The sequence below is a fragment of the Callorhinchus milii genome, unplaced genomic scaffold, assembly GCF_018977255.1.
Source record: "Callorhinchus milii isolate IMCB2004 unplaced genomic scaffold, IMCB_Cmil_1.0 Scaffold4, whole genome shotgun sequence".
Taxonomy (NCBI): Eukaryota; Metazoa; Chordata; class Chondrichthyes; order Chimaeriformes; family Callorhinchidae; genus Callorhinchus; species Callorhinchus milii.
This window is the reverse complement of record NW_024704745.1, coordinates 39401778-39473866: the sequence shown is the minus strand read 5'-3', so window position 1 is coordinate 39473866 and position 72089 is coordinate 39401778. Positions and strand designations below refer to the sequence as shown.

Sequence of the window (72089 nt, the reverse complement as noted above, 5' to 3'; positions counted from 1 at the left end):
TCAGAGCCATGGCAATAACTTTTTTAAAATATATTTTTATTTGAATTTTATCTGATAATGTAATGGTGAATATCTATCCTTTTTCCCTAGCAGTCTAAGGATGGGTGCACATACAACACATATTATCTTGAGAAGAAGGAATTGGCAGTACAAATCATTGTTTACATTGGTTTTGGAGCCAACATTCGTAAAAATATTATTTAGCCCCTTAGCTAGTTTCTAATATCCTAACTGTTATCTGTAAATGTTTAATTTCTTTTAAATCTGATATAATTGTTTATTGGCACATCTCGCACTTTTTTACACAAATATTTCAGACATATTTATGGTTCATACATACTTTGCCTCTCACACCAGTACGCGCAAGCTTTTGGAAATGCCTTAAAAATAATTGGGGCAATTGAAATGTTTATCAAAAAAATTTAAGTTGAAGCCACACCAAGACTTGGCTGATTTATTCCAAACAGACTTCATTTCAGAAGTTTGCTTTGAATGTTAATTCTGAAGAAAAAATACTGCATTGGTTGTGAATTCCTGCTTTGGTCAATTTTTTCAGCTGGAAAATTGAAAGTTAATAACGGGAATCCACTGTGTCCACATGGGTTTGACAGTAGATCAGGCAGAAACCTTTGACCCATGCGGATGTGACACATTATGAATTTTGTTACTTCAATTACTTGTATAGCTGTTGGGGATAGAATGCAAAAGTAATATGGAACATTGCCAGATATCAAAAATATTCCACATTTGTGGTATATTACTGAGACAAATGATCTTCTTGTACCTGCCAGTATACCCTGGAGCCAGTCCTTGTAGCAGTTGCTGATTCTTACATTAAATCTAGACTTCAGTTGAAGAACCTACTTAACTATTCAGATTTGACTATTTGTAGGAATTGTAGGATAATTCACTTGGACTGGCTGCTGTAAAGTACTGTAAAGTCATAAAATAATATGTTGAGAAACTCTTTGGAAAAGAGAGGAGCAAAAATGTTTCAACTTAATTTTCTTTCCCGTGAACCACTGCAGCATCACATGCACACCACTGTGGATTTGCCTGATTTAATCTTGGTTTGTCACTTAAATATCAAATGCTAGTTGTCTCCATGAATACTGGCACCTGAACAAAAGACTTCTTCGAGTTTTGCTGCTGTGGTATGAAAGCTTTGGACTATATGTACCTCAGGGCATTGGAGCTTGGAGGTGTGTCTGGCTGACACACCCATTCAGATGTGCTGCTCTCACTTCAGATGTAGCCAGCTTCACTCCACCACACCCTATGCTGAATGCTGCCTGACTTTGATTCAAAGTTCTACATAGTATAAAGTTGTTATTACAGACTATTATTAAAACAAAGTCTTGTTATGACACACTATCAACCCCAGTCCCAGAAAGAGCTTTGTTATAATTCAGTAAAATGGTTCAAACCTAAGTGAGATAAGCTCCTGATGAAAACTGTTTTATTATTTTGCACAACAAACCCTCACGGGTTTACAGAAACTCAATTTAGTTGTATCCATGTTTTGGTCAGACTGTTTTCTTAGATCCAAAATAATTCACTTCAAAATGCAACAAGGCAGGCATCCAGATTAAATTCTGCCTGAATAATAATTAGAGACCACAGCTTCAGCAGAGCTCAATGCAGTGTTACACTGATGGAAATATGTTATGACAGCCTGACTTACTTCATACAAATAATATATTCCAATAGAAACATTGGGGTTGAAAATGCATTATTCCTAACCCAATCACTGCACTAGCTGTAGCATTCTCTTCAAATTCAATAGGAAATTACATTAAAAAAAACTAGCAAATTATAACTCCAAAGGCAAATAAAGCCCATTTTGTGTATATTGTTTTTCTTTCTGACTTTTTGTGTACTTTTCAACAAAAAGGACAACCAAGCTATGAATGCAAACCTAAGGTTATGATTCATGCAGCAGCATCTAGTTTATGAATACTACATATGCAACCCCAATATGTTCTAACTGTGCCAAACGTACGTGCGCACATTGAAATTTCACCTTGCCTTAGCCTGAAAGACCATTTTGTCTTAAGATTTAACATTGAGCAGAAATGTACAAAAAATATTAAATTCAATGTTAATTTGGATGCAGTTTTCCTACTGTTCTAAAAAGAAACGTTTTCCAAATTCAGACTAAATTTAAGAATCCAGTGCAATCCAAAATGTTTAAGACAAGCATAAGAATAGATGAAATTTCAGGGCAAATGTGACAGCAATGTACATAAGCAAGCACACCGTGACTGTGAAATACCAACATAAGTCATTTTGTGACTTAGACATCATTTTATTAATGGAAGCAAAATAGTGCAGTTTTTACTACAACAAACCCAGGCAACACAGAATGTTCATAATGTTCTTGCTATTAATGAAATCCTTTCTGAAATGCACAAATTCATGCCAAAAAAATCTGTAATTTTGGGCATGTTGCCAGATTTTGGTTCATACATTTATTCTGAACTATTTTAAAATGTGCTTCGTTCTTGGAGCCCATGAGTTTAAGAGCATTTCACTACCAGTAAGGATTGAGTCATGTGACTGATTTATGTGACTATTCTGTGTTCAGGGTTCACAAATCTTTTTACAATTTGCTGAATGTTGGATTAAACTGATGATTCTGAGGCTTCTAGTCCCATAAATATAAAGTAGGATGCTTCACGTGATAGACACAAAGTTGGAATTTGTCAAGGTTGATCAAGGGTTCACTTATAGTATAGGTTTACTAGGTGCCTGTGCATACTAGACGTATGGTATATCTGGCTACTGGAACTGACTAGCCCAGTTTCTGTGCTGGAAAAGGCTACCTATCATCATGGCTGATGTTACTTCCTGCATGTTATGTGCACAGGATGCATCACTGATGTCATTTCCTGCATGTTGCGCACAAAGTCATGTCAATGGTGCCTCTTGTGCAAGTGCAGCGCTCAGGAAGTGATTTCAGCAGCAACCCAATGATCCAGAATCAGGACAGCCTGCCATTTTTCTTTGTAGATCCATTATAACACAAGGTCTACTTGTGTGACTCCAATGCACTCATTTATAATAGGGTTGTCCTATATTTCTTAATGGGACACTGCTGTACGCAATTGGTTGCCATGTTTTGCCGACAAAATATACAGTCAATTCACCTTACAGTATATTCTGTGAAGCGCTTTGAGACGTCTCGAAGATGTGATAATATCAAATGCAAGGATTATTATTATTATCATTTCTTAGTATGGGATCATATTGTAATTCCTATTGATCTGCACAAACTCCACTTCCAGTTGAAATGAGTCCCTCTTTGTGCAACTTGGATTTGTAAGATCACAAAGAGAGGTTTAGATAAGGAAGATTCTTCAGTTCTTCATTTGAATGCCCACTGTAGTACCTTTCCCTTTTTTCTCTTTCTTAAACGTGTTTTTATCTTGGACTAAACCAGTGGTGGCTAACATTTTTGGTTGGCCAACAAAATACACGTTCTTAATGGAATATTTTTTGATATATGCCATAAATTAAGAAACATTCAATCAAGAAAATACTGGAAACACACTATCGATTTAAAACAGACTCACCTAGACTAGTGAGAATGTTCGGCAGGCCACTTCTTGACAGCTCCATGGGCCATTAGCAGCCCGCAGACCATGGATTGGCCACCACTGGTCTAAACAAAGCTTCCTGCCATTCTAGCTGTTAATTTTTATTTAAAGAAATACTTCCTGATGTCTGTCCTGAAATTGTCCTTTAACATTGTGAACCTGTGTCCTCTTGAAGTGTCCTGACCAACAAGATAAAATTGATCATATTTTATATGACCTAACCTAAACTTCTAACCCCCTACCATCCTGCCTGCTCCCTCCACTCAGTGGGCTCCAGCCTACTTCACATCCCCTGCCTCGCTCACCCCACCATTGGCAGGTGGGCCTTCTGCCACTCTGCCCCCAGCCTCTGGTACTCGATCCTGCAAGCCCAGCATCTCACCCTCTCCCTTGTCTCCTTCAAGACCCATCTCAAGACCCTCCTCTTCGACTGTGCTTTTGACCACCCTGCTTCCCCCCCATCCTCCACACTCCCCTATCCCGACCATCAGCTTGGGTCCAAAACTCTCTGTCCAGTGCCTTGGGATGTCCTCCCCATGTGAAAGGTTCTATGTAATGTAATTTTGTTGTTGTTGTCTTTCACTTTGTGGCTGTGTGTGCAAATTGACTGCTGTCTTCACCTGCAAAATATAGGTCACTACACTTAAAAGTAAATTCTCTGAAGCACTATGAAAAGTTCTACTGAAGTGAGATGGCGTTTATCAAACTCAAGGATTTCTCTACTATTAATTAAGAAATTAGGCAAATTAGATCCTTTTAAAGTTTCCATTTAATACCACATTCTCAGTGAGTTTTAAAATAACAATTTAAACATTTTAGAATTTTAAAACTAGTAATAATTTATTAATATTTTGTCCTTAACAGAAAAATGCTGTTGACTCGATAATTAATTCTCACAAGAAATCAGATTACGATGAATGCTTTGAAAATATATTTTGGTTTTTATGCTTTTGAAAAAATACACAGCTGCTTCATTATATTTTAACATGTGTTTTACATTTTTACTGTCGTGGTGCTTTAACTTCATTGGTGGCTTGATTCTTTGCTGGTGAATGAAAGTGAAATAACGTATAATGCAGGATCCTGCTTCCACATCGCAGCGCTGTTGCTTGCACACATGAACACACTTGTCTTTTTTACTCTGAGTGCCAAGCAGTGACATCCACTGCAGTCACCAGTACAGCACCATCTCTTCTACATACAGAAAGCACAAATCCTGTTATGTTCCCATAGGGTGAGTCACTTCCTAGCAATAATCCAGAGATGCAATTTATTGCTTCGCTACCAACATAGGGCTAATGGCTTTCACAAAAGATATAAGACCCTCTCCCTTTCTGGATGTTCATTAATCAAGGCTTGTTTGAAATTTATACAGAGACTGTACGTACGGGTTGTAACTGAGATTTCAGATGCCTTTCATTCATGACAATCATGAATTTTTCACAAGTTCACTTTATTTGTTACTCAACTACTTCCTCTCTTATTCGATAAGCATGGCAATTTGCCGAAAGCCAGCAACTGCCTGCTTCAAGCAGTGCCAAGCTTTTTTGTAATCTCAAACATTTATTTTATCAGCCACAGACTTCCAGGATAAGAGTGCAAGTTATGAACCTCTTCTACATTGAGAATGGTTTAATATAGTAATGAATTAATGAATAACAAAAGCTGAAGCACTACAAAGAAATGCACTGGAATAAAACAAATGATTAAAAAGTGCTGGTGGACTCCTATTTATGCAGTTTGAGGATTTAAAGCTAAAATGCACTAAGGTCTGATTATACACACATCTCATGCTTGAAATTCTCACAATTGTGAATGCGTGATCTCCCCTGACATCATTGGAGTAATCAGCCTCCTCCTCAAAAAACCTTCCCTAGATCCCTCAAATCCTAGCCACTACCACCCCATTTCTAACCTGCCCTTCCTTGCAAAAGTCCTAGAACATGTTGTTGCAAATCAACTTCGTGCACACCTCTCCTCCCACTCCCTCTTCGAACCCCTCCAGTCCAGCTTCCGCCCTGCCCACAGTACAGAGACTGCGCTTGTGAAAGTCTCAAATGACATCCTCTCTATCTGTGACCAGAGCTCCCTCTGCCTCCTTGTCCTCCTGGACCTCTCCGCCGCTTTTGACACAGTCGATCACGCCATCCTCCTCCAACGCCTTTCCTCCGTAATCCACCTCAGTGGGACCGCACTCGCCTGGTTCGAGTCCTACCTCACAAACCGCCACCGGTACATCTGTACAAATGGCTTTCCTCCTGCTCTCACCCGGTTACCTGCGGGGTACCCCAAGGATCCATCCTTGGCCCCCTCCTCTTTCTGATCTACATGCTCCCTCTTGGGGATGTCATCTGCAGACATGGGGTACATTTCCACATGTATGCGGACGACATCCAACTCTATTTTTTCACCTCACATTGCAACCCCCAGTCTCCTGATGTTCTGTCAGCCTGCCTGTTAGACCTCAGGGGCTGGATGAGCGCAAATTTCCTTCAGCTGAATGTTGACAAGATGGAAGCTATACTCTTTGGCTCTCATCAATGTCTAAAATCACATAGTTCTCACCTCCTCCACCTACCCGACCTCCCCCTAAAACTCTCCGAACCTGTATGCAACCTAGGCATCAGGTTCGACCCCCAATTATCTTTCTTCCCCCACATCCGGTCCCTCACCACTACTGCTTTCTTCCTCTTACGACGCATCGCCAATACCTCACTCCAAAAGCTGCTGAAACCCTGGTCCATGCCTTTGTCACCTCTCGGCTGGACTATTCAAATGCCCTCCTCGTCGGTTTCCCCTCCATTACCATTCACAAAATCCAGGTCATCCAAAACTCTGCTGCCCGGATTCTTACCTGCACCAAACTCCGCTCCACGATTGCCCCAATCCTTACCAGACTGCATTGGCCACCTGTCCCAGAGAGGATCGACTTCAAGATCCTCACTGTTGTCTTCAAATCCCTCCACTCCTCTACACCCCCCTACCTCTCTGATCTCCTCTCTCCTCACAAGGGCCCGTTGCCTTTGCTCCACTGAGTCTGGCCTCCTCCTTGTCCCCCGAATCCTCCGCTCCACCATTGGCGGCCGTGCCTTCAGCCACTACGCCCCGAGGCTCTGGAACTCCCTTCCTCGCTCCCTTTGCCTCGCTCCCTCTCTTCCTATTTTCAGATCTCTGCTGAAGACCTTTCTTTTCGATCGCGTCTTTGGTCACCTTCCTCCCCCTCCTCCTGGCTTGACTCCAGGATCCGTTACTGTGAAGCTCTCTGAGACGCCACCTGGCGTGGAGGGCGCTATATAAATCCAAGTTGTTGTTGTTGTTGGAGGAGGAGATGGAAAGCGAAGTGCACTGCAATTGGAATGCAAATTGCTTCCTCAGATGTGGAAAGAGCGAACATTGTAAAGAAAATATATTGGAAACAGAATTAACCCAAACTGAAGGGGCTTCAAGGTGAAGACACTGATATTTTGTGATTACGAAAGGCACTGGCAAAGTCAATCCAGTTAAACTGCATTATTCTGATAGGTTCAAATTCCAGGGAACACAAGTTATGAATTAAGAAGTTAGGAATAAGCAGGAAAGTCATTGAGGCCAACAATATAAATAGGTTTTAAAAGACTAGATGCATTTCTATGAAGGGATTGAAAGATATGGTGAGAAGGTGTGACTTTGTATCTATCAAAGGCGGTAGGTTTGTTGCATCTAACGGACTTTTCCTGTTCCTTGAAACAAAATGAAGGCACTCCTGCACACCAAGCAGTTGTTGAGTGAAATTAGCCAAATCCTAGCTACAGACTGTTCGGATTTGTTTAGGTACAGTATAAGAAAAACAATATATTTATCTAATGTAATAAAAAATACCATTGTCTGTAACTGAATAGCACATCCTTGGAGGCCATTGGAACTCACTAGTCTGAGTGTGTGAATTGAGTTTTTGACAATATTTACAAAATGACGCATTTTATCTCAGAACTGGCAACATCCAACTTACCCTGTTGAAATCATGCTCCCTTCTGCCTCTTTATGAAATTAAAGGTTTTTGAGAAGGTCATGCCCCAGTGCATAGGGTAGACCCTCAATTATCTGCTTAACAGACAGGATCTCCTCCACCCCCGATGAATAATTGAAATTGGAAATATAATCGAGAGTCAACAAATCGATTTATATGAACTACAAACAGAATTATGTTCTTTCACTTTGCAAATATAGGCAATTTATTTTCTTTGCGATCACAACATCATTTATCAAAAATTAATTCTTAATCTTTTCTTCATCCATTTATTTTGAGTGGTAGATTTCTTATACATTAAGCTAGGTCACTTTTTATTCGGAAAATATGACTGAACTGATGTATTTCAAGGTAAATGAAATACAAGATGAATATCAAAATACTTAAAACTCCCTCTGGTAAAATATTTTACAGAAATGATGCATTTTTAAATCCCTTTTCATGGAATTATGGTTTCACTTAAACATATTTCTCCTTTTCAATACACTCACTGATGTCTCTTTACAGAAACAACACACTGCATGCAACACTGAGTAAGTGACGTTTCTCTATATCTAATTCCAGCTTGGGACCAAGATACCCCAAACTCTCACTCCATATCCAACTCAAACTTTGGTTCCAATACTTCTGCTCTGAACTTCCAGTCGTTTCCCTGCCACACCTTCCTGCTGTCAGAAATAATGGTGGCTAATCGGGAAAGGGGTAAGCTGATGGTGGATAATTGAGGCTCCTCTGTAATACGGAAGTAGAAACTGCAATGCAGCATGATAAACCCTTAGTCCTAAAACACTTTGTAGTGTCATAATCTGTTTGTCTATTAATAACAATAATAATCCTTGCATTTGATATAGTGCTTTTCACGTCTTCTAGACGTCTCAAAGCGCTTCACAGAATAGACTGTAAAGTGAATTGACTGTATGTTGATGGTCAAAATGCGGCAGCCAATTGCGGGCAGTGTCCCATAAACAGTCATGGATTGAAATGACCAATTTATTATTTTTTTTGAGGGATTATTTTGGGAAACTTTTGTTTTAGGAATGGGAATGTTTGCAGTGTGTGCTACATTTCATGTATTTTACCTTAACCACAAAGAACCTTTTCTATATTTTGATCTAGTAAAGCAGCCAAGTTAAGGCAAAGGCAAAACCACCTTGCCCTGCATGGCATAAACTGGGGATTGTTCTGCACTGTGTGCTTTATTCCTGAAATTTGTTGAAGCGGGATAAGTGCTTTTCTGTTCTGTTTGGCAAATTGTACAAATAACTGCAATGCAACTATAAATGTAAAATCAAATAATACATCTTAAATTTTATTTCATTTTTTTCCCAACCAAAACAAAGACAGCATTTGAAAAATTACTGAATAATAATCCTTGCATTTGATATAGTGCCTTATCACGTCTTCAAGACATCTCAAAGCACTTCACGGAATATACCGTAAAATGAATTGACTGTATATTTTGTAGGCGAAACAGGGCAGAAAAGTTCTTAGTTCATATGAACAAATTCACTAAAGCTGAAACACATGGAGCAGAATAACCCCCAAAGTACTCACATTGATCTCTGCATTGATACCATTGTACTGGAGCTGCCATGTTCATGGCTCAACATTTGCCATTTTCTGGCACAGAGATTGACATTTTGGCAGACAAATTGTTACATAGCAAAATTAGCCACATGTGGTAAACATTCGAGCTGACTCACTCTCCATTTCTTCCATAGCTTGTAATAACATCTCCAGTGGAAGCTATGTGGTGTCGCTATACACATAAGCCTTGCAGACTATTAACAATAATATAAGTGTCGCCTGACTTACTATAGCAACATTATGCAATAAAGACAAACAAAAAGTTTCTAATTGGATAATAATAAACGATTTAGAGTGGGATTCAAATTTGGATTTGTTTAGTGTTTTAATTTATTTTACTTTGAGTTTTTTTTCTACACATCTTAACATAGGAGAGGATATGAATGCATACAACTTAAAAGTCTAGTGTCACCTGAGCCCACTTTTACCAAACTCCTGTCTGTCAGGATCAGGATTATTGGCTGAAGTCTCATTGCTGGGATATAGCATAAGGAGAGAGATCTTGACAGGAGTGAAAACAGGTCAAAAGAGATGTTTAAAATATCTTACCAATACATAAACAAAAAAGAGACAGTTATGGCTAGCCTCACATTTCTGCTTTTTAAGCGATTTAAGTTTGGGTATGGTTACACGGGCACTGCTTGCCATCTCATGCCACAGCTCAATTCAACAATAACAACAAATTGCATTTATATAGCGTCTTTCACGTCGGGAGGAATTCTTCATGTGTGAGCCTGGAAAATGTGTCTCAGGCTCACCCATGAAGAATTAGCTCAAGATTCCTATTAGACCACCCAAAGCATCATAACTAACACCTTATCCCCAACATGGATCTACCTGTGGCAAGAGTAACTAGAAAATGGCAAGGAGAGGAACACCATGTGTATTTTTCTCCTTACTAGCCTGGGGGTGCTAAGCCAATTTGGTACCTCAGACTAAAGTCTTGGACACGATTAATTAATTCAATGCAGATCATATATCAAACATGGAACCACAGATGTCTGTGTTGTTCAGTTTTTTAGTGTACTTATCAAACAACAACTTGCATTTCTGTAGCACACATGCAAGCATCTTTAGACCTTTAACAGTAGCAGAGCTTGATGCCAACCAGGGGTAGCTCATGAGTCGTGTTGGGAGGGGATGGTTGGGGATAGGGGGGAATTGACACCAGACTTCCAGTCCTTCTATACAGCTGACATTATTTTAGCACCCCTGAGAAACACAGGCCCTACATTCCCCTGTTTATTTTCAACTGATGTTGTTACTAACCACTGAGCCATGCATTTTACTGAGAAAAGTATGTAATTATAGAGTATATAATCAGTTGATGAATACTCTATGGTTAGAACACTTTCCTTAAATGTAATATAAATAGGGAAGGTATTAAAGAGTCACTCATTTCACATGTTACATTAACTGTTTTTAATTTGGGTTTTATAAATATCTTAAGAACCGGTCTGTAGTTGATCATAGATATATCTTTTCACCAACTGGTTTGCATGGTCTCTTGTAAAACGTTTGGCAAGTGTCCTTGCTTCACATGTTTACCTAGCAATAAGTAGGAACCTGGTTGTTAGTCAATTGGTGGATTGCTTTTCGGGGGGTAATAAACCCTCCAAAAAAAATTTGCTTATTTTGTGTGCACAATTGGCTCCCATGCTTCACCCACAAAATACACAGTCAATACATTTTACAATATATTCTGTGAAGTGCTTTGAGACATCTCAATGAACTGATAAGGTGCTATATCAAATGCAAGGATTATTATTATGTTAGTATAAAATCACATACTGATTCCTAAACCTATTTCATTCCTTATTTAAGGAACATCATCACAAAATAATCTCATCAACTCCTGAATAATGAATTCATCCCTCCATCCAAACCTGGCTGACAAGTCATGAGTGTCGGCATCTTGGATTCCCATGTAATGAGTCAGAGAGGAATCCAATGCCAAACACAAGTTTTCCACACTTGCAAATGACAAAGATAGCCAACAGAAATATATATTTATCTGCAGTGACTTTATTGCTAAGTAACAGATTTCAAAATTGGATAAACAAATATTTGTACAAAAGGCATCGTCTTTACAAGGATTTTTTCCTCTTATGTGGTGGGGGTGGGGGGGTTGGCAAGTGGGACTCATCTAATAGTACAATAAGTAAATAAGCTCTGTGGTGTAGAGCAAGAATGTCCAAGATTACATTAAATAGGGTGTTAGCCTGGTTCAGTTGGTCAAATTCTTGCCACTGAGTCAGAAGGCTATTGTTTCAAACCCCAAATTGGGACTTTAAACTCAGAAATCTAGGCTGAAACTCCAGTACAGTGCTAGGGGAAACATTCATTACAACCAGTACAGCAGCTGAAACCATTGTCTACACCTTTGTCACTTCCCAGCTGGACTATTCCAATTCCCTCCTTGCTGGTCTCCCCAGCTCCTCCATACACAAAATCCAATTAATTCAAAACTCCGCCGCCCGGGTACCCACCTGCACCATACATTACTATGCGTATCCATTGTAATATACCTCCATTGATTCCTGCTTTCTTTACTTTCAATACCAGCCTTTCAAGAGGAACGTTATCAAAGGCATTACTGAAATCCAAATATACAACATCCATAACCTTACCCTTATCAACTCCTTTGTCACACCATCAAAGGAAACCAGTAAATTAGATTGACAAGACCTTCCCTTCATGAACCCATATTGGCTATCATTTATGAATTTATTTCTGTCCAGATGCTCCATAATTTTATCCTTAATAAGAGTCTTCATAATTTTATCCACAATGGATGTCAAACTCACTAGTCTCTAGTTACCTGGGTCACTTTTGTTAACATTCTTAAAAATAAGAGTAACATCTGCCTTTCTCCAGTTCCCCAACACCTCTCCAGTATTCAGTGATTTTTGAAAGATTTGTGCCAGCATTTCTGCAACTTCCTCCCTTAGTTCCTTAAGGATCTTCGGATGCAATTTATCCGGGCCCTGAGATTTATTTACATTAAGTTTACACAGCTGTTTGGCAACCATGCTGGTAGTGATATGAATAGTGTCGCAACGTTTCTCTGCGACATCCTTGAGTTCTCTTTCCAGAACAGATAGGTTACGCATCTCCTCCTTGGTAAAGACTGATGCAAGAAACTTATTTAGCACTATTGCAGCCTGCGTAGCATTATTTGTGAACCATCATCAGTGGCCGTGCCGTCGGTGACTATGACCCAAAATTCTGAAACTCTCTCCCTCAATCCCTCTGTCTTGCTCCCTCCTTCCCCACAAATCCCACTTAAAGACCTTCCTTTTTGATTGTGCTTATGGTCAACTCCCCCCTCACTCTCCCCCTGGCTTGGGGCCAGACTCCGCCACTGTCAAGTGCACTAGGACGCTACCCTGGTGAAGGGCGCTATGTAAATGCAAGTTGTTATTGTTGTAGGGTTGTGCTGCATTGTTGGAAGTGCTGTTTGTTGGACATTACTATGTTTGCCTACAAAATGCAATGTATCCTGTGAGGTGCGTTCAGATGTCCTCCTGATGTGAAAGACGCCATATTGAATGCAATGATCATTATAGGTTTATTGAGTTTGCCTCAATTGGAAAATGAAACCTACAAATTTGCAAGTTGCTACATAAGCAAATACCAGGGATTATTTGATACCCAACTACAAATAGCAATATCAATTATTACAATTAGTAATGGTACAATCAATGTTCCACATGAAATTCTGTTTAAAAGTATAAATGTATTACACATAAGATGCCAACGTATGTAATGTTTAAGATTATTTTAATAAACATACACAACAAAGATATATAAAATGTACCTTTTCTTTTTCTGTAACACCTTTCTGTGACTTCCTGCAGCAATTATCCGAAGATTTCTTTATGACAATTCCTGTATCAGTTCATTTGGTACATAATCAACAAAAAGTTTTCTCCTGTGTTGAAGGACTGATCTTCCTTGCTTCACTCCTCTGCTTCACCCTTTCCCCATGGAATTGTCCTCAAATAAATAAGTGACTATGTCTCATGGTATTTCACAGTGCTCATTTTATATTGCTGAACCGCAACATAAAGTTAAACATAAAGTACCTTAATATTTGCCTCAACAATTTAACCAGAAAGAGTCAGGGTGGCAGGGGAAAGGGAGGAGGAGGAATGAGAGAATGAAACAAACGTATGCTAATCACGACAATAGTGATTTTTCTCATTTGAGTCTTTATGACAGGAAATCCCATTTTAAAGACTTAGCAAAAAGGCTTGTTAATTTTGGCAATCTAAGGATCATCGACCCCCAAAGCAAAATGGGTGAGGAGTGTATGCTTTCATTGAGATTTCTAATTCCAATCAAAATAGTGGAACAAATAACCGAGTTGAATTCCCACATGTGTTTTCGATAAAGAAAAAAACATGTCCTTTATAACTGCTGACCGGTTTCACATGAGCCTCCATGTGCCAGCAGCAGTGCAGCAGTAATCAGTAACGACATTGAGTGCTTATTTTTACAGTGCATTTGCCAGCTACAGGGCTGCAAGCAGCTAGTAAGCAATTTACCATTTCAAGGTTACTGGAAAACAACAAGGCCTGATCAAATGATTCCAGATATAAGTGATTACAAAACTTCCATAAAAACTGAACCTCTGTTATGCTTACCCTTCAGAACAGTTCTCCTACTGCCTGCTTCTCATAGTTGAGATATGGAGCAATAAATATCCACAATTAGATTAAGAACCCAGCTCTTATCAATCTGTGATATAAAGGATCAGACACAGACGTTCATAATCTGTGCCTGGGCCATTGCTGCCATTGGCGTTGCTTGGCTATGGAGCACAGCATTTAAGTGCCTGTTTGTGAGGATATTGGCTTAACGCAGATATCTTTCTAAATTAAGCTGGTATCCCACAGACCAGTCTTTAAATGCTTTGATGATTGGCAGCAGGCCCATTTGCGGCTCAACTGGTGTGCTGGAATCTTGGGGGTTGAGGGTTGGGAAGGTTATACCCCCATTCAGTTCTAGTTGCACACTCCACCTCACCAAGCCAGTCAGGACCCTTGGTGTCTTGTTGGAACCTCAACTGTCCTTTCTCCCCACATCCATGCCATGACCCACTCTGCCTTCCCCAACCTCCGCAACATTGCCCGACTCCACCACTACCTCAACTCTTAGGCCGCCGAAACCCTCATACATGCCTTCATTACAACCAGGCTTGAATATGCCATCGCCCTGCTCGTCGGCCTTCCAAACTCTTCGCTCCACAAGCTGCAGATCATCCAGAACTCTGCAGCTGATGTCCTCTCCTGCACCAGGATCTGTAACCCCATCACACCCACCCTCACCCGACTCTACTGGCTCCTCATCCTTCAGAGGATTGAGTTCAAAATTCTCATACTCACCTTCAAGGCCCTCCATGGCCTTGCCTGCTCCTATCTCTCTGACCTGCTAACCCCTTATTAACTTGACCGTTCCCTCCACTCAGCAGGCTCTGGGCTGCTCCATGTCCCCTACCTGGCCCGCCCCACCATCAACGGTTGAGCCTTCAGCCTCTTTGTCCCCACCCTCTGGAACTCCATACCATGTTCCCTTCACCTCACTCCCACCTCACCTCCTTCAAGGCACGTCTCAAGACCCTCCTCTTCGACCGTGCCTTCGGCCAGTCTCCTAACCCCATCCTCCTCGCCCTCCAGCCTCTCTGATCCCAACTCCTCCCCCCCACTCCCCCCCCCCCCCCACTCGGGTCCTAATTCCTGACTGTTCAGCGCTGTGGGACGTTCGCCTTACGTGAAAGGCGCTTTACAAATGTAATTTTGTATTGTATTGTTGTTATTCACTGAACAATTATTGACTGGCCTCAACAGCGTTTACGTGTGATGTGATAATTATCTTGAGTTGACACATCAGACCTTGAAATTGTGAGGGTAATTCTATGAGTACAAACATTGCTGTGTGCAATTGGCTGCCGCGTTTGCCCACAAATATACAGTCAATTCACTTTAGTGTGTTCTGTGAAGCGCTTTGGGACATCCTCCCGACGTGAAAAGCGCTATATCAAATGCAAAGATTATTATTATTATTATAGGTTTTATGAAATAGCTGAAATGCTTTGAAACATGCCGACTTGCCTTGCCACTGCACTATACAGAAAAGATCTGTCAAGCTCTTTGAGATGTTTTGAGTGATAATGCACTTTATCAAATGGAAGGAATATTATTATAAATAAATCTCCATGAAAAACAAGACTTTTGCGCTCAATTAACTTGAGCATTCACAGATACCTAGTTACAAGTAGTATGCTGTTAACAAACATAAGCTCCTTCATCACAATATGTCTGCCCTATTATTAAGTTTTGAGGGGAAGCTTGGTACCAAAAGCATTTTTAAGGCATTTCCTCAGCATGGTCTCAAATAATGTTAGGGGTGAGGAGTACGAACATCTCCAACTATATCAATGCACCATTCAAACCCTAAGCACACATGAAAGAATTACACATACAGGAATATACGATGTGGATTACTAAATCTATGGTAACAAGATTTGTTTTGATGAAGCAAATTTCACTATACATTATATTTTACTCTCCAGTTGGTTCATGGACATAAGCAAATGTTCTGTGATCGTTTCCCCTCCCTTCCCCCTTTCCCTGAGCTTTAGCATTAATTTTAACATTACACTGCAAATTAGCTTGGGTTGCGGATACAAGTCTACTCCACTGCACAGGGGGGCTTTAAACTTTGGGAATTTGGCAGCAGTTCAAGATCAAAGTGTTGCTTTGAACCACTTGGTTGTTGTGTTAAATAATCACAATCCACCTTGCTTTGAAGGGAGACCAATTTAAAATAAAAAGGAAGGAAGTTCTTTAAGCAGTCTTTTACATCAAGCTGTATAATCCCTGGTGCAGCTGGATTAGAGAACGTCCAAGAAGCCCTCCCCCCCAAAAAAAGTGGCCTTTTATTTATTTAGCTTTTTTTAGAACCATGAAGATCTGTATCACTTTTATGATAACAATTGCCTGAAGCTATAAAGCACAAAGCACCCTAATGTCGCCATAAAATGTTCACTGGTTAATTATTTGCCAGTGCAACTGTTCACTTCCTGTGGTGGATTTATTTTAAATCCTGTTATTAGTCTTGCACTGCAATTGCCATTGTCTGCAGTCAGGAGCAGGCTGAAAGCATACTATTATTTTGCAACATGTCAGTAAAAGGGACTCCAATATTTAGCTTCTTTTTGCAGTTCTCATTCTCAGAAAACCTGGTCCGGATGCAGACTGTTTAAAAAAATCTGTTGGTTGACTTTGACGTTGACTGTTTTGTGCCTATGGCATGTCCTATGTAATAATAATAATCATTATGCTTGCATTTGATACAGCACTTTTCACGTCTTCGCGACGTCTCAAAGCAATTCACAGAATAGACTGTAAAGTGAATTGACTGTATATATTTGTGGGTGAAACGTGGTTGCCAATTGCACACAGCACATATTCCCTATATGGAATATAGGGAAAAGAGCACAAATAACAGTTTCACAACACTGCTCAGAAACATAATTCCATGAATTTATTTAAAGCAACTGCACGACATTAACAATGATTGAAACATTTTCTAACTTGACAATGAACTGATAATAACTCTATGCTTTTCTTTCCCCTCCCTTACTTTTGAGCAAACTGCCTTACCGATCATTTAAATTTTCTTCCACCAATTCTCCCTTTGCCTAATTTGAAGATACTGACTCATCTGGGGAACAAGTACCTGGTTTCCAGCAGCTCTGCCAATGGTCAGTCACCCATGATCAGTCTTAACAACAGGGGCAGAGCGGGGGGGCTATATGTGGTGCGTAAATATATCACATATTTGCACCTCCTGCTCGTCCCTCACTCCCTCTGCCCACCATCAGAGGTCACGCTTTCAGCCACTACACCCCGAAATTCTGGAATACTCTCCGCCACTGTTAAGTGTTCTAAGACGCTACCCTGCGTAAAGGGTGCTACATAAAGTGTAGTAACTGTGTATTTTGTAGATGAACACAGCAACAAATTTGACAAATAGCCATGAAGTCAATTGATCAATTTTATTTATGGGATTGTTGATCTTCACCAGGAGAAACTTTCTTCTCTAATACCACCAGTAATTGATTATATCACATGATAATGTCATTAGTGATTGATAATATCACAAATACTTGATTGATATCACCAACAATTGGTAATATAAATAGTGTTTGATAATATCACCACAGTAACAATACCATATATTACCAGCGATTGTATTGTATGATAATGTTGTCAGTGATGTATGTCATTATATTACGACACATTTTCTTCCCTTGAGTTCAAATAGTGAATATCAACAGGCCATTGAACTGTGAGGGACATCAGAGCTTTCACTATCCTATTCTCACCTGACATCACCAACAAGTTCTACCAAAGTTCATGAAGGGTAACAACCCCACCTAAATCAGCCTTCCTCTGGCCTTGAAGCACTGAGGCCAGTTATATTGCCTGACTACTCTTCAGTCTGAGCTCACTGACAGATCTTTAGATGCATTTCTATTGCTTTCATAGTATCTTATATCTACAAGTTCATTTCTGGAACCTGACAAGGTAAGTGTTGGGATGTGCGTAAGCACCCCCAAGGTCACTGAATAATATTGACAAATTTGTTTTTAAAATTGCAATTTGGGTGAAAATCAATTTTTAATGATTATCTTTCACTCTAAAATCTGGTTTTGGTGCAAATTGGTTAGAAAAAGTATTTTAATGGTCCTTACCCAAAGGAATCAAACTGACCTTAATAACTGCAGCCTAGTATCTGCAGTACTTATTGCACCAAACACATCAAAATAACTTCGCAACAATCTGGATGTCATCAAAAGTGATGATTTTTCAGATGATAACATTGTGTTCTATGTCTGAAAGGCAAAGAGTTACTGAATCAATCACAGCCAGAATTGGACATGATAGTGTGTTTTCTTCAGTGAAAAGACCATGTTAATGAGTGAGAAAAGTTACCATGTTTAGAAATCTCTACTTAAAAAGCAGTCTTCAATTACAGTTACTTCAGGTTTAATTCAGAACTTTGCCCCCTTTACCACTTCTGACCTACACCGAGCATAATAAATGATTAAAATGGCTGGAAAACCTGATCGAAGTCCTCAAGAAAATTCAGCCATAGGTTTTAACAACATTCTACAAAGGTGACATGGAATATTATAGTCCTTTTGGCAGAATGAAGTGAAAGTCTCTCCTTTTGTTTCTGGACGTTTTCATCCAAAAGCCACCACTACTAAAAATGTTGTTAGGATGGCTAAAATACTGAACAAAAACAAAATCAATACATATCTTCAAGCTGCCTTCTCTCTGAGTGACAAACAACAAGGGCAGTTAATTCTGTTTGTCTCATGCACCAAAAGTGTTTTGTTCTAATATACGGGTGCACAACAACAACAACTGCAACCTGCACTGATATAGCACCCCCCACGCAGGATAGTATTTCCGAGCGCTTAAACAGTAATAATAATAATAATCCTTGCATTTGATATAGTGCCTTATCACGTCAAAGCACTTCACAGAACTGACTGTAAAATGAATTGACTGTATATTTTGTGGGTGAAAGGTGCCAGCCAATTGCACACAGCAGTGTCCCACAAACAGTCTTGGATTGAGTGGCCACATTTTTTTTAAGGTATTAATACCCCCGGAAAAATGATTCTGAGTCAAGTTGACACATTAAGAGTAATAAAAATAATAATAATAATCCTTGTATTTGGAAATAGCACCTTATCATGACATTGAGATGTCTCAAAGCGCTTAACAACATATACTATAAAGTGAATTGACTGTATATTTTGTGTATTAACATTGATGCAGGTCTACCCTTGCAGTACTTATGGCGATGATGGCTCATCCTCATCCCTTCAGCAACAAGTGTCCCCACAGTAGATATCTTTGCGCATGACTTGGAATTCAGGTTCACATATTGGTCATAAGCAACAATCATAGAATAACAATTTCATAGAATAATAGAAAGTTTACAGCACAGAATGAATCCAATGCAGCCAATTGGGTCTGTGCTGGTGTTTGGTCGCTCACTGGAGCCTTCTACTTTAATCTGATTACACTGTTCTTTCCCCTTATCACTGATGACTTATATTTCTTTTCTCAAGAAGTTATCTGAATCCTTTTTAATGTTGTCATGGATTTGGCTTCAAAATCCAATTTATGCAACCATCTTTCTTTTCATTCTACCCAAGGAATGGCACCTCTGACTGTGTAGCGTTCCTCCAGCCTACTATCAGCCTACTGTGAGTTTGAAGTCCCGAGATGAACCCACAACCTTCTGACTCAGAGGCAACAGTGCTAACAAATAAGGCAGGCTAACACCTAAATAAAAACTGGGATGGGTTCCCAGGCAAGATGGAATAGGCCATGACAAGCTCATCTAAGAAACAATTTAATGCTATAATGGGGTGATGATAGGGTGTGTAATAATAATAATAATCCTTGCATTTGATATAGTGCTTTTCATGTCTTCTAGACGTCTCAAAGCACTTCACAGAATAGACTGCAAAATGAATTAAAGTGTATATTTGTGGGCGAAACACCGCAGCCAATTGCGCACAGCAGTGTCCCACAAACAGTCATGGATTGAAGTGACCAATTTATTATTGTCCTTTTTTCTTGAGGGATTATTATCAGGAGTGTGGAGTAAGGTAACTTGCCCAAGGTTTCACCCTGCCAGGAATCGAACCCAGGTCTCTCGCTTGTGAGATACAGGAGCTACAGGACTCCACATAATGATGATACATATGGTTTACCTTTTGGAAACCATTAGTTGTCAATATTACAGTCCCAAACTCTGATAGTGCATATAGGAGCAGCAAGAGAAAGCAGCTTAATGTGAGCTGGAGAAATGGTGCAGCAGGAAGGGCTTCAGATTCCTGGGGCATTGGGACCAAGTTTGGGCAAGGTGAATGGGCTGCACCTGAACATGGCTAGGATGAATGTTCTTGCAGGGAGGTTAACTAGTGCTGTGGGTGGAGATTTTAAACTAATTTGGCAAATGGGGAACCAGGAAGTAGCATCAGAGAGGCGAAACAAGAAAACATAGAAGACTGGAAGAGACAAATAACTTTAGAATAAAGAGTAGTCAGAAATAGGAGGGATCAGAAAGGAGAAATTGGATAGGTACATGAAAAGGAAAAATTTGCAAGGATATGGGGAAAGAGCAGGGGAGTGGGACTGATTGGGTAGCTCTTCCAAAGAGCCTGCACAGGCACGATGGGCCAAATGGCCTCCTTCTGTGCTGTAATATTCTATGATTCTATGTGTTATCATTTTTCCTAAGGGCCTGGAAAATTTGGGTTAGAAAAAAGTCTGGCATTGATTTAAATGACTCAGTGACATTGTGGTTTCAAATAACAATAGATGGTGGGCCAACAGTTCTAATTTGCTTAAGGAAAACCTTGGTGAGACCTCACACAAAAGGGTAATTGGTTTTCATTCAGAATATGGTGTTGTAAATCAGGTAGTCATTAGACATACTGACCTAAGGCTGCATGATTTACTGATAGTGATATAGGTCATCTTTCTGTTGCTGACTGAAAATTCCCAAACAGCCCATTCTGTGTTGCAAAACTAATGGGAATGGGTGAGAAGGAGATTGGGTGATTTGTTGGTCAGTAAATATCAAGCAAGAGCATTTTCTTTTTTTCTGATCCCTAAATGTACCATAAATTGATGACCCAGTGGAAAATGCAATGCTCTTGCTCTCTAAGGTCTGTTTCCTGATAACTGGAGATCAACCCTGGGGACTGAAAGTCTGCTTCTCTGAATTTGGTTTATCTTTCAGTCTGAATCAGATCACATTGGCTTTGGTGGTACCTAATAGACATTTGTAAAGTTTTACATTGTTCTTGAAGAATATAGTTATCTTTCTTGTATTAGCTTTCAAAATGTAGATTTCAGGTTAAAATAGACTTCTCTCTTAAGATTTAAAAAAAAGAAACTGCTTCCTCCTCTCTTAAAGCTGCTGACTTAATTGGGATATAACTTAAAGGTGCAGTTTGTACTACAGCATCTCAGCCAAATGACCATTCTTCACTTTGGAACATGGATAGCGAGGATTAATAGTCTACATAGCATCCTTCACTTAAGGCAATGTTTCAAGAGTGCTTTACAGGGATAGCATTGGATGCTGAGCAAAGGGGCAAGGGACAGGAAGGTTGTCATAAGCATGTTCGAAGAAGTAAGATTTAATGTGGGATTTAAAGACAGAAAGAGAGGGAGCCAAACAGATTGGTAAGTACAGGGTGTTTCTGATTCCACCCTCAGGAACACCATCCCATAGTCCCTCCACCTTGCCCCCTCCCTTGCCTCCTTCAACACCCACCTCAAGACCCTCCTCTTCAACCGTGCTTTCATTCACCCTATTTCCCCTCTGCCCTCCACTCCCCTCCCCCATTCCTGGCCCCCAATTTGAGTCCAAAACTCTGGCCAGCACCTTGGGACATCCTCCTGATGTGAAAGGTGCTACACAAATGTAATATTGTTGTTGTAGTGGTTAGGGGTACAGAACTAAAGTCTTGGCCACCAATAGTGGTGTGGAGAGGACAGGAGATGAGCAGCAAGCCCAACTTAGCTGAGTGGAAAAGTAGGTTAGGAGAAGGTCTGAAAGATAAGGAGGTGCAGTGGATAGATTTGTGGGTGAGCTTTTGGAGACAGTGGAGACTAGTGAGGACTGGGGTGATAGGCGTGTGGTGTTTGGTGATACTGAGCGTTCAGGCAGCAGAGTTTTGAATACATTCCAGCTTGTGAGTGGTGCAGCTGGAAAGACCAGTGCAGAGTGAGTTGGAAAGTTCTAAGCCAGATGTAACAAGGGTGTGAATGATTGCTTCAGTGGCAAGGTGAAGGAAGGTGGTCTTGGTGAGGTATTGCATCTGAGAAAGGAAAGCTGGGAAATTGAGCTAGATGCCAAGATTTCACACTGGTTTGGAAAGTTTCAGAGAAAGGCCAGGAGCCTTGAGGAGATCAGAGTGATATAATGACTGTGCACTTGTTCACAAACGTTTCAGCCAATTATGCACAACAATGTTCCACAAACAACCATGAAGCGAGTAACCAATTTTATCTGGAGGATTTATAGCCAGAACAGTGAGAAAAAAAACTTGTTCTTTTCAAATTGTGTTGTAGAATCTTTAATATCTACCTGAGTAGGCAAACAAGACATCAGTTTGATGCGCCATCTTATGGTCAGCACCTTCAACAATGCAGTGGTCCTTCAGCAATGCACTGGAATACCAGCCTACTCTATGAAAGTTCAACTGAACCCATTTTGAACATTGCTCTATGCATGTCTAATGCTGTGTTTACTGTACTGACATAAGGGGCATTTTCAAAAATCCAATTAGGAAGCCTTTAGGGATGCTAGCGCTACCGCTGTGTGTCCATTAAATGAATGTTCCAACTTCAATATTGCAATATTTTTAGACAGCATACATGAATAGATGTTGTGTGCACCACCTGCACAACATATGCCAGTGATCTGTTGCACAGAACTAATAATGCTTGTAATTGATACAGAACCTGGTCACATCAAAATGTTTCAAAGCATTCCGCTGTGTTTTCTGTAAAATGTAGTGTAGTGACTGAGTACTTGTAGGCAAGAACCCCATATTGAAACCAGAAGAGATCCCAAACATAGAACTACAAGGCCAACACAGTGAAGAAACAAAGTGCCCAAAAGCTGATGTCAGTAATTTTACATTGGGACAGGGTTATCACGATGCCCCTCAAGCCCCTGCTTGTGGGGCATACTGTAATGCAACCAGAAGAAGTTGTACCAGGGGCAGGGGAGGATGGGAGCTCTCCCTTATTATGAATTATTCAGCATCAGGTCTGATTTGTGATATTTCATGAAGAAATAACACAACAAAATTACATTTCTATAGCGCCTTTCACATCTGGAGGACGTCCCAAGGCACTGGACAGACAGTGTTACGGACCCAAGATAGACTGCAGTGTAATGCATAGTTATTTCAACCTCCACTCCTGCTAGGTATGCGAGAATGTCACTATTGAACTGTAAAGCCAGTGCAGTTTAAATTTTTGCCCACATATGATTAACATTCAAATTCATTTCAATATTTTAATATGTTAACTTCCTGGACCATTTGTCATGTTAATAGCTTATCATTCAATAAAAGATTGCAAATTTGTTATAAAAACTAAAGTTAATCGCAATCAGAAAGTTTTAGTGTGGATAACACCAAAACAACCTGATCTGAAAAAAATCCCCCCCGCCCCCCACCAACAGCTCGCTTGATCATTCATTTACTGGTCTGTCAAGTTGGAAGCCAGGCAATCTGTCCTATTTTCTCATCGCCGGCATGTGTATGCCATGCAGGCATTGCTCTAAGCGCAAGAAATCGCAAGGCTTTTCATTACCTTCCAGACATACAGAAAAGTTAGTCTACCATGGCAAGGCCGCGGATGGCTTAGAATAGAAACTCTAATTAGTCTGAAGAGGTAGACAACTGAAGGAGGGTTATCACAGGAGGCATCTTTAAGGAGGTGAGTGCAGCTGAAAGCATCCTTTTTTTGTAACCAGCAAGCAGGATAGAAACAGGAACACTTGAAATTTTCTCTTTCATTCTTCCAGTCACTGCTCCTGAATGGCCCTGATAAGATTTTTTTAGAAAAAAAAGTTGAACAAGATAAATTGTCTTTTTTTTAAATATAAAAAAGGAAAAGTGGAAACAGGATTAGGTTTATATTCACACTGAATCAAGTCAGGAATGTACAAGCAACAATAAAGTCTACTCACGGAGTCATTTTCAAGGCAATTACACACCCAAATGCCACATAAGAGCAGTCGAATCTAATTCACACTGACTTGACTTTTTTCTACCTTAGGTAACAAATAAAAAAAAAGGACAAAACAGTACTTAGCAGCAGGCTGAATGAACAAGAGTGAAAAATGGCAGGAGTGTTTCAAATAAAATAGTTTTTTTTTGGGGGGGGGGGGGGGGGGGGGTGGAATTGCCACCTCCAGTTCCTTGCACAAGAGGAGCTGGACAAGCCAGATAGGATGTGGAAACGTGTTGACCGAGTTAAAAAGCTGAAAGAGATTAGAGGGATACAGCATCCCATCCCCCACCACAACAAGCATGACTGCCACTGCTGCAGCCCTGTCTGCATAGTTGTTTGATTGCTTAAGCCCGATGGTCAGACAATAGGAACAGAGAGAATAGCTGCTTCCTTCCTTCCTTCCTGTTGAGTGTTCTGCCTCAGTGAGCAAATTCAATACCATTTCTGCTCCACGGCAACACTGGACTCCCACTCCAGCTAACATCAACAAAAAGCCATTCTAGGGCATATCCCAACTGCACCCCGGCCCAGGCCAGTGAGCTGTGCAACTCGGGAGGCACTGGGAATAACACGAATGCTGAGCACTTTGCCAGAGATTAAATGGGGAAAGAAAAACAGGTGCAGGAAAGTGACGGAAGCAATTCAGAAAGCAACCTTTTAAGCAAGGAATGTGAACCAGGCGGAATGCTTATTGAAGTTCCAACCGGTAAATAATGGGAGCAATAAAAAAAAATCCAGCATTCAATTGTTTCCAGTGGAAGTAAAATACTGCTGGTCAATACTTGACAGAGGAATAATGCTGAAAAGCATTAGGAAACTCAGCTAAGTTTTTATTTCATTCACTTGTAGTTTCTTTTAAATCCGTATTATTATATTTTAAATCAGTTTGTAGGTTTTAGAATCGTGAGTGCCATCCATCAATCCAGTGTTTGAAGACAATAAAATCAAAGATGAGAAAAAGTCATTTGACACATCAAAGCTGTTGCCCCAAAAGGACATTTCGTTTTACTTTGAATAACGCCAATGCCTCTCTGCTTTTCATGGTAGTTTGTTCCAAACAGTGATATAAGACCAGTACAAATGTAGGATCAGGGGTTCATGCTGTGTGGTTGGAAACGAAACCATATGTCTGAACACGATGACTGTAACTAACAATTCAGGTGATCGCAAGGTACACAATAAAAAAAATGATTCCACCTTAGCAATCGGGATGCATATTAACTAACCAGCTGATAACCGATTTATTTATTTCCTGTGAGCCCCACTCTCTCACATTTTTCACAGTCACTGACATAATAATATAAAATGAGCTTACAGCAGCCCAGGCTTTCAAGAGATTTGCTAATTCTGTTTGCTCAAAGGTGTGTATAGACAGGCAGCCATTCACTGGGTGTCATTTTCCCATATAATCAGGAGGGCTTTGTGAAAAGCTGCATAAAAGCGTTCATTACTGAAATTCATTACTGACTCCCTTCCCATTCAGAGCTTCCTGTTCTCTTCAACAGCCAACTCATCCCCTATTAGCACACAAGTGCGAAACGTGCAAACTGAGGCAGCTTCTCAGGAATATTAATTAGACGCATGTAGCCAAGGACAGCTTCAAAACCTGAACACAAGACGAGCCCCAAAGAAGCGATAAAGTTAAGAGTTTTTTTTAAACAAAAGGAAAAAAAAGAGGTGTGAATTGTTCAGGAGATTGTTAGTTTCCAGAAGTTGGGAGTATTTCCACTGCCATCATGTTTTCAATTTTAACAGGTCACAGTTTCAAGCGCTTAACGCACACTAAGGTACATGGCATTTGGTTCTCTTCTATCTTAAAAATGAGTTTTCTTTTTGTAAAAAAAGCTGCAATGGAAACGATCGGGGCTTATGTGGGATATGTTGTGCCATTTTAATTTCCTGAATGTAACACCACATTAAGTCGAGGTTAGAGCTCAAGTGTCCTACAGCTATATACTTTGCATAAACTAAACATAGCTCAATTCTCCGTTTTTTTGTGAATTGCAATAATGTTGCTTGGTGACAGAAGTAGAAATCAATCCGTGTCTCATTTGTAGAAGATGTTTTTCTTTGCAAGATTGCAATTTTTGTTGGAGGTCATTTTGCAAATTCATCTCAGGCCGTGTAGACATTCTGCAAATACCTGATGTACAGTACAGTGCGGTTGGCATCTGAGAATATCTACTTTACCATTAACCACACATCGTGAGCACAAATTCAAAGCAAATAGGATGAGAGTTACCATTATTCAAATACATAAGTTTCTTTCGAATGCAATTATTTGAAAAAGATGAAACTGAGTTCCAGAAAAATCAGAAGCACTTTTTTTATTATTTGTTTTTCACACTGAATAAAATCTTTTTAAGAAAGAGTTCTTGAATCCTAAGTGCAGGAGCTACAGGTGTACTGATAAAAGCAAGCTACCAACATGACGTACCTGTGCAAGCAACATAGAATTACTGCTGTACTTTAAAGATAAGATCTATTCCAAACATGTTAATCGCCACATACACAGAATAGCAGTAGCCTGTACACTGTAGATTTCGTCTTTATTCTTTTTAAAGTTTATCACACTTCTGTGTTTTTTTAAAAAATTGAGAGCAGAATTATGACTTTGTTACTGCAAAAAAAACCAACAGGTGGGTACGTTCAATAAACCCCCAGTTCACGTAGTTAACTTTCGATTAGTTGTGTGGGTGCTGCTCAAATCGAAAACCAAGGAAAACATGTCCTGCAAATGAAAAATAGGAGTGATCAAGGATGATTGAACAGGAGATAGGGCTAGTGGTTGACCCTGGAATAACTCTTAAGGGAATTGGGTCAGCAACTCAGTCAAGCAATGTATAATAATAATAATAATAATAATAATAATAATAATAATAATAATCCTTACATTTGGTATAGACCCTTTCATGTCAGGAGCAGGTTCCAAAATGCTTCACAAGAAATACTGTAAAGTCCAATCCCTTTGTGTGTGGGTGAACCCAGCAGGCAATTTGGACAGAGGCAATGTTGCACAAACAGCCATGAAGTAAATGGCCAATTTTATTTGTGGGATTGTTGGCCAGGACCCCGGACAAACTTCCTTTTACTGTTTGAATGGTGCCAAGGGATCTTTAAAGTTCACCTGAACAGACAGACAGAGCCTTGGTTTAACGTCTCATCTGAAGGACGGCACCTCCAATACACCGCAAGCACTGTAATTGGAGTGTCATCTTAGATTTTATGAGTTCCAAGTCGCAATGCAAGGCTTGAACCTGCATCCTTCCGAATTGGAGGCGACAGTGCTACCAACTGGGCAAAGCTGACACATAAAACAACTGGCAGCTTGTATGACAGCTGGGCACTGTTACCATAGAACATTTCGACTTCAGTGACACGGATCGGGTTCAGCTCACGTTGCCTGGATAAGCCGCAGTGCTTGACACACTGTCATTGTCAAATGTTCAGATTATTTCTTGGTTCTAGTTTATGAAAAGTAGCAATCTGTGCTAGTTTTTACCTTATACAATAAGTTTGTAGTGTTCTTGAATGACAGTCCAGTCAGATCTGCCTGTGGGTACTGTGAACATCTGATAGATAGTATTGTGAGTTTGATTGTGGCACTGACTCAGGTGAAATATATGTTGCCCTGTATTCAAACCCTGCAAGTCTGCAAAATCATTCAGCAATGCACAACTACCAGATGTGAGGGTGGAGACATTTGAGATTATTGCAATTGGCTTGACAGCTGTGTGTGTGTGTGGGGGGGCTGAAGCCGATATTTGCAAACAAAAATTGCATTTGATCTCATGCTTTTCACATCTCAAAAGCTTGATGTACGGTAAAGTGCAGTGACTGTATTTTGTACGCAATCACGAAAATCATTTTGCACACAACGTTGCAGAACCACCTTTAAAGTGAAAGACCAATTTTACTTGTGATTTTGTTGGCCAGGATCCCAGGAGAACTCCCTTCTCTTTTAGAACAGTGTCATAGGATCTTTAAAGTACACCTGAACAGATAAATGGAACCTAGGTTTAATGTTTCACCCAAATAACAGCACCTTACATAATGCAACACACCATTAGCACTACACTGTTAGCCTATGTGAGTTCATAGTCCTGAGGTGGGACTTGAACCCACAGACCCTGATTCAGAGGCAAAAGTGCTACCAACTCAGGCAGACTGACACCTAACCATGTATTTCAATTAATATGTGGTTAAAATCCCTTTATGAAAAGTTTGCACAGTGTCTGAGCTATGTGAACCCATTAAAAGTGCAAAATCGGCTTTGCAACCGGTTCATTTTGGTAAAGCAACTGCCCGTTGTAAACTGTTTCATGTTGACCTGGAAAGTCCTAAGTTGGATCTCCGGTATGTTTTGAGTTAGTTGATCTCAGGTGGGGCAGGAAAGAATGCTGCAATTATAATAATAATAATAATAATCCTTGCATTTCACATCGGGAGGACGTCCAAAAGCGCTTCACAGAACACAATGTAAAGTGAATTGACTGTATATTTGTTGGCGAACGCGGCAGCCAATTGCGCACAGCAATGTCCCACAAACAGTCGTAGATTGAAAATGACCAATTTATTATTGTTTTATCTTGGAGGGATTATTATTAGGCGTGTGGAGTAAGGAAACTTGGCCAAGGTTTCGCCCTGCCTGGAATTGAACTCAGGTCTCTCGCTTGCAAAGCGAGTGCTCTAACCACTGAGCTACAGGACTCCACAATTGGCCTCCGTACTACTGGGCCAGAATCACAATGAATTCATTTTGTGAATATGACATTTTAGACCATGATTTCATACAAATAACACACACAATTTGCACATAAGGGGAATGTTCTGCCATTGCTTTTCCAAATCAGACGCTACCGAAGGTAGAGGAGACTGAGATATTTCTTGGTACATGAGGTAAATTTTCTTCTGTCCTTTTCCCTCTTATGCTGCTGCTATTTAGATAGTAACTTTTGTCAAAATGTCAAAGGAAAAAGGCATGCATGGAATAAATAGCTGTTCGTGGTTGTTCAGCAACTGAAAGCAATGTCAGTGTCTGGTGATAAGGGAAGAACCATCTACTGGCAGAATTAACTCTAACTAGGCTGTCAGCTTTCACTTCAGAGCAGGCCGTGACTGAAGAGGGATGGGTGGACCTCAGTGTAAACCCTACATTGGAAGAGTAACTGAGCCCAACAGTTGGTGTAGATTGTTTTATTCGCAAAATGGGCAATTGTGATTTCCTACAGAGTATGAGAAAAGGTCAGGGAACATGCCACCAGACTTTTTCACAATTTATCGGCTTTGTAAATCACAATTAGCCATTTTGGATACAAAACAATTTGGTGGCTTTTGACATGTAGAACGGGAAGTTGCAATTAGCACATCAAATCTGGTTTGCGCATGTTGCACATTAGATCCCAGTATGAAGATGAGGAACTGCAATCTAAGATGGAATACTTTATATTAATGACAGTAGCACAGCCGATGTTAATTCAGCTCCTTCACAATACAGTGCTTTGAGACAGTTTCTCCCCAATTAGGTTATCAGCATGAACTGTTTTAAGCAGAAATATTCCCCTCGAGCCCAAACCTGCTACCAAAGTGAAATGAACAAGGAAAAAAAGCTAGTTCATCACAAAACATTATAACTATTTGATTTTAAACAGGTTGAAGCTCGCCCTTTCCCAGAGAATTAACTGCAATTTTCAAAATAAGAATACTGAGCTTGGTAACCGTCATCTTTTATGAGTGTTTTTCCTAAAAGCATGTGAATTCTCATTTATATTTGATTTCTGCAGATATGAATCTTAGCAGTGGATCAGGTGCAAGAACCTTAACTGTTCTCCCACCTTTCTTTACCTGGTGCTTTGAGGCCAATTGTAGTAATTTACTGTTACCATCACCCCTCCCCCACTTCCCCGAATCACAGATCAGCTAAATTTGCATTGACTGGGGATCCACTTTTAAACACTGAAAAAAAAACATTTTCTTTGCATTTTTACACTTGGCTCTTTCCTCCCGGATTCAGGATACTTTTGTGTTCCAGTCCCACGCATACTACCAGTAACATGCTCACTGTTGGCATAAGCACTGACAATGACTCTAGGTCACATTGGTGCAAAGTCCTCATTCTTCATCCATTGCTCACCTGTGCTTGAAACAGTGACCCTCTTTTTACAAATTTTCTTCCACTTCAGTGAAACATTAACTGTTGGGCTCTGCAGCTTCATAATGCAACAAAATGTGCCATGAACAACACTCGCCTCCATGCCAAACCCCTCTGCTCAATTTATTGTTGAAGATGCATTATACTAACATTTAGTCAAGACTAGCTTTGTTAAATCAAGGCTTGTGAATTAAAAAAAGTATAACGCTGCAATGCTCACAGGTAATAAATGGGTAATAATAACAGGTAATAATAACTGCTGGTTATTTTACACAAGACTATGCCTGATCAGCGCCTCAGGACGTCCTCATAGGGAAAGGTGCTATACAAATGTAATTTGTTGTTGTTGTTGCATTGATGGTCCTGATATATTCAAACAGTGACATCTTGTTAATTTAGCCTATGGAGCTCAGAAGCTCAGAATTAACTTTCTCTAGTTTCGAGGGCTGGGGGCTATTTTTGTTTGATATGCGGTGTTTAGTGTTCACTACACGAGAAATATTACTAATTCCCTTTACAAAGGTAAAAACTACAAATCAAAACAAATGTAAACGACTCCATTTGAATCACTTCGGCATATTAGCTAGAAAACAAGAAACTTATTATGTTATTCCATTTTGGTGGTGATGTAAGAGGATGCATCTTGAGCACCAGAGAGATTCGAGGAATTTAGAATCATAGAAATTTACAGCACAGATTACCATTCTGCCCATTGTCTGTGGTTGTTCTTTGAAAAAAATCTTTTTCAGTCGCATGTATTTGCCTTTTTCTCCATATATCTACAAGTGAATCTGCCTGGAGAACACACAAGTGAGAAATAGAGAAATAAAGAAAATAGAATGTCAGCATTGTGAGTGGAGATTTTTATTGTACGGCACCACTGGTTGATATAATACTGGTTATATTCTGGTTGATCCTGTATGGTTAAGTTATATTCCATGTTATTATTGGATATTAAGAGCAGAATACTGCAAAGTATTTCCAGTTTTTAATGAAACTTAATGCAAAATATTTTGTTAATAGTGTCAACAAATTATTTAATGATAGTCCAGTCAATTTAGTGGATATGTTAAGACCCCTTACACATTAAAAATAATCAGGATCCTTTTATTCTTTTAGGATATGGCATGGCACTGAGCTACATACCATGAAAGTCTCATGTTTCACTCCTGGCCTGTGCTATGTTTCCTGATTCAGAGCCAGATTTGCAGGAAGGTGATACAACTGCTCTCTGTTCCTTCGCTAAGCACTCTGTGCTCCCGATCACTATCCAATGGGTCTACTGGAAGTGTGTGCATGGATGCCAGATGATGTCAGAACTAGATTTGGTGGTTATGTCCTGGGCCAATAGAAAGTGCGGAAATGTTTGCCCCGAATTGCGGGAAGATTTACAAATTTGCGGGGAATTCCGGGGGCTTGGCATGTTTTGCAGAAAATTGTGGGGAGTTGTTTAGCGCTATTGAGGTACATTTTACTGCCAATCTACATTTTTTCACTTTATTGATCAAAACTAAACATAAGGAAATACCACATATTAGATTGTTGCAAAAAAATATTAATAACCTCTTTAACATAAACTGGGTGGCCCTTTTTTTTGGAGGGGGTGGGGGGGGGGGGGGGGGAGTGGGAGAGAGACCAGTGAGGCTACAGGAGCTCACCACATCCTGCCTCTCAGGGCCAGCACCGCACAGACCCAGAGAGAGATACAGATAGAAAGAGAGACACATTCTCAGAGATAGACACACACACACTCATAGACACAAGGGATATACACACACAGAGACAGAGGAGAAACATACATACACATTCACAGAGACACGCATAAACAGACACACAAACAGGAGAGACACACTCACAAACACATAGAGATAGACACACACACACATCGAGAGAAATATACTCACAAATACTCACAAAAGACATAGACAGAGGCACACCCAGACATTCACATAGAGGCACTTACAGAGACATAGAGACACAGACACTCACCAACACATAGAGAGACACACACAGACACTCACAAACACATGGAGACACAGAGACACATACACACATTCATAAACACGGAGACACCACATGCACTCACAAACACATAGAGACACAGACAATCACAAAGCGGGGCCTCCGAGTGAAGTTCATTTGCCGCTTGCACCACACCCCACATGCGCGTCCGGAACTGCTCCACCCGCAGTGACGTCAGGTAACCAGCAAGCGGCCCGTGGGACAGAAACTTCATTTAAAATGGGTGTGTAGCAGAGGGGGGTTTATAGCAGATTCCATGGGAAAGTGCGGCTACACTTTTCTGTTGGCCCAGGTTATGTCTTACTGACACTCAGTAAGCTTTCTCGCTGCTATTGCCACCACTTTGTACCTTCACAAGAGAGCAGTTTAAATCTGAAAGGTGGAAAGTTATTTATTCTGGTGGGTGCAAAGTGAATTTTAAGCTTCACGTTTTGGTTTGTGTCAGATAATTTTCATTACCACAAATTCCTGGTATTATGCTAAACTGTATCATTGCCCAGTCTCACATAATAATAATCCTTACATTTGATATAGCGCTTTTTACATCTTCTAGACGTTTCAAAGAGCTTTACAGAAAGTACCATAAAGTGAATTGACTGTATATTGGTGGGAAAAACCCGGCAGCCAATTGGCACAGCAGTGTCGCACAAACAGTCATGGATTGAAGTGACCAAATTATTATTTATTTTTCTTGAGGGATTATTACCAGGCATGTAGAGTAAGGAAACTTGCCCAAGGTTTCGCTCTGCAAGGAATCGAACCCAGGTTTCTCGCTTGCAAGGGGAGTGCTCTATCCACTGAGCCACAGGACTCATCCTCACTACAAGATAGTCATTAAAGGGCAACTAAATGCACACATAGTGGTCCAACATTGGATGAATGATTCAGGCCCAGTAGTATTATTGCACATGTAACTAAATAAACATATAATGAAGGTGGAAATGTGTTAAGACATATCCATTAATTAAATAACTTATAACACCTTTTTGCATGTGGTTATCCTAAGTGACCTTACATTTGGATACTGAGAGACTATGCTGTGCATTGCTCGAATGGCTCCCTGGACAGAGGATTTATTTAAATACTAAGTGACACCATCTTCCTCTTTTACCACAGGAGCAAAGAGCAGAACAGAAAAGACAAAGTAGTACACGGTTTGATTTCAAAACGTTAATATATTTTCTATTTTATAGTGAACATACGCATCCTATTTGTCACCCTTGTTTTCAGCAACTACGATGTTCCAATTTTTTTTAAAAAGGGTGAATTTTGTAAGATGCCTTTTAAAATAAATATTTTATAAAATAATAAACCTTCAAATAAATATTCTTTACACTAAACAATATGTTGAAAAATTAGAAAATAAAGACTGAATTTATGGTAACTGTACAATATACATGATGTCAGGGGGTATCAGACATGTAATGGTAAATTTTATAAGGAGAAATATAGCCTAAACATATTGATCAACTTGATTCACATTTGTCTGAATGTACAACATATTAGTATGATATTTTGTAAATCTGCCATTAATCTGGCACCATTTTCACAGTCTTAATATTATTGTATATACAAAAATATAACAAATTAACTCTGGCAGCAAAAAAAGAGCAATTTGCTAATTTACATACTTTGCAAGAACTATTCACATACAATACAGAATGACCAGGAGTGTTGACGAGTTACCTGTAGCTTATGCGGTTTCAAAAACAATGGGCATTGTGTATCCTGTTTTGATCTCCCTGATCAGATGTTTTCCATCCTCTTGCATACCAGTTAATAGAGGCGGAGAAAACAGGATCAACAGCAACATCACTGCAAACCACAACTCTGGATAACTGCAGCGCTAATGTTATACACAACAAAAAGAGATAGGGGCACTCATGCTCGTCAACAAGAAGACAAGACCAAGCCCAACGGGAGATACCTTTTTAAATTGATTTTTTTTAAAAAAGACACACAAGACCATCTTAATGATTGTTGATTCATTAATTTACATCAATTAAGGTGGTCTGATGAAAGGCATCCTGCATTGTACTCAGTGCTAGTATTGTAAATGCGTTTCTCCTCCTCATACTACAAGTGTACAGAATAGAAGTGTCAAGCAACAGCATTTAAAGAGTAATTCCCTTCTCCTCAGCTAGGAGGGCTTCTCAAGGTTCCGAGGAGGTAAGCTGGGAACCTTGCAGCAAACTGTGTTTGAATTTTTGCACTGGCACCCAGGACGGTTAATCCTATCATAGCACTGCTGGCACAATTTAAGGCATCCCTTGGCAGGCAGGTAACACCACAGGCATGGCAGAATGAGGGACATGAGGCCCATGGCTGACCACCGGGCACAGCAGTGTGACTGGCTGCAGGAGCACGGATTATCTGTGCAGTTGTCCTCATCGTCATAGTTTGAGCAGTGGTAAAAGACGCCTTTCACAAAGCAAACGCAGGTCCCATATTCCACTGCATTCTGCGCTGAACAGAGGCACCGCTTGTCGCAGAGCCAGCAGGAAGGTAGAGTCCTTGGATAAGTGCATTCCTCGCACTTGCACTTTCCACAGTCTTCACATCGGTAGATGTGCTTTCCCAACTCTTCTTTCTCCAGAGGTTTCAGTTTGTCGGATTTAAATTCCGATTTAGGCTGTACCCTGATTATTCGATCCGAAAGATGGCTGGATGGTGAGGATGAAGGTCCCAGAAGCCTCTGGTCAGAGGCAGTACTGCTTGTACTTGTCCTTGTGCTACTCCGAGAGCCGGCACTTACAGTGCTAGTTGACCGAGTCAAAGGCAGCCTGAAAGAAGAATGCGTGTGATGATGATGATGGTGGTGCTGACTACGGTGGTTAAACCGCTGGTGCTCTTGGTCATTACTTAATCCAGACATCCTCTCATTTTTGTGCTGGGAAAGTGGTCGGTACACAGACTTATTCCCGGGCCTTGGAGCAACAGTAGGTCCCTCTGTGTATTCATTAGTGGCTCTTATAATTCGGATCTGATCGAGCGACAACACTTGAACCTGCTGTGGCTGTACATCCCTGGGGTCAGGTTCCACGTGTTGCCTTCCACTGTCACGCAGCAACTGTAGCAGGGCTGGAGAACCGCTGCCATTTTGAGTTCGCGTATCCATCTGTACACTGAAGAGTGATCACTCCAGTAGGCTTAGAACACATCTGAAATCCTGTAAAACACAACAAAAAAGAAAACAATTCAGCTTGAGTTGTACATAGTAAACATGCTATAGTTTCCTCTTAATTTACAAGCTATCTTTAAATAATAAGCTAGGAATTTTCACCCTTTTGTGCAATACAAGTAAACGCATAAGGCTGGACGTGTTCTGACATTTGTATATTTTGCCTTCAGCAACTTCAGCAATGTTTATGATTCGTTCACGCCCCCCAGCCCCCCTCCCTTGAACAAGCACTGTTGATTTCCTGGAACTAAGCTGTTTATACATTTTTGACAATCAGACTGAAGGCAGAGAAAAGGCAAACGGAATAGGCTTTCAATCTGTAAGTCTACAAATGTCAAGCTAAAAGTTTTGATTGGTCAGTTCAATAAAGATATATATTATGTGCCCAAATATAACCTGGCACAATTAAAACTATAAACTTTGCAAGTCTTGTACATTTGTCCCGAAGCAACATTCCCACAATTGGATATAGAGGTGCTGACAGAAAACATATTAATGGGAGTATTCTCAATCTGAAGGTCTGCCATAGGAGAGCAGCTTGGCCTTCAACTCTGAAAGGAACATTTAATTTGACCATATCATTAGTCATGCTTCATATAAACCCCGTGTGCAGGGTTTGGTACTCTAGCAGAGCTAATTAGAAACATAACTGAACAGCAGCAACTTGACAGTATCACACAAACACAAGATGAATCATGATAGATAGTTCCAACAAAGTATAAACTGCAGTTTGGAGAAGTTTCAACATGAGGAAGACGTCTTTAATGCAAAGACAATGCATTTTACAGTGGGGCAGAGAGTGGTCGAGGTGGTCATATCCAATTACTTCCTGATATTGATAGGATACATCTATGTTCCTTCAGGTGAGCTTTTGTGACTACTGTAGTAATTTAATCAAATCACCAAATCTCCCACTATCTTCTCTGCAGAACAGCCAGAATGCTTGAAATGCTAAGATCTGACCTCACAAATGTTCACTGGCCACTACCCTTTGCCTCACTACTGACTTCAGCAATGCCCCTGCAGGCCTCTCCCCTACGTTATTTTGTGGGAAGTGGGTCTATGTAGCATCTGTAGAAAGGCGCTGCTGCCCTTTGGGTGTTGTTGGCTACTGCAGGTATGCACACCGACCTACCTACCTTCCTACCTACCTAGTCACTAGCAACGGCAAGGTGAAGGACAACAGTATGGCAAAAGCACGGCAGCATTCAGGGGGAAATGAAAAGAAACGTTTCATTTAACCGTTAATCATTAAGTGAATCAAAGACCAAATGCAAAGGAAATTACGCCTTCCGAGGTAAATATTATTGTTTTCAAAAGCAGCACCTCTCGCCGCTTCTTTTGCAGCAATAAATCCAGTGTTTTTCTTGGTTTCAATGCACAATACACTAATATTGTACGTTAAATGGTTCACAATTCACTGTTCGATTTTGTCCAAAAAAAAGTTCTGGCTGAGTTCTTTCGCCACTCAAAAACTTAATGCATAAAAGCAAAGTAAGATTTGAACCCTAAAAGGGCTGGAGACTAAAACACGTTAGGGAGAGAATAGTGAAAAAAAAGTAAATTTAAAAAGTAAATAAAAACAGCAACACAACGGTCAAATGACCTAAAGAACTAATACACGACTAAACAATGCTGTTGATCATGTTAATGAGAGTCTCACAAATACAAGGGGGATGAACGACTGAAATATCTGGCCACCTACTGCACACAGTGTGTAAAATTTGCACACAGATCACGTTGGTCTTCAGAGAATTTCCTATTACAAATTACCCAAACAACTCCAGAAATGCCACTGGGGTGAATTTTCAGTGTCTCTGGTGAGAAGATATTCCAGAGCCTTGGTTTTCTCAATCATTCCTTGTGTTAAAAGAGGAGAACAACCAAAGACTTGATACTTAACTTGGGGACCATTGGAAAACTAACCCCCCACTCCCCTCCCCTCCCCTCCTCTCCCCAACACATCCTCAGCAAACTCAACTCTCTCGTCTTCTTCATCAAATCTGCCGTCAAAGGCAAACTGAGTGCAATGTGTATATTGTCGGTGAGGTTTTTAAATACACCGTGAAAGAGGATCGTGACAACTTCCACATGTCACCAGCAGAGAGAGAGGGAGAGGCTGGGGATGGGATCAGGATCCACCTCTGGTCTCCAACCCATCTCCAACTTCACTTCTGATCTGGGAGGAAGTTCTGCAAACCTCAAACACTGTGAGTGAGTGACTGTGTGTGTGTGTGAGTGAGTGAGTGAGTGAGGACCTGCCCTGCCTTCCCCTCTTCCAAATAAATATCCCAAACACGTGGAAAGTTAACACAGACCCACTCCTTTGGCAAACATGCAGCCGGTGAAGGGGAGGGAGGAGGGGGTGCGAGTTGCCAGCCCCAAACCCCACCATGGAAACTTTTAAGAGAAACTTTTTAAGTGTTCTTCTCTCTTTCTAAGTTTACCAGCAAACCAGGAGGGGAGGAGAGGGTGATCCTCACTCCCTCCCTCCCTCCCTCTCTCCCTCTCTCCCTCCTGAGAATCCCCACAGCACCGCACTTCACACAACTGCTTCCCAAACCAGATTTATTTCGCACTGCCTTCGTTTTTCACGCGAACTGAACGTGAAACCCGTTCCAAACACGAGAGCGATCGCGTTTGATCTCTCAATCAAAACGCCATTGCGAATTCGTGCAACGCAATAAATTAACAAATCAATCAATGCAAATAAATAAATACAAATATGCAGACTGGTCTGGATACCAATCGGATCCGGTCGGGAATTCCCGATTGTTTTTTCAACAAAAAAAAACATGCAGTGCTTTTTGGTGGATGTTAATGTGCAACTCACTTGTTAATTTCACAAACTGTTTATTGCCCTGTGATCTCCCTCTCCCTCTCTGACTGATTAACTAACTCGTTGCAACAGCAGAATCTGCCAAGTCTTTAAAAACCTGCTCTGGTGGCAAGTGTGCCTCCTGTCCCCGGCTGAAATATAACCTTGTAAAGAAAAAAACGCCACTGCAATGTTTTGAAACTTAACAAAACCCCTCAACCACCACCACCACTTCCCAACACAGCCCCCACCCCCCACCCCACCGCCCCGGCTCTCCTGCCCCTGAGACCATCCAGTCCCAATGACGCGGAACTGGGGATGGGGAGCAGGAGCTGGGGGTGGGGAGCAGGGGATGGGGGGCTGGGGATGGGGGGCTGGGGCTGGGGATGGGGAGCAGGAGCTGGGGGTGGGGAGCAGGAGCTGGGGGTGGGGAGCTGGAGCTGGGGATGGGGAGCAGGAGCTGGGGATGGGGAGCAGGGGATGGGGATGGGGAGCAGGAGCTGGGGATGGGGAGCAGGAGCTGGGGTGGGGAGCAGGAGCTGGGGGTGGGGAGCTGGGGGTGGGGAGCTGGGGTGGGGAGCTGGGGATGGGGAGCTGGGGATGGGGGGGAGCTGGGGTGGGGAGCTGGGGATGGGGAGCTGGGGATGGGGAGCTGGGGATGGGGAGCTGGGGATGGGGATGGGGAGCTGGGGATGGGGAGCAAGAGCTGAGGATGGGGAGCAGGAGGTGGGGATGGGGAGCAGGAGCTGGGGGTGGGGAGCAGGAGCTGGGGTGGGGATGGGGAGCAGGAGCTGGGGGTGGGGATGGGGAGCAGGAGCTGGGGTGGGGAGGGGGGGGGGGGGGGGGGGGAGCAGGAGCTGGGGGTGGGGATGGGGAGCAGGAGCTGGGGGTGGGGATGGGGAGCAGGAGCTGGGGGTGGGGATGGGGAGCAGGAGCTGGGGGTGGGGATGGGGAGCAGGAGCTGGGGGTGGGGATGGGGAGCAGGAGCTGGGGGGGGGGGGGGGGTGGGGATGGGGAGCAGGAGCTGGGGGTGGGGATGGGGAGCAGGAGCTGGGGGTGGGGATGGGGAGCAGGAGCTGGGGGTGGGGATGGGGAGCAGGAGCTGGGGGTGGGGATGGGGAGCAGGAGCTGGGGTGGGGATGGGGAGCAGGAGCTGGGGGGTGGGGATGGGGAGCAGGAGCTGGGGGTGGGGATGGGGAGCAGGAGCTGGGGGTGGGGATGGGGAGCAGGAGCTGGGGGTGGGGATGGGGAGCAGGAGCTGGGGGTGGGGATGGGGAGCAGGAGCTGGGGGTGGGGATGGGGAGCAGGAGCTGGGGGTGGGGATGGGGAGCAGGAGCTGGGGGTGGGGATGGGGAGCAGGAGCTGGGGTGGGGATGGGGAGCAGGAGCTGGGGGTGGGGATGGGGAGCAGGAGCTGGGGGTGGGGATGGGGAGCAGGAGCTGGGGGTGGGGATGGGGAGCAGGAGCTGGGGGTGGGGATGGGGAGCAGGAGCTGGGGGTGGGGATGGGGAGCAGGAGCTGGGGGTGGGGATGGGGAGCAGGAGGTGGGGATGGGGAGCAGGAGCTGGGACTGGACTCCGCACAAACCCATCCCCAGCTGATGGGATGTTAACGTTTTACAGTCTTGGAGAGAGCCGCTCTGCAAACTCACACGGTTCCTGACACTCGGGTCCGTGTTGAGGACGAGGCGCTGAAGTTTCCGACGAGATTGGCATCGGGGCTCTCGGGGCGAAGAAAACCCTCTGCAGATCTCAGCCGGTGTGTGCCGAGCATCCGCAGCAGTGCCTGGTTTTTGATCGCCTCTCCTCTCCTCTCCCGTTTGCAGGTTAGAGAGTTTCTCAGAGTTGGTGGGGGGTTGGGGGGGGGTTGGGGGTTGGTGGGGGGTTGGTGGGGGGTTGGGGGGGGTTGGGGGTTGGTGGGGGTTGGTGGGGGGTTGGTGGGGGGTTGGTGGGGGGGTTGGGGGTTGGTGGGGGGTTGGGGGGGGGTTGGTGGGGGGTTGGTGGGGGTTGGGGGGTTGGTGGGGGGTTGGGGGGGGGGTTGGGGGTTGGTGGGGGGTTGGGGGTTGGTGGGGGGTTGGGGGGGGGTGGGGGGTTGGGGGGTTGGGGGGGGGGTTGGGGGGTTGGTGGGGGGTTGGGGGGGGGTTGGGGGGTGTTGCTCACCGTGGGTCGCGCTGCTCCACCGACCCCTCTCCCCCCTCTCTCTCTCTCTCTCTCTCTCGGGGATCAAAGACCAACGCTCCGGATAGTAAAACACGTCGATCCAAACTCCAGCGAAGGTCAGTCCAGTTCAGTTCAGTTCAGTTCAGTACAGTCCCGGGCACTCACTCCGCAAAACCATCCGGTGGGAGAGACCTGTCCGATCGCCGCTCACCCCGACCCCCGACCCCCGGACCCCCCGAGACAGTCTCACAACTGCGACGATTCTTTGCAAAAAAAAAATAAAATCCCCCTTTTTTTTTCTGAATGAAACCGACGGATACAGACACGAGGAGCGGAGTCTCTCTCCCTCTCTCCTTCCCTCTCTCACACACACTCTCTCGCTCTCTCTCTCGCTCTACTCTTGGGAGGGGAGTGGGGAGTGGGGAGAGGGTGTGGGGGGGGGTGGGTGGGGGGTTGGGGGGGGGAGGGAGAAAATTGTCAATTGTTGCAACTTTTCAGAAGGAAACCGAGGCTTTAATTTCATTCACAAACTAAAGCTCCTTCAGTGGCTCTGTGCAGCGCTGTGGCTCCGCCGGGGACCCCCTTCGATCCTTTCCAGCAGACGGGAAGTTTTGCGATCGATGTTGTGTGTTGTGTTGTGTGTGTGTGTGTGTCAGAGAGAGAGAGAGAGAGAGAGAGCAGCAGATTTGCCTGAGAGCTGCCGTGAGGTTTTCCGGAGGCAGCCGATGGGTAAATGGCGTCATCTGCATAGGATCGAATAGAGCATTTGTTGTCCCAGAGGATATATTGCATCCGGTCTCTGCTCATTGGTCCTGGTCTCAAATTCATTACAGTGTGAGTGAGTGAGTGAGTGAGTGAAACACACACACACACAGAGAGAGAGGAGGAGGTGGTGGTGGAAGAGAGAGAGAGAGAGAGAGAATATTCAACATGTGCCAAGAGTAAAAAAAATGTGTGCAACAAAACAGACCTCTTTAAAGCCAATCTCTTGCTCAGCTTTGGGTTTTTTTAAATTCTATCAATATGGTTCTACTGGAGAGCACAGATTTTGTTAAAAAAAATCACCCCACACCCCCCCCCCCCCCCCCACACACACACACACACACACACTGAAACCCTCTCTTGTGACTCCACACTGACTTTCCTGAACACCAAGAGCAAGAGCGTAGGCCAAATCCCACAGTGAATGATTTGATCTTGGCTGAAATGCACCAGGCACCTAAAGTATTTTAATCGAAGCACGTAAACTTAACTTTCCAGGCAGTCACCTGCGAGGGTTTTTTTTGGGGGCTCCATAATTTTGCAGCGCTTTCACAGCACTGACATTGCAATTTCTAATTCGTCAGTGTTCACTCCTGTTCATCTATCAACTAAACACATACATTGCCAACTAACACCCATACTCACAACCTTGGGACTCCGGTGTACTTTCAAAGAAGGTGCCTAGGATATTGTGGGACAAGGATATTTGAAGATAAATGTATAGGCCGTTACCGCAAAACATCTCAAAGCATTTTTACAATAAACACTGAATTGTAGTGATTATTTCTTGTAGACAAATGCAGCAACCCTTTTGCACACAACAGGCCCTATCTCAGTTTTGTACTCGCACCTTACAGCATCATATCTATCTATCAATTTGATTACTGTATTTTGTTGTGATATATTGTGTATGGTTTAAATTTCAGCAAATCTGCTTCTGCCAAAGTAGGGAGAAGCAACCCTCGCAGGTGACTGCCTGAAAATTTAAGTTTACGTGCTTCGATTAAAATACTTTAGGTGCCTGGTGCATTTCAGCCAAGATCAAATCATTCATTGTGGGATTTGGCCTACATTCTGCTCCTGGCTCTTGGTGTTCAGAAAGTCATTGTGGAAACAAGACATTTGATGTCATACAGCATCATACATTTGTACGTTACATTTGCATTAACCCACCATAAATGTTATGTCACTTCTGCTGCACTCAGTACTACATACCCATTGAATCCCAGTGGAACATAATAAATAAAACAAAGCATAATACTGTCAAAATGCCACAAAGGGTCTAAACAATAAAAACTGTTGGTTGGCTCAATGGGTAAATCAATTGGGGTAAACTTAGTTTCATAGATTTTTAATTATCATATTGAACGTGCTATGAAACTCCAAATGTCACTCCATTGTGTGGTGTGATACCACTACTATACAGTACAAGAAGTTCATAGGTTCAGTGCTTGACCTGTGTAGAGTTAAACAAACTAACTTGAGGGATACAGTTGAAGACCTTAAGACCATAAGACATAGGAGCAGGAGTAGGCCATTTGGGTCTTCGAGTCTGCCCCGCCATTTAATAAGATCATGGCTGACCTTCTAACCTAATTCTATTTACCCGCCCTATCCCTATATCCCTCTATCCTTTAGAAGGCTATATCCCTTTGGTCAATGTTACTTGGCTAGCATGGGTTTCAGTACCTGATTGCTATTAAATGACTCATACTAAAAAGTGTTCATATGTGGAACTTTCAGTTTGGTTTGAATTCTCTTAAGTACAGTGTATCTGCATGTGTCACTCTCTCAGCTGAACATAAAAATGCTAAAACGTGTGCATGGCATTGTTGAGGACAAGATCAACTTAGGTTGAGAGCACCCCCCACCACCCCCCTAACCTCCACAAACACACGCAGACCACATAGCTGAATAGCCCGCCAATGCTTAACATTTCTTTTTGTAAATGAAGACATTCTCAACACATTGGAGGGCTGAAGCCTCACATGGACCAAAGTGCTGCAAAGGCACAGCCTTCTGGTGAGGAAGCCAAAAGAGGAGAAAATGGGGAAAAAACTGAGAAGTGGAAGGGTATTACCATTAACCTGATCTGTTCTTTCTCTACCAGCATTGGCTTGTCAGAACATGACAAATTTTTGGTTTGTTGCAGGGCAACAAAGTAGTCTCCATACACTCGTATGCAGCAACCTTATCCATAGCTTCTAATGCTATTTCACTGTCAACCAATAGTGGGTGCACTTGTTATGGGATGAGCCAACTAGGTCAGTTTCCTTTCCTGAGATGGACCGTGCTGCCCCACACATAATCAACAATTGCTCATTTATTCTTTTCCTCCAAAGAAGTTCTGTATTTCTTGATACTTGTTAACTTTTTGTTCTTAACAAATTAACCATTGTTCATACAGTAAGTATATAGGACACTATCTTATTTTTATAGTGCAGAACAACAACTTCGTCGAATTGGCGTGCATTCGTGGAAAAATAAAGTCAACACATAGCTTTACATTGTAAATATGCTTATAGAACCAAGGATTATGCATACAAAAAATTAGATTCTTAAAATGAGCAATATAAAAAGAAACATTTTTCCCTGAAAACAATTTATGATGTGTGCATAGCAACACTAATGACAATACTGTTGTGGCATCATAATGATAAAGTGAGTTTGTTACAAATTTAAGATTGATCATTAAGTTTATTTTAAAGTTCAGCTGATTTTTGATTGCACAAAACCCTCACTAACATTTAATTGTAGTTCAGTAAAAAAGTAAGCTACAAATACGTTAGCAATCAAACATGTCATGGTCAGTAATGAGTTATAAGAGACAGTTTACTCTGAAGGTTGACTACAAGCGAGTCATGAATTCATCATTCATAAGTTACCCTCACATGTGGAGATATTTATCACATGACTCTGTCAACCATGACATATCCTATTATTTATGTCAAAATCACGTCTAACCAATTAGTTATCATAATCCTCTGGAATTTTGTCTCTTCCTTGTGCTCCTTGTTCAGTAATAGTTGTCAGCAGTGTTTTGACAAACAAGGCTGGCTCTCACCTCTTTTGGATTTCCCTTCCCTCAGCATTGTAATTACATATCAATAAAAGATGAGAATAATTTTAAATCTTGGCATAGGGTAGCACTTCACTTAGTATCTCAGCTCTAAATTGATGATGCCAATTTCAAATGGACCGATTTGATAGCAACAGACCACCCCTTGAATGAAAACTGCTGCCATCTAATTTGTGAGGCATGCACTCACTGTGATACTCACAATTCAAAACAATTTATTGACTGATTTCCCCTCCCCACCAATTGATACACAAGCTCATTCAAAGCTGATGCAATGTGCTGTTGGAATGGTTAAATCATTTTGAGATGTTAATTTGTACTAATAATCAGAAAATAAAATTATTTTCGTTCTGAATAAGGACGAGTTTGATCATGTTGATTTTATTTGTACTACAGTTTTTAAATGCTCATTTAGATTTAATTTGTATTAACAGTATGTGTAGCTTCACCTTTAGGCTAAAACTTCAGACTATTTGGAATTCTTTGTGAACAGGCTCTTATAATAAATGATAACACTTGCATTTGACATAATGCCTTATCAAATCATCAAGATGACCCCAAGTGCTTCACAGGATTTTACTGTGAAGTGTGGTGCCTGTGTATTTGTAGGGGAACCCAGCAGCCAATTTGAGTACAACATATTCCACAAACAGCCCATGAAGTGAATGACCAATTTTTTCTACACGATTGTTGACCTGGTCACTGGGAGAAATTCCCTTCTCTTTTCAAAAAGTGCCATGGAGTCTTCAACACCCACTTGAACAGGCAGATGGAAATCAGGTGGGGTAGTGGTAGTGGGGTGAGGGGGGGTCAATGGCAGTGCACCACCGATGGCTCGATGGATAGCTTGGTGTGGAATTGAGCAACAGATCAAAATTGATGAGTTCACTGATCTCAGGTGGGGAGTGATGCAAGCATTTTAATTGATCTTAGCGCCCCCAGGCTGTGGAGGGGGGAAAACTTATATAGTTGCTTATCCAGTAGCCTATGCTGAATGTGCAAGTATTCATTAGGTGAAAACAGCATTAGGGATAGCAATGATAACTCTTATGTTTGAATAGCCCACCAGGACTCAGTGCCGAGGCAGAAATGTGAAAAATAGTCTCTTGGGTGAATTACCTGGAGGTTGCTCATGAAACCAGTGGAATCATACTCCAGCTTGACTTACATCCTTTAGAACATAGGGAAAAATGGGGCAGTCATTTTTCAGTAAACCAATAAAGGAATGAAAGAGTCAATCATTTTGTATATTTTGCTACATACAATAGAGGGGTTGCAAAGTCATCCAGCTAGACTATATGGATTTTATGTTTATTCACCAAAATGCAGGAACGATGAATTCAATCAGTGAAATATCAAGCTATTTTGACTTTAATTTGCCAATCTTACAGCAGCTATTTGGGAAAATATTGTTTTTAAAAAATCTTCTCTGTAATCAGACATATCCTTTTAAGGTCATGATTTCAGTCATATAAAATAGACCATATGTAAAATTACATTTACATTATTTAGAAAATATTTTGGTTTGTAAAACCACAATAAATGACAACTCTAATCCTGAAAACATTTGTGTACATTTCTTTTGCATAATTGCCCCAATGTGATGTTTTTTCTGACATCCCAACTAAAACAGCAACAACAACAGCTGGCATTTATATAGCACCCTTCTCGTGAGGTGGTGTCTCAGAGTGCTTAACATTCTGTGCAGGTTTGGCTCTTCTTAGGTCAATTTTCTACATGTATCTGAGCTCCAGCTATCGTATTGTAATTGCGACCACCTGAACCGGACACTGACACACACAGAGGCAGATTTGATTCACAAATCAGTTTATCATGATAGGAAGAGTCTCAGTAAGTAGACAACACTACTGGTAATAGTCCTGTATGCTTTCAGACACCTGTGGTCACGGATGGTGACTGCAAATAATCTCATTTCCAATTCCAATATACAAGTTGACAATGTAGTGATGAAACTCTAATGTATTCAATTGTAATTTGATGGACATTATGACTGCAGTAGATTTTGGTGTATAATTATTTCCTTGGAACATTTTGTTTTGCAGATTGCCCTATTTTAGCGGCTCATATGACTGTGTTTATTCCACTGTGAATATTGCCTGACATACTTTTTTTTATAAAGCCAGAGAGTCATAATGAATGGACACAAGTTCAAACTAATCACAACAAAAATTAAAAGGGAGATTAGAAAAAAGATCTTTACACAGAGGATGGTTGTAATGTGACATTCTCTGCCAAAGCAACAGTTGTAGCAGAGTACAAAAATTAATTTTAAAAGATGCTTGAAGCCTAGTAATATTAGAAAGTTATGGGGAATGAGCAGGAGAGTGGGATTATATGAAGAAAAATACCAACACAGACTTGATGGGCCAATGTACAATTTCTGTGCTCCAATATGTATAAGCGGCAGCAAGGAGCACTCTCGCCTCTGAGTCAGAGATTTTGGGTTCAAGTCCCATTTGGTCTTTTAGCACAAGGCTGATCAATGTAGTGCTGTCAGAGGAGCCGTCCTTGGACGAGATGCCCAATCTGCCTGTTTAGGGGCTGTCAAAGATCCCATGACGTTATTCGAAAAGAGAAAGCAGTTTCTCCTGGTCTTCTGGTCAATAATTCTCCAGATAAAATTGGCCATTCATTTCAGAACTCCTTGTTGGAAATTAATGTGCACAAATTGACTGCTGCATTTCCTTCTAAATATTCAGTCATTAGATTTTTACAATAACATCCTGTGGAGCACTTTGAGATGTGTTGACCGATATGATAAAGTGTTATATAAAATGCAAGTTTTTTTTTAATATACGAAGACTAGATTCTAGGACTGTTTGGAATAATCTGCAAAATAGTCACAGAGATACTTTAATGTGGATTAAGTGCCCTGGGACGCTACTACGCATGATGGGCACTATATAAATGCAAGTTGTTGTTGTCTACAATAGAAGCCAATTTGCAATATAACGGGACAGTTTTTACAACAGTTGAACTGCATCATTGAAGCATTTCTGCAATATAAATGCAGCATCACATCCACACAATCTGCTCCATCAACATCCCCACACGTGTTTCCATTGGCAAACCTTGGGAGTATGAGAGGGCAGGAAAAATGCACCTCACCTCAGGCAAAATGACTGTCAATCGTACAGTCAAGCTCCCACTGTTTTCAAAGGTAGAAAAAAATGCCAACAAGAGCTAATTCTGCAGCAAAATAACCTGGTGGATGAAAGAGTTCCCTTTTTTTTAAAAAAACCTAAAACTTCACAAATTTCTTACCTCACTGCAATCATTCAACTGGATCTGTTATAAAAACATTCACTGAGAAAAAGTTTGAGGATCTTAGGTGGAATGCAAAAGGACCACGTTGCTTTTGGTCCTTAATGTGAACATTCAATCCTGAATCCCCCAATTCATCTCAGCAAGTCCAATAATGTAATACACACATTTCAGACATAGCATAAATTGTTCCATATATTTTATAGCAAATTCATTAACATTTTAAGACAGGGGAAAACATGCACTCAAAAGAACTTTACAAAATAACGTTTTTAAAACTTTAGAACAATTATTTAGTCTTTCAATTAAAGAGGATCATTTTGTTTCTGTGGTTAACAAATAGGTTTTCCAGACTTGCTACACCTGATTGTATGCAATGTCAAAGGCATCTAGCTTTTTCCCCACGACATACAATAGGAACAAAAGGTTCAAACAAATTTAAAGCTGTAACATCCTTTCCAGCGTGACCCTCAAGCTGAAATGCAGCCTGCATCCGCAGCCATAAATCTTTCAAGGTTCAAACATTATTTAAAGCTAAAAAAATCTTTGATGCCTTAGGACAAAAACCTTGTAACACAAATTGATGTAAATGCTCAATATAACACAAAACCTTATCTTAGATTACAACCAAAAATGTATATACATATGATCCAACCTTAATAAGAAACATGTAACAGTAAAATTTATATCACAAAATTAGTGACTATCCTCTTTGGGGGAGGTAAGCAGGGTCTCCTTGGAATTCAATTGGCTCCACGGTGTTATGTTTGGCAATGGAATGTCAGAATCAAGCCAAATCTCTGTGGCGGTGTCGATAGTCCAATTCTTGAGCCAGGTGGGCCCGCAAGACTCCAGGTCACTGCTGATGATAGCCTAACCAGCTTGGCTCATCTGCAGGACTTGGAGGAGCAGGCTATCTTCTTTTACTCTTATGGATACGTTCTACATTGTTTCTTTGATTGTACACCCTTTGGTTAGTGCATGCCAAAGGATGGCACAATGCTGAAACTCCACGGCTTGTAACACAGATATAAAGATTTATTATGATATTATTACTGATCAGTTTCAGTTCAACTCTACACTTGCACGAGACTAGTCAGTGGTTCTTGACTTTCTTATGATGGTCCAGTAATGAGCCCTTTTGCTGAGAATTATTCAACTTTTTTTAAAATCTGTGTCCAAGGGAGGGAGCATGACCACACTATTGGTTACTAGGTCATCTCCTGATTGTGATCGATCTCATAAATAATTAAAGATTGGAAAAACTCAGAAAAAGAACTATATATATACACAAATATTGGCTAAATATCCATGAGAGTTTACCGGTTCTAAACTTGGAGTTAAATCAGAGTGCCAAATAATGAATTAAATTGCAGTACATAAACTGTCCTCGAGGAACAACCTATGGAATAAATGCAATATTAATCAAGGTTCCAGTGGATCGACATCCGATCAAAGCAAGTCAATGATTTGAACTTGGCACAATGCTTGTGAATCATAATGATAATAATAACAATCCTTGCATTTGATATAGCGCCTTATCACGTCTTCGAGACGTCCCAAAGCGCTTCACAGAATATACTGTAAAGTGAATTAACTGTATAGTTTTTGTGGGCAAAACGCGGCAGCCAATTGTGCACAGCAGTGTCCCACAAACAGTCGGTGGATTGAGTGACCAATTTATTATTTTTTTATGGAAGGAATTATTACCCCCGGAAAAGCGATCCGCTAATCGACTAATAAATGGGTTCCTACTTACTGCTAGGTAAACAGAGGTGTGTGGAGTAACGAAACTTGCCCAACGTTTCACCCTGCCAGGAATCAAATCCAGGTCACTCGCTTGTAAGGCGATTGCTCTAACCACTGAGCTACAGAACTTCACATGATGATGATACATGTGGTTTATTTTTTGCAAACCACTAATCGTCAATATAATAGTAATGCAATTTATATAACCCCTGTCATGTCGTTGGAATGTCTAAAAGTGATTCACAGGATTTTACTGTAAATTGAAGTATCTGTGTATTTTGTAGGTGAACACAACATCCAATTTGCACATAGCAGCAGTGTCAAACAAACCATGAATTGAATAATTTTTTCACTTGAGCGATTGTTAACCAGAACATTGGGAGAAAATCCCTTCTATATTTGAATTGTGCCATGGGATTTTGATCATCCACCTGAACAGGCAGATGGGACTTTGGTTTAATGTCTCATCTGAAATATGGTAGAACAGCATATTCCCCAATATATTTCTCAGGAATTTCCATGTATAGGTGGGATGCATGGAACTCTCAGTTTCATTTAGATTATCTTAAATATGGTCACTACAGTCATTCAGTGATCTCTCTGATGCTACTCCCCTCACTCTGCCATCTCCAGCCTGCTTCATGCTTCTGACCGTACCTCCCCATCATGGGTGATGAGCCTCAACCACTTTGTACCCAGCCTTTGGGACGTCCTCCTGACGTGAAAGGCGCTTTATACATGGAATCTTGTTGTTGTTGTTGTTGTTTGGAACTCTCCTGAAATCTCCCTAGCTCGTTCCTTTCCTCTCTATTTTCAAATACTGCTTGAAAAACTACTTGAATTTCACAGAATCAACAGATCAGAGTATTGTAGAGCTTTCAATTGAAGATTCTGCAAATATAAACACAGTAATCAGGTAGCAAATAAACATTGAATACATGCATACTTCAGCTCTCAAATGACATTATACGTATGGTAAATGCCAAGAAAACTAATTTAAAATTCAACCTAACTTTTTGGTGAGATTCCAAAAAATCATAGTGTCAGCCTACACTATGAGCTCAGAGTCTCAATGTGGAGCTTCAAACCACAACCTTCTGACTCAGAGGCGAGAGTCCAATTAATGCAGCCTGTGGTAAAATGGAGCACTAAATATCAGAAAATGCCTACATTCCACATTTGTTAGATTATCTATGTTTCTATGATTCTTACCAAGGGATATTTAAGGCCAATTGGAGCACAATGTTTGCTACACCAGTTTAAACAGTCAAACACCACAGATAGGGGATACCTGAATCAAGAATTCTATCAATTAATAGTGAGTAAGAACTCCGTCTGGAATGATTATACAACATTCAATCTGATAGTACACAATGTTAATAAATACAATCTTTGTGTTGATATAGTGCCACATTTCAAAAGGTCTCAAAGTGCTTCACTGAGTTTTCTGTAAAGCATAGTGACTATATTTGTAGATAACAATGTTTACAATAAGAGGATAGTGAAGTTGGCTAATATCTGAACTTGAAAACGAAGTATATTTGGATTGACTAATGCATTCAAAACTGGTGCCAACATAAACACCTCAGGCTTGGATTTCAAGCCAGTATCACTTTTGATGCATGTTGCAGTCCAGCAACAAAAACAAGGTCACAGGCACCAGTGTGAGGTGGTGGTTTTAATCCAAGCCGCTGATAGTGACCCCGCTTCTGACGGCAATGTGAAGCTAAGGGGTCTTGATGCGGAAGTGGAGGTGGCTGTGCTCTTTCGTTTGGTAGCCACATCCCTATACAGGCAGCAGTGAAGCAGCTTTGATGTTGTGTTCTGTATAAGGGTTCCCTAGCCATTCACCCCAGGCTGTTTCCCTCTGTCATCTGGGTCTACACGATGTGCCCACCAGTGGCAGCGCACACCTGTCGACCATTAGTGCAAATGAGACAGGACACTCTGAGGCAATATTTCAAGCTCAGTCCCCGGCCTCTCCTGCTGTTAGTTAAATAGTCATTGTTTGGGGAAAAGAACACTAGCAAAGGTTCATTGCAGGCACAAAATTGGAATTGTTAAGAATTTCAAATATAGAATTTTACATCACAGGAAGCCATTTGGCTCTTCATCCCCAGAGTCTAATATTTTCATTGTCAAATATTTGTCTAATTCACTTTTAAAACCTCTTCACCTATCCATTTTGGAATGGCATTCAATGTCCTAATGATCCTCTGTGTGCTTTTGAAAACGATTCTCATAACCGCTCCTTATTTTTTGGTAATTATATAAAATTTATGCTTCGAGTTGCTAACTGAGCAATTGGTAAATGCTAGATTGGCACTATAACCAATTACAGAAAATTGTGCATAAGATAATTAATCCTAGAATTGACCTGCTGTGGGATAAAGACAGGATAGTTTCTACAACTGTGGGACCATCCAGACAATCACAGAGCATAAATGAATTGCCACTACACAGCCAGTTGCAAATGATGTTCACTGTAAGCTTATGGCAGAGCTCAACCTGCCTTATGCTGCCTTCTTTATAGGTTATTAAACAAGCACCTTATGTGCAGCAGGATTTGTCAACAGGAAGTTATTGCTTCAAGCAAAGCTCTCCTGCTGCCTCTGTGCCTTTGAAGGAGTGTTAGGCAGGATACAGTGAAGTGTGAACGGGACCAAGAGAGGGAACAGGAACAGCTTGCAAATCAGCTGAAACCATACTAATTGCAACCCTGAACAGGCTCTTTGCTGACCTGAACAAATGATTCACAGTGTCATTGTTTGTGCTGCAGTTTCTTTTGAGAGTGATTCCTTGATTTTGTTAAAATCATGTCACGTAGCCCCATTCCTTACAATGGGTTTGTCATGTCTCCCACTGTTCCGGCCCAAACTTTCTTCTTGTTGGAAATGATCTGATCTTGCAAACACAGATCTCATTCAGGGGTCCCTCTGATTCTATTCCCCGCTCCCCCCACCACTTTGCCAACTCCAGCCTGCTCCTTCCCACCCTCGGTGATGAGCCTCAGTCTCTTTGCCCCCACTCTTTGGAACACTCTCCTGAAATCTCTACCTTGATCCTTCCCTCTCGATTTTCAAATACAACTTGAAGAGCCCTACTATCTCCTTGAATACTTTTAGTTAACTTCCTCCTCCCCTCCCCCACCCTTTCCCATAGCTCCCTCCAGCTTGAGTTCTCTCAACCTTTGTGCTTGAGGCATTCTCCTAATGAATAAATGTAAATCTGTGTGTATGCAGTGAGTGGATTCTTCTGATGCTGTGGAAACTGAAAAGTGTAAATGGGCTGAATTTCGCAGAAAACAAATTAAAGGTTTGTAGAACTTTCAACTGAAGATTCTGCAAATATAAGCACAGCAATCAAGTAGCAAATAAGCACCAAATAAATGCATACTACACCTACCATTTGGCATTATAAATATGATAAATGCCAAAAAAAATTAACTTAAAATGAAACTCAATTTTTTGATGAGATCTCAAATTGTGGCATTATAAACAAAGTCAATGACATCCAAAATATACTGGAACCACGACACCAACTTGAATAATCAATTTTATCTTGGAGGTTGTTAGTCAGGACACTCGGAGAAACTCTCTTCTCTTTTCAAATGGTGCCATGGGATCTTTTAATGACCACCTGAATGAGCAGACAGCACTGCAGTTTAACATCTCACCCAAAGGAGATACGTCCATATTACAGCCCTCTCCCAGCACTACACTGAATGTCAGTCTAGTCTCTAGGAGTTCAAAATCCCAATGTGGAGGATGAATCCACAACCTTTTGACTCTGAGGAGAGAGAGCTATCAACTGATATTTCTCATGATTTGATGAACAATTCATGTACGTGCAATGAAAAAAGTGTTTAGATGGCTTTGTTTAAAATTGTCTGAGTGCCAGCATGCTGATGCTTGACAGTTTAAACTGGACATAAACAAATGAGACGCAGAGGAACTACATTGAAAAGACTTTGATTTTTGGAATGCCTTATGTTGTTGAAACATCTCAAAACACTCCACGAATAATTACAGTTACGTGTTGTGACTAAATTTGTTGGCAAACACAGTAAGTGTTTTGTGCACAGCAAGATCCCAAAAATAATTCTTTCTGAAAAGACGTTAAACTGAGGTCCCATCTGCCTGGATGTGGATGTTAAAGATAGGATTATTTGAAAAAGAGAAGTGAGTTTTTCTCTGTATCCTGGCCACAGTCTACCAAATAAAATTGGTCATTAACTCCATGGCTGTGTTACGGGACATTGATGTGTGCTGCATTTTACCCACATAATACAGTCAATCCATTTGACATTATATCTCGTGAAGCACTTTGAGACGTCTCAATGATATTATAAAGTGCTATATCAAATGCAAGGATTATCATATGATGATGATGATGATGAGGTGAATGATCCATCTGGGGGATTGTTGGTTATGGTACCCCCTTCTTATAACATCCTAGGATTTTCAGAGTCGACCTAAAACAAATGGATGGGATCTCAGTTTAATGTATCTCTGAAAAGAACCGTCTTAGATGCAGTTCTCTACCAATTTTGTACTGGAGTGACAGCCTAGACTATGAGTTACAGTCCCAATGTAAGGCTTGAAACCAGAATCCTCTGATCCATTACTAAAACCACCCCATACTCTACCTATTGTACATTGTTATTTTGGTGAAAAGTGGTAACTATATTGTAAGCACTTTGGTAGTGAAAATGCAGTGTTACATGGGCTTAGGTTTGTTATTTGCAAATGTATGATACTCAGATAAATATGGTAGTGCCTCAAGGCATTGCTTTGTCAGTTTTACTTGTTGGCTCCTATTTTTAAATCTAGTTCTGGCACGTCTTTGTTTCCAGAGCACCAACATTTCATTTGTGGTGTTTGAGAGGAAATAACCTCATGGCAGATTCCAAAGAACATAAGAAAGAGAGAAAGGGACACTCAGCCCATTGAGTCTCCTCTTTCAGAATCCATGCAAAACATGCCCTCTCATCAACGGAAGCCGCAGAGCCGTAAACCGTACCACAGCATGAGCCTTCAGGAGAGGAAGGGGAAAAAAGGCAACTTACAGAATTTGTTTGAAGACTGAAAATAGCATATTGGATACTTGGCTCCATTTGGGCCACAAGTCACTGTGTCACAATTACCAAAGTTTCATGTTCACAAACCATTTGCTCCGCATTTTTCTAAATTTAGGTGGCAGCATTGACAATGTTAACAGAGATTTACCATCTTTATTCTCTCCAATGTGTCCTGAGAAAAATGTATACACTACTTTGGTGCTTTGGCACAATTATTAGGGCCAAAAGGTCCCTATTGTTTCCATCAATGAAAACATGCTGCCTCTGACCTGATAAAAAAAATGATTTTCTCCTGCTCTTCATCTGTCTCAGAACAAAGGCAGAATCAAACAAGCTCTTCTGGACCTGAAACTAGTGAAGCACCAAAATATAATAGAATCTTCCCCTTCCTCCCACACCCCTGATTGCTTTTGAGGAGTCGGGGTCACCTATAGTGTTCACCTAACGTTTCAGAGTTCAACGTTTCACAGGATACTATCTTAAAATTGAATCTATTAAGAAACATTTTTCATCCTATAATTTTTATTGAAACATTATTATCTCGAATTGGCATTGTATTCACCAAATAACACTGTGAGAGGTACGTTTTACTTGGGCTAGTAAAGAATTTTCACAAATTACATAGTAACAGTATGAAGTAGAAATAAACCACTGGTCCACTTATCCTACCCACCCAAAATCCCTAAGGATTCCTTCCGCATATCTATCTCATCACTTAGTATCCCTGAATCCTACTAATTTCCAGAAACCTGTCTAGTTCTTTTTTAAGTCCTTTATAATTCCTTGTTCCACCACCTGTGCTGGTAATTTGGTCCACATGCCTATCACCATTTACTAATCTTTTTCCAGGATTTCCTATACTTTTAGAAGTATAACATTCCACTGCTTTTATAATGTATTACATGCATTAGTTGCAATCTATATCCAACATCCAACACAGCTTTCCAACATTTTACCCATTCCAGTGTCTAGCAAAATATATTTGTATATATATATTAACGATTGACAAAATTTAAACAACCTGGTGGAAAATTATGCAAATATGGACTGTGGTCCAATATGTGGACTGTCTGGATTATATCTGAATAGTTGGCAGGTTTGAGATTTGGATCAAATATCAAAAGTTATTTCAATGGATTTTTTTTACACATTCAGGCTATGCATATAATTGTGCTTTGCAGGCACAAGAGGAGATTTTAGTTGAAAGAGTTTTTTTAGATTTGGGGATGTACTTGATAACATACATCTTGTAAAACAGTGGAAGTTTAGAATGAATATATAAAAAAGAAATCTGCGGTGCAATAATATCTGTAGGAATTTGCTGCCATCTGCATTCACCCACTTCAGCAGCAAAAAAATCCACAAGCTTACGTCACTACTGGTGACAGGCTGGTTTGGACCAGTCAAAGCTTCATAAACTGTCCCAGCTTTTATTTCCTCATGTAAACAGAAACTGTAACCAATATTTTAAAAAAATAATAATAAAACAGCATAACAGAATGCTCGGAATGAGGAAAAGCCATTTGGTTCATCAGGTCTGCTCCATCCAAAGTTTTAGAAGAAAAGAAGTAAATAAAAGCTAGACCATAAAACATATATTTATAATTCACATATTGGTTGGTGTCAGTCTGGCTCAGCTGGTAGCACTCTCTCCTCTGGGTCAGAAGGTTGAAGATTCAAGCCCTAAACTTTTGTACTTCAACTCATCCATCTCCGTGGATAGGTTTGAGTGATCCTATATTTGTTAGTAACAATATAGATCAGGAGGTTGTGAGTTTAAGCCCCAAGCTGGGACTTGAGTGCAAGCTAACATTAGAGTACAGCACTGGGCAGCAAAACTTGAATTTCAATTCTGGTAACATTTTACAGTTGGGCAGACTGAGCCAGATGGAGCAATAAGTCTTTAGGGTGTCATGGGATTACCAATGTGTAGAACTATAGTACCATCTACAACAGTTAGACATCATATGGCAGGCTTACAATATGTATATTTTTCACTTTAATATTGTTAATAGTGAAGCCTTAAGGCAACTGGAAATGTGTTTTGTTGAAAGCAATTGCAAGTTTTTTAAATACATGCTGATCAAGGTGATAAATGAAGAACATTTTTTCTCCAACTTTTTGAACAGAGCTCCAGTATCAAGTAGTCCTATTTCAAATATAAAATGGTTGGTGTCAGCCTGTCTCAGTTGGTAACACTCTCACCTCTGGGTCAGAAGTTTGAGGGTTCAAGCTACATGAGACAAGGAACTTTTGGGACATTGCTGTGTACAAACTGACTGCTGGATTTGTCTACAAAAATAAACAATTACTTTGAAATGTATTGTCAATGTGATAAGGTACTATATCAAAGGCAATTATTATTAGTTATTTTTAGAATAGGACAGATGGAAAATCAAAGCTCCCATAACTCTGCCCTCAAAATGTTCTTGAACCCAACCTTAAAACCCCACACAGATTTATTCTTAGTAAAATTGTTCCCTTAAAAATGTTAACGTCAAACTCTGGGAAATTTTGAGATGTGCACTCAAACCCATTAGAAGCAAGGTTTCTACATATACATTTGAGTTGGCACTAGTGGAAAATTGGACACGGTGCGCAGAACATAAGGTAAATGCTGAACATTCTTTACACTTGTACCTTGTAAAAAAATCCATTGACTGCAATAAAAATCGACCGCACACCCAAATTTAGTAGGTCCCACAATATCCTAACTTTAGGCAGAGTGACAAAAGTGATGGTGAGTATAATCCCATTTACTACTAAGACACACGCTGTCTAGGAAATGGGGGTTAGGCTCTTGGAAGGTGTAAATGTGCATTGTTGGCATTTCAAACTGTTTACATTGGAGTCTTCCTTTATACTAGTATAAATCAGGTTCATTTAAAAGTCTCTAGTATAAACCATTCGATCAAACTATCAGCTCAAATCCAAAAAATATTTGCACAGATCCTTAAAACTAAGACATTTGAATTGAAATTGGCAGTATTAATGCCATACAATTTACAGTGGAAAAGCAACTCATTTTGCACAAGTTGAGTTGGGGTTTGGTCCTTTAATGGTAATTTTCCATCTGTTCATAAAGTCATCAACCATGATAGGTGGCACTTCCCATTCTCCTCTGGACAGTAAGTTTGTTGTCCTTGTACATTATAAAATCGTTTTGAGGAAAAATCTCAACATAAACATACAACTGTAAAGCCAGTAGACTTGCAGATGTTGCACAGTAATTATTGGTTGACCATTTCACTGATTGATAGTGCCATTGTTTTAGTGAAACAACGCAATCCACTATAAGTTTTTAAGACGCAATGCTAATAGGGGCAAGCACGACTATAATTTCTTTATCATTTTCATAGGCTTTGAAGGAAGGTTGAGCTCTTCATTGAAAAATCTAAAGGCACTTAAATAGCAACATCTCTGCAGACACCATGATGTCATTTATAATAATAATAATAATCTTTGCATTTGTTCTAACACCTTTGACTTCAGGAGGATATCCCAAAGCGCTTAACAGGGTTTACTGTAAAGTGTAGTGACTGTGTATTTCTAGGTGAATGTAGCAGTCTATTTGGGCCAGCAATGTTCCATGAACAGCTATGCGATCAGTTTATCTGGGGGATTTCAAATAGGGCTATGAAATCCTTCACAGGTGGACAGGACCTCAGTTTTAACATCTTACCTGCTTGTCCTTCATGCCCTCTGTCCTGCTTGTCCCTCGTGCCCTCCGTTCCACCATCTGTGGCCGTGCTTTTAGTCATTTTGAAGATGTGATAATGTGCAATATAAAATGCAAGGATTCTTCATCTTATTATTATCATTGATTCCAAAAACAGGAGGCAGCACTGGAGTGGAGTTAGGATGAAAGAAAGGACACTGCCACTAGTGTCCTGCCAGGGTACAACACCAGATTTAGAATAAGTTAGGAATGCAAGCTCACATTCCTCGCTTATAATTATCTCCATGGATAGCAGTGATAATGAATGTCAGTGATAATTAACAGTGGTGTTAATTGAGTTAAGGAACACTTTAAGGAATACCACAAATTTTACTTTGTTTGGCTAACTTTTTCTCACGTCTTCATAAAAACATGTGATAATTTAATCATACTGAACTACATCATTGTGTCACTTCACAAAATAACTGGAATACAATTATGCATAGGTCTTCTGTGTTTTTTAAAGCAGAAAGAAATAGTTTGCCAAGCACTTATTTTACATTAAGAGAGGCCGGTTTAAAACTTTTAGAGTGCACTGAGGTCACCATAACATAGTTTACACACTTACGATCATCACCCTTTAACCTTGCGTTTTGCCTCTGATTGGCAGGCACTCTGGATCAAAGAGCAGAGGTCAGTAGCGTGAATATGCAGTCAATACACCACTGAAATTAATCTCTGTGGCGACAATAACAGACACCATTTTATAGCAGTATAACAGTCTACTGTTGGACTGTTTGGCAAATGTTTAGCAGTTTTTATGTAATACCTTAATTGTCCTGGATCCCAGAAGATTTTTATCCGAATTTACTTTGTTAGAAACCACAACACTCATTGTTCTTGGTTCAGGCTAAACCCAGTGAAAAATGTACCAAGTAGATACGTGAAATCCACCTTAAATTTTAAACAACATGTATGGATCATTGACTGCAGTGGTAATACCAGCCCAAAAAGAAAATAATATGTAAAGAAAAATGCAATAAACTTAAAACTGGAGCTTTGTGCCAATGCTGGCAATTGCTAACACGTTTTTCACAGCTTGAAAGATTTTAAGAGTTGAGAAATAAAAAAAAAGGTTAAAATTTGACAAATGCACATTCCCACATTCCTCCTTTATGTAATCTAAATTGCTTTATACCTTTCGAAAACATCCGATTTGTATTTGTATACGTGCAGGGTCTTTTGTCATTGTGCTCTTTGCTCACACAACACTTTCGCTTACTCCCCCACCCTCCCTTCCTTCCATTTGATTGCCTGTTAGACTTCTTCCTACCCTGAATGCCAGATTCCACAGTATTCATAGCCAGTCATTAGCACCCTGTCCCCCACTGAAATTATGAATGAAAAGGCTTGTTGTTCTTCACAAATAACGCAGGCTTCCTCAGTCAGTCAAATTCAAATAGAGCTGACTGGGAGACAAAACCCCTGTATGATGGACAGGCCTCTCAGCAAGTAATCAATGCACAGGATGTTTTTTTTAGCACAATATAGGTAGAGCTAGTTCATCCGTAACCACAGCTTGGTCAGCATTGCTCAAAAGAGAACACTCAGGGCAGCAACGGATGCAGCAAAGTCAGTTCTGACTGAGCAGCATTTATAAATCTTTCCATTCAGATCCACATATACCTTCAATAATGCTGCTCAGAGAAAGAAAAGGGCAGGCACCATTTATTTGGTTTTGAATGCTGCGATGTGGAGAAAGTAGCTCACATATTCTGGAGCAGCACAATCTCCTCGCTGAGAAGGGCATTGTCCCTGCCCCCTTTTCACTGTTAGAGGGGTGGGGTTGGCGGGTGGGGGGGCGCAGAAAGGAAGAAGTAATTGACAAGCTCATTGTTCTATCTGACCCCTGCTGTTTTAAAATACTCTATGGCCTCAGTCACATGTTGTCAATAAAAGCTGTCAAAGGTGACGAGTGAGGAACGGCTGTTCAGGAAACAGCTTTTACCCTTCAAGTGGATAGGCCCCGGTTACTTCGCCAGTGGTCTGTCTGCCACAATCATCCCAGCCAAAAATAACCCCAGAGTCATAATTTATGCCTGTTTCCTGCAGCATACAAGTAACATATGGTTATTTTTCCTCTTACTTTTTTTTCCGATAGATCAGTCAGATTTACGTTGGCTTTGGAAACAGAGCATGGCGAAGCCTGGCACTTTACCTCTGTGACATAGCATTTAACCCACATAACCCTGTGCAAGCAAAATATTTTGTTTTAATTTGGATTCAGGTCAAATTAAGATGCATTTCAGACTACAATACATCATGCATGTCATACATAACATGCTGTCATGGGACTCCAGGGTTGTGTTTGTGTAGACAAGTTCAGACTCACTTTGATCTCTTGTGACCTAACCTTGAAACAATTGAACAGTTAGCAGGTACCTGCAGAGTTTTGTCTCTGTTGCATGACTTTAATTTGAAAAGATTAATTATTTTGACAAAATTATCCTTGGATACAAGTTTCTATCTATCGAACACATTGATATCCTCCACTTCCATTATAAAGGATCACTTGAGAGCCAAGTAATGTGCACACCATTAATTCTCTATCAAATAACCCTTTACTGTCAACTGCACTAGCACTATTCCCACTGCTACTGACTCTCCACTCACACCCAATACCTAGCCAGAGAATATGGTCCTCTGGCTGGCCAATATTCTTTCCTAATGCAAGTTTACTTAAAAAAAACAGATTGTCAAAGTCTGTTCAAAGTCACCAATTACATTCTCTCCATCTGTACTACAGAGCTTATGAGATCGGTTTGGATAAAGAAGGCCCTTTGGCCCATCCAATCTCATCCCTCCAGAACACCCACCCTACCATCTCCCATTACTGCATCAAGCTGCTTTTCAAATGAGTCCAATGTCCCGGCCTTTCAACTTTCTTGGCAATCTGTTCTGGTCATTGATTACTCTCTACTTAAAGAAAAAAATATTGTTATTTGCCCTGGCTCTCCATTCCCCAATGGATCGGTTGTGAGATAATTTTCCTCACTTTCAAATTGTCTCCAATGGCTTCACCACATCTTAGTCTCTTCTGCCTTGGCTTTTTCCTCCATTCATCCCTGCCTCCTCAACCCGACATCTGTGGACACATTTTCTTGTCCCATTATCTGCCCCCGTCTCTGGAGCTCTAACCTGGAATCAGTTTGCTTTGGTCCCTCTCTCTTCAACTGTGCTGCTACCACATTGCCTTTCCCCTTCCTTCCCTAGCTCAGGCTCCCAGTCACTTGTGCGCGTTGAGCCTTCAGATGTCTTCCAATTGTCAAAGACGATTTAACATGTAATTTGTTTTAATAATTGGTCATTAATCTCATTGCTGTTTGTGGTATATTACTGCTTCTGATTAGCTTCTATGTTTAACTAAAAAACAAACGTTACTGTACTTCAAAGTATCCAACGGTATGACATACTTTGTGGTGTTTCAACATTATAAGGTGTTTATATTAATGCAAATATTATTATTAAACTAATAAAACCAATCCAGGCAACTACTAGTGCTACATGAGACACTGGGTATCCAACCTATATAGACAGATATCGCACCACGATATATTCCAAATATCCTTTCCCGAAGCATTGTTGTTACTCTACAACATCCATTAAATTCAGTCCCTAGACATAGTTATCTAACAATGGATACATCACTAACATTCTATAATTATCACTATCTAGACTACACCAGTTGTTAATGCTAACCAGTTAACAATGCTAACCAACCTGAACACATTACCAGCCCTCTATTATATCATCATTATCCAGGCTAGATAGATACATTGTCAGTCCTCATCTGCACCACTTGTACACAGCCAGTACATTTTCATTACCCAGACTGGGCCTGTTGTTGTTTTCCATTAAATAAAACTATCCATCTGTACATAAACAAAAGTCACTGGGAACACTCAACAGGTCAGGCAGCATCTATGGAGAAAGGAAAGTGAGTCAATGTTTCGGGTCCATAACCCTTCATCAAAACTGGACAGCAGTGTATTCGGCCTGTCAAGCTCCCTGGGTGGATCATCAAAACACAATATTTTGGTACAGTGCAGAGACTATTCCCATGTTCATGTAATGAAAATAGCGAATTGCTTGTGCAGCTCTGTATATCACATATTCAAGACATGATATTTGGCACATTTTGGGCCATTAAACGTTTTGTTGGATTGCCCCTTTATTTACTTGGGCTGAATTCAAATTTAAATCAGGTTTGCTTTGAAGCAATCCAGTTGAAATAGCAGAGTTTTTAATTTGGATTCTATTTGAACACTATGATTTTGCACCTTTAACTGAGCGATCAATAACTACTGGTAGATGATGAAATTGTTTCCTTTCTTTCTCTCGTAAATAATTAGATGTAAATAAAAATTCTAATTCGGGATTTCTGCTATTTGCTGCTCCATGATGCTTTGTGTTTCCATGCAGCTAATATTAATGAAACAGAGCTGCAACATCAAAACAGTTTTGAAGGAGGCTGTTAATTCAGATTTAATTGAAGTTAGCAGTTAATTCAAATCAAACAAAGTCATATGAATGGTATTTAGGATACAATCCAAATGTAAAATGCAGACCTCATGTTGCTGCTGAATAATTGGTTCAAGTGTTACTTCAGCCTGTTCCCTCTGTACAGGCAGTTTACTTGTCAGACCTGTTACATGAGCTGCAGACTGGCTAGAGTTCTAACTTATAAATCCTGGCACATGTAAGCACTAGGATGCCAATATGGTGATGTCATGGAGTTGTCCATTTGTTTGGGCAGGATGTCTTCAGAAGGGTACTTTAGTGTCTATTTATTCTGGGTTCAAATTGCTCAATGTTCAAGAAATGTCAGATATTATTTGACTTAATGTACTTTGTACTAATTATACCTTGGTTGTATTAGCTTCTGGTGGCTAGGATCATGCCTGATTTTTGATTCTTTCCTATTAGTACCAGAAGCAGATCATGGGCATTCATGCTGTCCTTGTTGACACCTCAGTGGGTAAATGCATTATGAGATATCACATCGAGCCATTCAGAGCAGGATGATCCCAGGTTTGAGCTCTGGATTACACTAAGTCCAGCATAGTTAGCTGAACTCATCCAGGGTGTGGTGAGGTCTTGAAATTTCATCATGGGTTTCTTCCAAGTCTCAAACAGAGACCTCTGCAGGACAAATCAAGAGATGCTTTTTGCCCGCACTCTCTGGAATTACATCCAGGAGTCCCTTTGACTTCCCCCTTACCTCGCTTACCTCCAGGTCTGCCTGAAGACTTCCTCTTTGACCGTGCTTTAAGCCATCTTAACTCCCTCCACCACCTCCATTTATGGAATTTTCTACCCCAAAGGGCTGCAGATGCTCAGTCCTTGAACATATTCAAGACTGAGATTGATAGATTTCTTGTGGATAAAGGGATTAAGGGATATGGGGATAAGGCCGGTAGGTGGAGTTAGATCAGCCATGATCTTAGTGAATGGCGGGACAGGCTCGAGGGGCCAAATGGCCTACTCCTGCTTCTAATTCATTTGTTCTTATCCCTGACACCTGGCCACCAGCCCCAGCTTGGGTGCAAACCCTGGATTGTTCAGTGCTTTGGGACATACTCTTAGCCTTACACAAGATATTATTAGTAATAGATCATTTTCAATAGGTTGTGAAGCTGTGATGACTTTGGTTGTTTGCCACAGATAAAGAAATGACTTAATCTTATGGTCTGACTCACCCAATAATGCCAACTACACTCACCTCTTACAATGCTTCTCATTAAAGGTTTAACCTCTTCTTAGCAAATACCTACACAAACCAACGTCTGCATTACTGGATTTCAGTTCAATGTTCTTTAGAGGTAATTGCTGCCTGATTATTATGTCCATCAGGTATGAATTTCCATGTTTAAGTAGGAAACATAGAACTTTGTTTGGTTTGGATACTCTTAGGCATCAGGATGGTTTCCGCATGTGCAGGACACCCGGCTGACCCCCAAAAAGTGTGAAATTGGTATTGTTGCTGGCATCTGTTTAACCACCTATGGAACCAGATGTGGCTTTACATCTGAAAGATCACTGAAATAATAATTATCCTTTCATTTGATATAACGCCTTAGCATGTTTTCAAGATGTCTAAAAGCGCTCCCAGAATATACTGTAATGTGAATTGACTGCATATGTTGTGCACGAAACGTGGCAGCCAATTGCACACAGCAGTGTCCCACAATCAGTCATGGATTGAGTGACCACTTTTTTTTTGAAGGGATTATTACTCCCGGAAAAGTGATCCGCCAATCGACTAACAACCAAATTCATATTTGCTGATAAGTAAACAGAAGTGTGTGGACTAAGTAAACTTGAATCAAACCCAGGTTCTCTCGCTTGCGAGGCGAATGCTCTAACCACTGAGCTACAGGACTCAGAAATGAGAACACCATCACAATGCAGAACCACTGGTGCCTCAGCGAAATGGTGCAGAATATTGTTTTTACCCTGGTTTTACGACAAGGCCATAACAGACTATACAATAATGTGTTTTAGGAATGGGTAGTTCAGTGAGTCACAACACTAACCTTTGCATCTGGCAGTTTGAATTCAACTCAGGACATTGGGGTGAAAATTGCAAACATCAGATAACACTAAGTGGATAATCTCAATCAGAGAAACATGTAGAATGGGTGGGATGATGACAGGAAATACCAACTGAAGCAGGGATGCCTCTACTGAGATTAGAAAATATAGTGGTCCATTGGGAGCTCTGAATTGCATCTGGTTCATGAAACACATGACCAGATGATACTAGAAGCTATCTGATGCAATTGTCAACAGCAACAATATAAAATTGCATTCGTATCATGTCTTTCACATGTTTTCACATGTCTTTCAATCGCACCATGTCCCAAGGTGCGATTGTCATAAATATTCTGCTCCCAACACTGTTGTCCCTTCTCTTGATGAGCATAACTTTCACAAAAATAGTTAGCAATGTTTTCTTACTTCTGGCTTGAATCCACTACAAATTCACTCCAGATTGTAAAGCCCATGTAAACAGTGCCATGTATTTTTGCAGAATGAGTCAATGATGTGTGTTTTCCTCCTGCATTTAAATTTGAACCAGATTTCTTACTTAGAACCTATATAATGCAATAAGGAGTGAGATGGCTAAAGGCAAAGGTCAAATCTAATTAAGGGTGGGACAGAGCAGGACCTGAAGCCCCTGCATTTTTAAAAGGTCAATTGTAAAAAGAAAAAATCAACTAGCAGTAATGTAATGAGTCCGACATGTCTTTGTGGAGTCCTGTAGCTCAGTGGTTAGAGCACTCGCTTTGCAAGTGAGAGACCTGAGTTCAATTCCAGGCAGGGCGAAACCTTGGGCAAGTTTCCTTACTCCACACAGAGCCTAATAATAATCCCTCCAAAAAACCAAAAACAATAATTAAATTGGTCATTTTCAATCTACGACTGTTTGTGGGACATTGCTGTGCGCAATTGGCTGCCGCGTTCGCCCACAAATATACAGTCAATTCACTTTACAGTGTGTTCTGTGAAGCGCTTTGGGACGTCCTCCTGACGTGAAAAGCGCTATATCAAATGCAAGGTTTATTATTATTATTATTATTATTATTATTATTATTATATTATTATTTGTGTCTGTAGAAAATGGGAGAAAAAGAAAGTTGAACACATTTTTCAATCAAAAAATCAATGCCTATCATTCCTTAATGTCTAAATAAGAGCCTTGTTATTTCTAAATACTATTTGGGAGCAATGTAATTTTGTTAGTATTAATCAAAGTTTAGTAGATAATAGCCAATCACCTGCAATAATAATACATTCATACATGTCTCTAAAGTAACTTGCAGGTCACTTTAGGGCTATAAAATCCAAATGGTATGCAAGTACATCAATGGTGTGGGGAATTCAAATGTGGATATGACTGAACGGCAAATTTTCAAAAGTCAACTTTGGTCAAGGTCTTGTAAGTTTTGGTGGACACCATAATTGGGCATAGATCATACCCACCCTTCAAACAGGCAAAGGAATTGCCCAGCAGGGAATCACAACAATGCCTTTATAAAGGCCTGGTTGGATGTGGAAGGAAGTGCATGACTTTATAGTATAGGCGGAATGTTGTTGTGTTGCAGAACGCGTTGTATGTATCCTTGCGGATATCCCCTTTCTTCTCTCATCCCCGTCCCTCTGCACAAAATGACTGCTCATAATGGGTGATTTCAAACTTCATCTCAATTCCTGCTGCCCCATCTCTTCTGACTTTGCCACCCTCCTCTCTACTCTAAACCTCACTCTCCACGTAAACTCCCTGACCCACAACTGTGGCCACCCCCTCAACCTCTTCATCATCCATGGCCTAAACATCACTGATCTGTCCATCACAGACAAGGCCACCTCAGATCACTTCCTCATCCCCTTCACCTCTCACATCACCCTCCCCTCCTCCAAGCCCTCCATCATCTTTTACCACCCTTTTCCCTCGCAAACTCCCTCTCATCCTCAGACTTTCTCTCACTCTGCCCTTCCACCCATAATGATCCAGACACAGCCATCAAGCTGCTAAATGATCACCTCCCCTCAACAATTCCCTTGTCCCCCTGAAATCCAGGTGTGTTTCCAAGCCTACCCACTCCCCCTGGCACAACAGTCAGCTCCACCCCCTCAAATCCCTAACCCATTGCTTGAGCTCAGATGGCACAAAACTGGCCTCATGGTTCACCGCCAACTGTGGCTTGATCATCCTCATACCTCCTGCCGCTCCTGCACTCAAGCGAAAACTGCCTCTATTCACAGTTCATTCTTGAGGCTGAAAACAACCCTAAAATCCTGTTCTTCACTAGCTGCCACCTCCTCCACAATCCCTCTCAAGCACGCTCGATCCTGACTTGAGATGTCAATTGAGAAGAGGTCCTGAACTTCTTTATCTCCAAGAGAGATAACATCCACTTAGTTGCCTCCTTCTCCACCTCCTCCTCTGCCCCCCATGTCAACTACAACTCCACCAAGTCTCCTTCACCACCCTCTCCTCCTACCACAGCCCACACCCTAAACTCTTTTGTCCCCATCTTCCCCCTCTTCCCTTTCCCCCACCATCACCCAGATAATGTCCAACACCTGCTGCTTTGAACCCCTCCCCACCCAGCTTCTGGTCACTCAACTACCTCTCCTCTGCCAACTGCTGGCTGACATAATCAACAGTCCCTCTTCTCAGGCTCTGTCCCACTCCCTTTCAAAACTGTTGCCATCACTCCTCTCCTTAAGAAACTTACCCTTGATCCCTCCAACCTCGTAGATCAGACCCATCTCAAGCCTGCCTTTCCTGGCCAAAGTTTTGGAACGCATCATTGCAAATCAACTTTGCTCACAGCTCTCCCTCCACTCCTTACTCGAACCCCTCCAGTCCAGTTTTTGCCCTACCCAGCACAAAGACAGCTCTCACCAAAGTAACAAATGATGTCCTCTCTCTCTGTGACCAGGTCTCCCTCTGCATCCTTGTTCTCCTGAACCTCTCCACCATGTTCGACACAGTCAATCTTGACATCCTCCTCCACCACCTCTCCTCCATCCATGGTTCACGTCGTACTGAATAAACCACCAACAATACATCTTGGCAAATGATTTTTCCTCCTGCCACCACCCAATCACTTGCGGGGTACCCCAAGGCTCCATCCTTGGCCCTCTTCTTTTCCTGAGCTACGTGCTCCCTCTCGGTGATGTCATTCGCAGACACCGGGTTAACTTCCACATAACACCCAAATCTACTTCTCCTCCTCCAGCTGTTTGATGGACTTCAAGGCCTGGATGAGCACAAATTTTCTGCAGCTGAATTTCGGCGACATGGAAGCCGTACACTTTGGCTCCCGTCAATGTCTTCTCTCCTGTGAGTCTAAACTCCTCACCTCCCCAAGCTCTCTCTCAAACTCACTGAAACCATGCGCAACTTAGGAGTCAGCTTCAAACGTCAGCTTTCCTTTCTACCCCACATCCATTCCCTGACCGGGACCGCTTTTCTCCACTTCCGTCACATTGCTCGGCTCCGTCCGTACCTCACAACCAAATCAGCCGAAACCCTCATCCACGCCTTTGTCACCTACCGACTGGACTATTCCAATGCTCTCCTTGCTGGTCTCCACAGCTCCACCATACACAAAATTCATCTAATTCAAAACTCTGCCACGCAAATGCTCACCTGCACAAATCTCCGTATCCTCATCACACCAGTGCTTGCCGGGTTCCACTGGCTCCCAATTACTGAATGGATCGATTTCAAAATCCTCTCAGTCGTTTGCAAATCCCTTCATGCCCTCGCACCTCCCTACCTATCCAATTTGCTTACTTACCCCCTCCACCATCCGCTGCCTCTGCTCGGCTGGCCTCCTGTTCATCCCTTGTCCCCTCTGCTTGGGGTCAGACTACACCACTGTCATGCACTCCGTGACGTTACCGTGAGTGAAGGATGCTATATACATGCAAGTTGTTGTTGTGTATACATATCAGGAAAAGTTACAGCTGGAATTGATTAGATAAAAATGTGGTATGTGATGTGATAATTATCTTGGCACCTAGGGAAGAGCTAGGGCAGCATATTATTGTTTAATTAAGTCAGTATGATCTTCTGCTGCACTTAAATAGTGCCACAATACCAGCCGCAAAGTATACAGTCAATTCACTTTACAGTATATTCTATGAAGCACTTTGAGATGTCTCGAAGACGTGATAAGGTGATATATCCAATGCAAGGATTATTATAATTATTATTATTATCAGACTCCACTATGCTCATGCCTGACATTTTAAATATGGTGACGTAATACATAATACAATACAATTTATACTTAGATAGTGCCTTTCGTGTTGGGAGAACGTACCAAAGCACTTGACAATTCTGGCTGGGCATTGGAGCTGGTTGTGGGAGATGGGGTAGATGAGAAGGGGAAAGATGACCAAAAGCCCAGTCAAAGAGGTATTTTTTGAGGCAAATCTTGAATGAGGGGAGGGAGGAGGAACAAGTCAAAGGCATTCCAGAGAGTGGGTGACAAGTTCCAATTTAATTTTGTTTAAAGATTAAATGAATGGAAAAATTGGTTTAAACTCTGATGATTTTTGTTGAGTTAATCCAGTATCTGATGTGATAACACATCACAGGGTACAATTTACACTCATTTAAATGGTTTCTGACCAGTAGCAGAATGCCATTAACCACAGATTATTCTTTGGTTAGCACTATCTCCTGACATGCTGCTCTTGTTTATAACTAGATCCTTAAGAGTAAATCAATAAACATTTTATTGACAAAGGAACTCAGAACTTTGAAAAGGGAGGTACTTGATCAGAATTGCAAACAGTCAGACTTCTGGTTGGTTTCAAGACTGGGTGAAATTTAAGTATGATTTCATCATTCTATCAATTTTGACACAAAATTATTTGCCCAGCATCATTGATCTGAAATATAATGATGTTGAACAAAACTATCTCATACTAATTTTTAAAAAATTTGATACAGCACTCTGTTAAAATGTTTCTACTGTAAAATGTAGTCATGGGAGTACTTGTAGGTGAACACAACAGCAAATTTTCATACAGAAACATGTCACAAGCAGCCATGAAGTGATTAACCCTTTTTATCTGGACAATTATTGAACAAGAAAATGGGAGAAGTTCCCTTCTCCTTTGACCAGTTCCATGGGATTATTAACATCCACCTGAACAGGCAAAGGGACCTTGGCTTAATATTTAATCCAAAGCATAATAACTCCAACAATACAGTGCACGCTCAAGATTCAATTATTAGCCAAAATCTTAAAGTCCCAAAATGTGGCTTGCTCCCAGCCTTGTGACTCAGAGGTGAGAGTGATTTGAGAGATTTGAGTTAGGGTTAATTTTGGGTATTGCTGGACTGCAATTGTTTAACTATTAAGTGTAAGTGTATGATCTTATATACAGTATTTATTGTATTTGTTTGGTTCTTACATTTGTGTTCACACACTCATATTCTCACATTTGTGTTCTCATTTGTGTTCTCACATTTGTACTCTCATTCATGTTCTCACACTTTTGTTCTCCAGTCCTCTTGACTCCAACTCCTAGATCGGGTGCAAACTCTTCACTGTCCAGAACCTTGAGACATCCTCCCAACATGAAAGGTGCTATGCATTTTGTTGTTGTTATTGATGTAGATTATCCAGAATTTCATTTAATAATTAGTGCATGCTGCTGGCAAAGTCTTTGCACAGTGGAATATAAAGTCCATAAGGTTGTGAAGTAGGGAAATGGGAGCAGAAAGGCAGAAGAGGGAAGTTGAACAAACTGTTCAGAAGTAATTACATAGAAAGTGTTGAATAGGTGATATAAGCTACTCAGAGTGGTAATGCACGCAGATTGTGTCAAGAAATTTGAGAGGGAACCAGATAGCTACTTGGTGAACTATTAGATTAATAACAAAATAATTCTTGCAGTGTGTGCATACATTAGAGAGTGAAAACAATCAGACAGGATTCCTGCTCCTGGTCACCCCCGCCCCACCCCAGCACACTAAAAAGTACATTAGATAGATATAAAAAAAGTAAATAAATCTTTTCATTTGGTATAGCACCTTACATGTTAGGAGGATGCAATTATTTGTAGGTAAACATGGCAGCTGAATTGCAATTGCACACAGCAATGTTCAACAAATGGCAGTAATTCATTGACTCAATCATTGTCCCACATTTGGGAAATTTATTGGCCAGGACACCGGTAGCAACTCCCTTTTTTGGAATAGTGCCATGGGATCTTTATCATCCACCCGAAGAGCCAGATGGGACTTCAGTTTAATATCTTATCTGAAGGATGGCACCTCCAACAATGAAACATACTCCCAGCACCTCAATGGAATGTCAGTTTAGACTATACAAATTCAAGTCATCAAGCGCTCTGGGATACCTACCGGTGTGAAGGGTTGTTGTTGTTGTGTGGCTTAAACTCACAACCTTTTGATCCAGACATGAGATTGCTACCAAGTGAGCTGGGCTGACATATAGGGTGAAGGGAGGATGGACTTGAGTTTGATGCATGCTGCAGTGAAAAAAACTGTTGATACTCACTATCTATCCTCACATATAAAGGAATAAATACTTGGACAAAGTACCCAAATATCCCTTTGGAACAATCTAGCACATTCATTTCTCACAAACACATATACACTGACTTGTTTTCCTGGCACACATAGTTGATTATCACTCGATAACAATCATAGTGCCAGAATCAGTATGTTTCCTTTTTGAGAACCATGGTGCATTAATAACATGGAGATTATTGGTCACTCACTGACATCTGTCATCAAACCTAATGCTGAACTGCTCAAAAAGATTGAGTCAATGAATTAAAATTACTCCCATATTTATATTAGAAAATAATAGATTCCCCATTGATTTGAAGATTGTAACTTGATTTGGGGTTCCATTAAATTGTATATTGTGATTATATGTAAAGATAAAGGTTTTTTTCAACTGGATGTCTGATATATTCAGAAAACCATCACCATAGTTAAGAGTTTCCAGACCAAACTGAGAGTTCCATGCATCCCATTTATAAATGTAAACTCCACAGAGTTTTGCTGGGATGGAATGTGCATAGTCATCGTGCTTACCTAATTCCGGGAAGTATTAGGCACAGGTTGGCAAGAGCCAAAGCTTGGGAACCGCAGATTCACTGAAATCTGACACTCTAGCAGTTAGGGTACTGTTGGAGTCTAACCAGCTAAAACCACATAGGTGGACATTGAAGGCATTACTTGCTAAGCTGGTGCTGCTAGGACCACCTTACCCATTAGCTTGGCTTGAAAGGTTAACGGGAGCTCAGTTTAGACTGTGGTTTACAACTACTGATAGGGTGATTCATTGATTAACTATACATTCATTTATGATTTATTTATGATCTGGCAATCCCTCCTCACTCACTCCCCCCCCCCCCCCCCTCCCTCTTTATAATGTGCTGGGCGACATTATCCTACATTAAGGGTGCTGTAAATGCAAATTATTGTTGCTACCAAATGAATCAGGCTGACACAAATGGATGAA

General features: G+C 41.1%; 1 protein-coding gene across 2 annotated transcripts; it reads right to left on the bottom strand.

Moving 5' to 3' along the window:
• Nucleotides 1-33381: 33381 nt before the first annotated feature.
• spry2 (sprouty RTK signaling antagonist 2) lies at nt 33382-40763 on the bottom strand. 2 transcript variants are annotated; one of them, XM_042334597.1, is made up of 2 exons: nt 40384-40763; nt 33382-35395 (listed from the first exon to the last, which is right to left on the bottom strand). In XM_042334597.1, exon 2 carries the CDS (start codon nt 35342-35344, stop codon nt 34367-34369), a length of 978 nt encoding a protein of 325 aa, XP_042190531.1. In that variant the 5' UTR covers nt 35345-35395; nt 40384-40763; the 3' UTR covers nt 33382-34366. The 2 variants fall into 2 exon arrangements, with proteins under 2 accessions (XP_042190531.1, XP_042190532.1); XM_042334598.1 differs by lacking the exon at nt 40384-40763 and adding an exon at nt 39876-40075.
• Nucleotides 40764-72089: the final 31326 nt, after the last annotated feature.

Excerpts from the sequence above, each read along its gene's own strand:
- spry2 (XM_042334597.1), bottom strand. The coding sequence starts at position 35,344 with ATGGATACGCGAACTCAAAATGGCAGCGGTTCTCCAGCCCTGCTACAG.